Source organism: Heterocephalus glaber, unplaced genomic scaffold, assembly GCF_053883595.1.
Source record: "Heterocephalus glaber isolate CG9 unplaced genomic scaffold, H.glaber_assembly_v1.0 deba00001610, whole genome shotgun sequence".
NCBI lineage: Eukaryota > Metazoa > Chordata > Mammalia > Rodentia > Bathyergidae > Heterocephalus > Heterocephalus glaber.
Genome location: NW_028258381.1, coordinates 8,592,900 through 8,664,988, shown reverse-complemented (window position 1 = coordinate 8,664,988; position 72,089 = coordinate 8,592,900). Strand labels below are relative to the sequence as shown.

Sequence of the window (72,089 nt, the reverse complement as noted above, 5' to 3'; positions counted from 1 at the left end):
AATAAATTTCTCAGGTAGCAACTTCAGAAGAGTTGAACTCTCAGGAGTAAATATTAAACAAGATAAACTGTTTCTATTTGATGAGCATCCACCCATATCGAAGAAGTAATGGTCTTTCTGTATTGAAAATTATTTCAATAACTACAATTAGAACCAGGTGTACCTTACTAGCATTGTAAAATGTCAAGAAGTAAAGATTTCAAGTTGTAGGACTGTGAGACTTGCATGTATCACTCTATTCCATTGAGTTAAAATGAAAAAGCCAATAAATAACACCTCGTAGCATAAAGAGGTTCTTCAAGATAGCTTGAGTTTGGATCTCTGGAGATGTGGAAGTCAGAACTGATGGCATTTAGAAGAAGTGAAAGAATCCGATATGTTTGTTTTTCTAGGGTAGTGGGTCAAATTTGTTCCATTTCTGCTTTCCCTCACCATTACATAGTTTCAGATTCCTGCAACCCATTTAAGAAAAGGTGACAATTTTATATATTAAACAACAAAGAATAATAGTAAATTGCTGAGCCACTTTTCCAATTAGAAAATGCAATTTCAAGGAAATTACAGTAGGTGCGAGAAAATATATGAATACAAATAAAACCAAACCTGCAAATTATTAAAGAAAATAAATTCAAAAAGTTTATAAGATGAAACTCATGGCACAGAAATGTTTCAGAACTATTAAAACTAATACAGTGGTAACACACATGGGGGCCACATGCCACTGTCCTCAAACATGTATGGAGGTGAGGAGCATGGGAAAGTTCATTCATCATCTCCCAGCAGGAAGCAGCTGACAGAACTTTCACCCAAGTCATCTTGCAGGAGCATGTGGCATGCTCCATGGGAGGACAGCTGAAGGCCAGGAGAAACAGCTTCCAGTGCTGGGTGCAGTTTCCCCCAGGGAGCAGGAACCAGACAGGAAAGAAATACATGAGGAGAGATTTTTTTTCTGTTAAAAACATGGCAATTCAATTTTACTTTCTAAAAATATGTACAAGTATTGCAGCAACAATAATTAAATGAAAAGTCTCAAAATGCAAGTGGAACACAAGCCCAGTTGCATATCTATGTAGGTAGGTGTGTATTCACACACTCAGGTGCATACTTCAGAGATGCTGTCAGGTGCCAGAGACAAAGGGAATGGAAGAGGGCTTAGCAGAGCCTGGGAAAGGAGGGGTTCAGGGGTGGAGAGAGAGAGGTGGACAGGAACAGGGCTGCTGCTGGACAGGGGGGTAAAGTGGACACTTCAAAAACTAGTAGAGAAGATTTTAAATGTTCTCAAGTCAAGGAAATATGTGTGAGGTTAGAGACAGGCCACTTCCCCGACCTGATCATTGCATGCTGCATCCCTCTATGGAAATGTCCAACAATATCCCATAGTTATGTACAGTTACCATGTGTCGATTAAAATTAGGTGTGTTGAAAATGATATTGACTATGACATTATTCCTAAGAAAAAATGTTGAGTAAGCCTAATGTGGGACGTTGATTTTTTAAAATGTTATAGTAAATGACAAAAAGCAAACAATCCTATCACCTTAGTAGTACTATAGGTAAATACAAAGCGTGATAAAAAACACTGTGAATGTTTAAATTAAAAATAAATCTATTGTAGTAAAAGACACATTGTCATGATCCTCCCATGCTTTGAACACACTCATTCTGTGGTTTCTGCCACTTTCTGAAGCTGTTCTAGAAATCTTCTTTCCTGAGTGTATTCAGTGGTGATTTTGTGGCTGCTCTGTGGCATGAATTGGCTGAACCAATTCACAGTCATTTTGACTTTGGGGAAGAACCAAAAATCAAACAGTACCAGATCTAGTGAATAAGGTGGATAGAAGCCTACTTATGTTTTTATTTAAAAGAAATCTCCATAAACATTTTGAATCCATTCAAGACAGTGAGGCAGCCACAAAAAACACTCATGAAAAAGGACTCCCAGAGCTGCTTCAGAAAGTGGCAGGAATAAGGGATGTGTTTCAAGCACAGGGGAGCATTTTGCAGAGATTTAATGGCTCTGTGTCTTTTACTATAACATATATTAATGCTTCATTTAAGCATTCATCATATTTTGTGATCATATCTCATATATTTTACTCCTTATAATATTTATATTTTCAAAATATTCTATACTGCTGAAGACATATTTATATATTTGTTTTTAAAAATTTAAATGCAGTCTGCTAAATGGATGCAAGGTCCATACTAACTGCTGGTGATGAGGGGCAAAGAACACACAAAACCAAACCCATGGCGGTTTCACCAGACAAGGACAGAAAGCCCTGCCGAACACCCTTCTGATCAGAGTCTGCTCCTCGATTCATGGCTTTGTCTTTGTCCCTTGTGCCCCTGGGGTTTCTGCGGAGGCAGCAAACTCTGCTGTCCCCAGTGGGATCTGAGCTTGATGTCAGAGCACCGCATTTCTGTGTACATTTCTGATGTCCTGTGCTAGCCCCACACACCTAGAGATACAAGAAACTCCACTGCTTATCTGGGAAGCTGTTTCACAGTCTTCTGTGTATACCACTTTTTATTTTATACCAGCATCTCATTTTCGTAACTTTATGTCCTTAAACACATGTGCTTTAAAATGTTGCTTTAATGTGAGAAGCTGATTGTATCTGCTACTGCTTAATAGCTGTAAAATGCTGATTAGACAAATGTCATGAAAATTAAAACCTTACATTACAACAGAAAGGTATGTGGTAGGGAAACAGATGGTTAATGGGCTGTGACTTGTCACAAATGGGTTCTAAGTTTTATAACAAGAATCTATCAGCAGGTAGGAAAATGTATCTGGACGGAGACCAACTGCCCAGAGTGAGTGCACAATCTAACTGGAGACACTCCTCTCTCCTCCCCGATGACAGGAACAACACAGTTGAGTCCCTTCGCTAACACAATTGAACAAACCGACAAGTGCGTAGTGCTTCAGACTGTGAAATCCCGATTGCTCCCATCCCAGCCACATCTCTCATGCTGCTGAGACAAGCTGCAAGTCACGCCGAGCCCCATGGTGCTCACCACCCAGTGGCAGTGGGCTGCTTGCCCTGTCTGTCAGCCACTCGTGCATGAGTCCAGACGCTGGGCTTCCGTCAGATGCTGATTCTGTCATTTAGTTTCTTTTCCTCTCCATGCTCGTGACAGATGCCACTGGAGTCTGCGGCAGGAGAGGGTGTACAGTATTTGGAAGTGGTCCTGCTGGGTTTGAACAGTTGCACAGCTGCCAGGGCCACAGTGGTCTGTCCACGAGGGACAGGATGTGACAGGCCATGGCCCCAGCACATGATTGTACCCATGCCATGTGTCACTTGAGAACTAAGTCCCCGAAGAGTGTCCTGGAGACTGCAAGGCCAGAAGGAGGCTGAGGAAAGTTTCAGGGCAAAGTCAGAGGTCTGTTGTCCAGGTTGAGAAACTGAGTCCAGGTTGCAGTTGAAATGCTAGAGGTGCTATCGGCCTCTCATGTGCAGCGGTGCCAGCTGAGGGCAGGCCGACTGGACCCTGGCTAGGACAAGCATGCGCTGACCAAGGCTTTTCAGGGTGTGCTTGCCAGCAGCAAAGCATCCAATGGCACCAGCAGGGTGAATGGTCTCCAGGTTCCATTTGCAGGAATCCTTAGGGCCGGCTGAGGGAATTCCAGGAAGACTACACTTCTGAATTTTTCTAAGTTTGGTATTTTATTATTGTTATTATTCCATTTGTCTTATAATAATAACAGATTAACAGTTGAAAGTATGGAAAGAATTTAATCAAAAGAATCAGAACTATACATAAATCTGCAGTGTGAAAATGATCTTTCCACTGACCTGACTGTCCCTAAGGTAAGGAGCAGGCTCCCAGGACCCAGGCCCTGGTGCCCTGTGTATGTGCCACTCTCTTGTCATCAGAACACAGTGTCTGACATACATAACTTAAGGAGAAGAAGTTTCACTTGGCTCATGATTTCTGGAGATTTAGTCCATGGTCAGCTGGCCCCAAGGCAGGAACATCATGGTGAGAAGGCATGGTAGAGGAAAGAGGTTCAGTTCACGGCTGTCACGAAGCTGAGTGGGGGACAGTGTCTGTGTGAGACAGCAAGAGACCAGGGACCAGACACAGCACTCAATGTCAAACCTCCATGACCCATCCAGACACACAGGAAGTGCCCTCTCCTACCCCCTTGATGGCCAATCAAGTGGACACCAGGGTGATTCACCCACTGTGCAGGAGCTCAGGGCCACCACTGCACACAGTGCCCTTCCACCTACGACAGGAAGGCACCACTTCCAGCTCCAGTGGCCCCACTCGGAGCATGTTAGCATGTGACCCTGCTAACAGCATGTATAAAGATGCACCCTGAGAAGAGTGATATCTAAGGATGTGGTAGGAGTGCAGAGGCCAGCACTGGAGGAGCCAGAGTGGGACAGCAGCAGCTCTCCGACCAGCTCCCTCCTGCTGCTTTCTGCCTCGACTCTAACAAAGGGGAAAGGACAACACCAACCCACAGGTCTCTGTGTTGTCGAGTGCTGCACACTGGTCAGACTTGTGCAGGGAGACGTTTCTTCATAATCCTAGCTATTAGGCACTGAACACTCAGTGTGGGTCAAACACAATTCACATACATTTACTCCTTAATCCTCACACCTGTTCTTGAAGCAGGAATTGTTGTCCTCACTGCTGTACAGGTGGAGAAAGAGGCACAGAAGAGTCACTGCTGGGGTCACACAGATGGTGTGTGCTGGAGTCATTCCTGACTGTTCACTTCCCACAACCATGATGGCACACACCTAACTTTCCACCACAGTGCCCTGGCCACTCTAGCACTTTAAAACGTGAGTTCTGTGCATGTGACATGTTTGTTATTATTTATAGGATATTTAAGAGTAGCACAATGTTGGACTAGGAAATTCTAAGCTCTCAATCCTCTATGGAAACATAAAAGTAAATAAATAAAGCCCATATCGTGGGAGCTCTAGAAAAGAAAAGTTTATAGAAAGCAAGAAAGCCCCCAGTCAAGAAAAAGCCACCTTCAAAACAGAAGGGCAACTGTGTGCATTTCCACTCACTCTTTTTTTGTTGTACCGGGAATTGAACTCAGGACCTTGCTCGTGCCAGGCAGGTGCAGTGCTACTGAGCTACATCCCCAGCCTGATTTCCACTCACTCTTGTGTCACCTCTCCCCAGCACAGCAGTGATCTTGGGCTTACGCAGGTGGCAGCTTGGCTCTGAGATGTCATCACACCTTCCTTGAACCAGACGGGAAAGAGGAGACCGTATTAAGTTGTGCATGTGTATCTTCTAGCTTACCTGATGACCCACTCCTCTCTGTTTCCATAAATCTGAGCAAAACTGAGAAAAATGCTGAACACCACTCAAGAGCTACCAAGTGACTGCAGTCTCCAGGTGTCTGGAGCAGAGGATCGCAATAGACTACCAAAGGTTCACAGTGAACTCAGCACGGGGTTGCATGCCTGTAAGGTTACCACTCCAGGAGGCTGAAGCAAGAGAATACAAGTTCCAGCCCAGCTTGAGCAGCTTAGCAACTTAGCAAGAACCTGTCTCAAAATAATAATAATAATAATGATGATGATGATGATGATGATGATGATGATGATGATGATGATGATGATGATGATAGGAAAGGCCTGGGGATGTAGCTCAGTGCAAAGGCCCTGGGTTCAATCCCTACTATGCCCCACCCAATCAACCTGTATATTACAGAATTCCAAGATGAAGAAGAGAGGAAAGAGAGGAAAGATTATTTGAATAAATAATTATGAAAAACTCCCCAAAAGTGATAGAAAACATCTCGATGTCCAAGAAGCCCATGTGCTCCACTCATTGAGAAAAAGTGAGCTCGGATGTCCAGTACCAGTCAGAGTCCTGAAAGCAGAAACACAGAGGCAGTGTGTGACCACGTGACTGACTGAGCTCCCATCAGTTATCTGGAGGCCGAAAAGGGGGAAAGATGCACTGAACGCACTTAGAGAAAAGCAGCGACATCCTAGAAGTCGACCTCTGGCACAGCTGTCCTTTGAAAACTGGGGAGAAATGAAGGCATTTTAGATAAATGAGGGCTCAGGGAACTCATATCCTCTAAGCTTGCCCTGCCTGGAACACAAGCAGATGTTCTTCAGGTCAGGACTTGAAGACAATGCAGATCCACATGGTAAGGCAACAACATAGCCAGAACAAAAGTGAGTTGAGTGTAGTTTTGGCTTATAGCCACTTTTTACTACATATAATAAGATTTAAGACAAAAGTTTAAAAATCATTATAACTGTGTGATTTGGGGCAAACAATATATGAAGATGTTGTGATATTAGTAACATAAATGGAAGGATGTGAAGCTAAACAGAAATAGGGATTTTACATGCAATCAAGGTGGTATTGAGATTGGTTTAATTTTTGCATTTTAAATGTCATCCCCATTTAAATCACAAGGACAATGTGTGTAGGATATCCTTATGCACCATAGTGACATTCTGGTCATCAATGGATCATGTAGACAGTAGTGGGCCTGAGAAGCTGTAACAGAGCTGGGTAAATTCCTACTACCTAGGGACTTCGTAGCCATTGCAATGTTGTAGCAAAACACATCAACCACATGTTTGTACTATGCTGGTGTAAAACAAAATCCACTGCACTGCTAGTTGTATAAAAGTATAGCACATCTGGCTATGAGCTTTTGTAACACTTGACAATGATAATAAGTAACTGTGGTATAGGTTTGTGAATTTGCTATGCTTTTGTTATTTTAGAGTGCACCCCTTCAACTTGCAAAGGATGCTCACTGTAACCAGTGTGCATTACACCCACAGCAGCTGCAGAACTCTCATGTGCATTGTCACTTGATGCTGTCACTTCTACTGAGTAATTCAGTCCCACGTGTTATGTTCATCATGGCCCCAGGAGCAATGGGCTATGACAGCAGCAAAACAGTGACACTGAAGCACCTATGGACATATTCTCTGTATCTTGCTCCACTGTTAAGCAATGACAAAGGGCAGGCAGTCAGAATGTGCCCTGCAAAATCAAGTGAATGCCAAAGAACATAGTACTGAAGAAAATGGGGATCAAAAAGCTGTACAATACACAGAAAGCAAATAATAAAATAGAAGACCTCTTATCAGTTATTACCTTTAAATGTCAATCAAAAGGCAGAGATTGGTGGAATGGAAAAAATATATAACCATACACTCTTAATAGCTCTCACTTTAGCTCTAGCAAAATGAATACTCTGAAAATAAAAGGACAAAAAAAGATATTCAATAAAGTAGTATTCCAAAAGATAGTCCAAAAAAATAGTAACCAAAAGAGTACTGGAGATACGCTTATATCTAAGAAATGGGGCTTTAATTAAACATTTATAAGAAAATATAAGGATGTTAAAAATTGATTAAAAATGTCAATCCTCCAAGAAGATATAACAAGTATAACCATATGTGCACCAAACATCACAGCCCCAAAATATATGAAGGGAAAAATGACAGAATTAGAGGGAGAAGTGAGCAGATTCATACTAGGAGAAGACAAGAACTCTTCTTCCAATATTGAATAGAAAATCAATAAGGAAATAGAGGCCTTGAATGACAGAATAAATTCATTTGTGCCATAGACATATGCAGAACACCCACCCTGTTCTAACAGCAGGACACACGTTTTCCTCAAGGATACAGGGACATTCTTCATGGGGCACCACATTCTTCATATGTTAGGATGCAGAGCAAGTTTTAATAAATATAAAAAGAGTGAAAACGTATAGTTATATTTTCAGAATATGACAGAATAAAAATAAAAGGTAATGAAGGGGGAAATTTCACAAATGTGTAGAAATTACCATCTTCTTAAGCAATCAATAGGCCAAAAGAAAAGTCAGAAAATATCTTTAGAAAATGGAAATGAAAACACAAATCACCAAAATTTATGGGACATAGCGAAAGAAGTGCTAAGAGGAAAATGGGTGGCTTAAATAGGTACACTATGCAAGAAAAACAGTCTCACCTCAGAAACAACTTTATGCCTGGAGGAACTAGATAAAGAATAACCATGCAAGAAGCTGTCAGAAGGAAATGACACACTTTTCACATTTTTACTAAGATTTAAAAATTTGCTAATTTCCTATCCATGCATTATTCCTTCTTTTATTAAAGAGCAGGCCTTTTAAAAACCATTTTGTGGAATTATTTTAAAACATAGCTGGTGTGTTCTGCAGATGGGAGTCAATGCAGCAGACATGGTCCTGCTGTCTCCGCCAGACCCACCTGCAGGGAGCCATGGCTGGGGTCTGGGCCTGTGACTGGAGGGAGCCTCCCACCACACACCCCTCAGAGTGGCCTGCTGGGCACCAGGCATCTCACCTTGTGGCTTCTGCTCCAGACACCTGGCTTCGCTCTGGGAAGCTGTGCTGCTGGGCCTGCCAGGCAAGCTGCTTTCCCGACCACGCCGCACACAGCTCCACACCTGGTTCTCAAGATCTGATGCTGGCGGAGCTGGTGGAGCCCATGCAGGTGTCTGACAGGACTCTGCAGTGCTGGCCTGGGTGCCTTCCCTCCTCCCACACACCTTCCCGTTGCTGGTTTTGTTCATGTTCTCCCGTTGTAAACACAACAATAAACTCTGTCCTGAACAGGGTCCTAGAGTCACCAGACTCAAGGGTGGCCATAGACCCCCCCATAACACACGAATTAACCTTTAATCTTGGAATTCATGCGTATTCTTCAAGATTTTTCTCTTCCCTTTGTCCTGTCTTTCGACCTGCTTAGGTGTAGGCAAACTAAAATTTTCAGTCTCCAGGTTTACCCTTTCCCAAGCACTTTCTGTTGTGGCTCCTTCCTGTTTCTGGTGAGTCTAAACTACTCTTCCCATTCCGCCTTCCTCGTGTGGCAATCCACGTGTGACCGCCCTGAGTAGCTGAAACATTAATAGAAGTGCTTGCTTAGAGAGTTCCTGCTCCGTCCCCTAAATTTCTGAACATTACATATCTATAGTCTTGGAACCAGCTTAGAAGGCAGGAAGTAGTTATTAAGATTAGCTGCTAACTCTGTTCCATATGCTTTTAAATGGTGACAATTTCTCTCCGATCCTTGAAATACTTTGTTACTTTGCTTTCAGTGTGATGAATTGTCATCTGCTTCTTGGTTTTACAGGGACACTTTTACTCTGGGGGTGGGGGAGCAGAAGAATGGGTTAAAAGAAGAACTGAGGTTGTTAACTGGCAAGTTTCCCTGTGTTTCCTGGCAGTGACTTTTCCATGCAAAATCTCCAGCAAATCATAATGTAAGTTCCAGGTTCTAACACTGTTAAAGAGTGACTTAGGTGATTTCATCTCAACTCTTAAAAGGCAGGAAAAATTACTCAAGTTAATTAGAAATAAAAGTGGCTTTTTGTTGCTTTATGGAATGCTGCTTCTGCAGAGTAAAATTAACTATCTTCATAAAATTAAGTCTCTTCATGCAAGCTGCCAACTGTGCAAATAATTTTGTCATTTTTAGAACAAACTGCAAACCAACCCCATGCGCTGCAGTCAGTGGGCAAGAGCTCACTTCAGAGCACAGCAATGGCCAGCAGGAAAAATGGATCAGTGTCCCAGACAAGGCGTAGACGCAGGAGTAGACACTGTCCAGGAAGCATGGCATGTCCAGGCTGTCTATGAACCACAGCAACAAAAACGCTTGAGAGAAATAACCCTCCAGGCAGTTCCTTAAACCAGATGCAGGGCATATGCTTGTAATCCTAGCACTCTGGGAGGCTGAGGCAGAAGGATTGCAAATTCAGGCCCACTCTGGGTGATTTAGCAACTTAGAAAGACACTGTCTCAAAATAAAAAATGAAAGGCCTGGGCCTGGGGATGTAGCTCAGAGAGAAGGGCTTGGGTTCAAACCCCAATACAGTAAAAAGAAAAAAGATGGTACAAGGTTCAATTAGAGCCTGAGTCTGATTTGCAAACAAGATAGGGAAGAGCCGCAAGCCTGTCTGCTCTGGTTTATTTTGTGGCTTTTCTGTTCTTCTAAATGTCAGTCCCTCCCTTGGTGAAGCAGTCCCGAGTGATGTTTTAAGTAACAATGCACAGACAGTTTATTTCTGAGTTGTTCTCATGATACGTCTCACTGTTCACTTTCAAAAATGCTTTTCAAATGTGGCTTGTTATGAAATTCTTGTGGCACAGTTCTGATTTCCAATAGGATGGAATGTAGAGTTCAACAAAGCCTGTCTCTCCTGAAAACCTGCGATAAAGTAGAGCAAAACCATCAAAAACATCAATCTCCAAAGTGGAATTTGACCAAAGGCAAAAACCAAAAACCGAAAACCACTCTGAAGCTGTGATTCATGAAAATGGCTGAACTTGCATTCAAGAAGCAGGGCCCTGCACCTGCCGGCCCAGGGAAATACCTGCCTGTCTCCCAACAGTGTGGCAGCAGAGGTGACAGTGTGACATGAGCCAGGCCGACTGTGAACACCAGTGCCCGCTGCCTGCAGGTGGGTTTCACCTGAACAGACCACTGTCAGTTAAGAGACAGACAGGGCGGAATGCTGTTTGGCCCTCAAAAGGTGAAAGCCTGTCCTTCGCAGCAAGGAGGATGGAGCTGGATGGAGTTACATTAAGTGACATAAGCAGATGCAGAACAACAAATAGGATAGGTTCTTACTCATTTGAGGAAACTAAGAAGCCAGTTCACAGTAGAATAGGCTGAACAGTTATGGTCACCACAGAGTGGGAAGGACAGGGGACAGGGGCAGAAGGGGCACAAGGACTGGATCTCAGGAAGCTGCTCCAGGTTTCCGAGGCACAGTTGGTGATGTTGCTCACCATCTTCAGCCTAACTCCAAGAATCTGACAGCTCGAAGCCCCCGGGTGACTTGGGTTGGAGGAGTTGGAAATCGTATGAGCCTCACCTGAGCACTGTATGCTGCATACACCTGTCCAACTGTATTTCCATACCTTTACGGCACAGCTGTATCTGATATTACAATGTTGTCTTCCCATCCAAGAAAACAGTACTATTTGTCTCCGATGTATTTCAAAGAAGTGTGTAGATGAAGAGGGTAGATGACACCCCCACCCCTACCCAGCACCTGCAGGGGGCTCAAAGCCTGCTCCCGTGCTGGAGAGGAACTTTCTCTGCAGTCTGTTAGCAGAGCATGGCAGTTGTTGGCTTAAAGTTGCTAAACTGCCAAGCTGGGGTAGAATTTGGGATCCTCCTGCCTCAGCCTTCCAGAGTGCTGGGATTACAGATGTGCACTACCACTTGTCTTGTAGGGGTTTTGTGCCTGAGCCTGTTGGTTGCTTCTTCAGTTCCAAGTCTTGAATACACAAGAGAGGAAGAAAACCCAGGGAGTCCAACATGGTGTGATCTCTCAGGTCCTGACACTATCTGGTGCCTTCTTCTCCAATTTTCAGAGTCTCCTTTGGTTTACTTTCTATAAAATGCGAATGTTTCTTATTTATTCTAAGCAAGAAGAATGGGGCACTTTTCTGGAAGAGAAGCAAGTCTGAGTTGGAACTAGTCTCTTTATTCTTGTTTATCAGTATTCACTTTGGGGTCCCATTTATAAGCTGCTCTCTTGGCAGGATTCATGATCACAGGTCCCTGTATTAATTTGTTATCACCACATAGTTTGTTAACACAGGGGAGCCGAGTTAAAACAACACTCGTATTTTTTAACAGGAGCCTCGGCATGCTGAGCACTGAACCCAGGTTCATCCCCCGGCCTCTCTCCTGGGCTCTCTCCCAGATCTTCTGGGCTTAGCCCTTGATAGAACCCTGCCCTGGCCATCGCAGGACCAAGGCTTGCAGTTCCATAGGAAAGCAAGGTACTGCAGACACACACCACACAACTATCTCTCCTTCCGGATCAGCAGCGAGGGGAACATCTCCAGTTCAATATTTCCCTGGTGCAGAGACAGCTCCTTCTAAGGAGTTTGCCTCACGCCCAGATGGGTCAAGGTTCCCTGTTGAAGGAAGGTAGCAGAACCTCTGAGAAGCGAGGAGCCCAGCAGGCCCTGCAGGCCCTTGAGACACAGCCATGAAAGGGATCATGGGTCCCAGACCCCACCGCCACCCATCCCAGCACCAGTGGGCTGCTTTGCTCTACCAAGCACTCCAGACACAACGGGCGCCACAGCCACTGGGCAGCAGGGCCAACCGACCATGAACTACCACTTCTGAAACTGTGAGCCACAAAAGCCTGTTCTCCTGGTACTGTGAGTGAGGACCTCAGGTATCCCCACAGCAAGGGACCAAGGAGACCCGACAACGTTCCTTCTCACTGGCCCGGTCAGTCATCGGATTAGGGAAGTCGGTTAAGCCTGCAAAATCCCTTACCTGAGCCATACAAGTGGCCGGGTCCCCAGGGTGCTATCCACCAGGCCTGCGGTGCACCCCTGTAACCTCAGCACTCTGGGGGGCGAGGCAGGAGGCCTACAAGTGTGCACCCAGCCTGGCAGGTTGGTGATTTACCAGGACCCTGTCTCAAAATGTAAAAAATAAAAAAGGGCTGGTGATGTAGCGCAGTGTGAAGGCCCGGATTCAATCCCCGGAGCTGCACGGAATATCTGTAACATTCCCACCCCAAGAGAGAAGGCCTCACGGACCCATGTAGAATCCTGCCTGTCCCATTAGCCTGTCACGGGTCGGAAGACGCTTACAAATGCCGGGACACAGGGCTCCAGCTGCCCCCCAGAGGGTAACCGTCGGCCCAGGTCCCAGATGCTGCCTCCCCTCAGAGACCTGAGGTGACGCCACTGTCCTGGCCAGGCCGAGGCCGTTCAGCTCCTGTGTCCACGTAAATTCTGATCACCTGGAGGATTTCTCTGCACCTGGGTGATCTCGGGCCTGCCAATTTTCACAACAATGTTTGGTTCAAAGTGGCTGGGAAGCCACTTCAGACTTACTTAGAAATGAATTTGAGTCAAACCTTTATGTGAGTGCATCTTCTGTTTATAAATATAGTGAATATCTTCATTTATCCAAATCTGTACTCATCAATAAATCATTATAATATGCTCCTTACAAACCTGGAATAAATTTTGTTAATTTTTTTCCCTGAATAACCTCTCTGTTACTCTTGCTTCTATTACAAACAGCACCTTTCAAATGATATTCCTAATTGTATATTCTGGCATATATGAATACAATTGATTTTACATATTGACCATATTTCAAACCAAATCATAGGACTCTTATTGATGTTAGTAATTTCTGTGTAGTGTATTTTTTAAAATACACACACATACTACATAAAATAACTTTGTCTTCTTTTTTCAAACTCATACCATTTATTTATTTTATCTTAGTATACAACCAAGACTTACAATAAAAATGAATAGTGCTATTGGTAATGGATATTATTGTCTCATTGAAGAGAATATTTCTAAAACTTCATGAAATAATGTTTCTGTGAGTTAAAAACTCTAAGACTAAAAGTCTTTCTAAACTTAGAGAAATTTCCTTCCTTTTTTAGCTTCAAAGAGTCCTTTTTTATAATCACATACACACTTTGAATTTTACCAGGTATTTTGGTACATCTATTTATAAAATAAAATTTCCTTTATTTTGTAAATATTAATTATTAATTAATATAATTAATTGTGATGATGAATAATTTTTTTATATTTTCAGAATATATATAATTTTATCATGACATCTTTTGTTTGCATTTTTTAGATATTTTGTTACAAATGTCAATATTCTGTTGCAAAATTTTATATTTGTATCTATTAATAAAATCGGCCTTTAGTACACTTTTTATGATTTCCCTTTTATATAATTAATATTAATATTATGATTATGATTTTATATTATGATTAACCTTCTATATAAAGGATAAATTTGATGCTTACAATGAATTATGTCTATTTTCTCATGTCCCATTCTCTAGAAATCTGTAAGGCATGGAGGTTACCTGTCTCTGGTGCATAGGGTGGAGCCACATAAACCACATGGGGCCTTGGCCTTCGATTTAGCAATACAAGGCATCTTCAGGCCCTGATCCAATATGGTGTTGATTATTGTGACCCTTCAGCTCCTCTATATTCCTGAGTCTCCTTTTCCAATTACATCTCCTAGGGTTTTCCTACTTCGTCTATCTGAAATATTTTCACTCAGCTTTCTTCAGTAAGCAATACTATGTATCCACAGGGTTTGAAGACGGCACCTGTCACACACAGCCACACATCAGGAAGGCTCCTCCATCCAGACTCTCGGGCCTCATTCTTCATCCTGTGCCCCAGAATTATGTTTATTAGCTTTCGTTTTGCTTCCAGTGTTTCTAAAGGCAAGCACAGCATATGCAGGTGTACATTCTTAGCTCGTCTTCCTAACAATGTACCTGGAGATGAGTGAGACACAAGGTGGTGGCTCCTCCCCGTGCACTGTCCCGGGAGATGGTCCAGGGCAGAGTGGCCACCTCTCATCTCCTCTTGTTCCCCTTTTGGGATGTTCTGCAGTTTGATCCTCAGCGGACTTAGCATGGAAGACTCTGAGGTTCACCTGGGAAGGACCAGTGCACCCACACAGTCTTCAAAAGTGGAAGAGGGAGACAGAGACACACAGGGAAGATGCGACCAAGGACGGAGATCGGGCTCAGCCCTGCAGGACTCTGGAGGAGGAGGAAGGGGCCAGGAACCAAGGGCTGTGGGTGCCTCTAGGAACTGGAGAGGGAAGACAGGGCCATCTCCACCAGCCCTTCCAGAGAGCACAGCTCTGCTGAAAGTGGAGTTCATCCCAGAGACACTGGTCTTCTGACCCGCGGGACTGTAACATAATAAACTGGCTCAGTTTAAGTCACTAAATTTATGGTAATTTGTTACAAGAGCACTGGCCACTTTATAAGTACATGCATTTAATTTTATTTTTAATTTTACTGTTTTTTTTGAAATCTTGATATTTATTGGCCAAGCACAGTAATGATGACTGTCAGCACCTAAACCCCTGTGCACAGGATGGTGTCCCTCGTGTGGCTCAGGCCTCCTCTGCATTCCTTCCTGGCACTGATCAGGCACCCAGTGTGATACTTTCGGAGTTCAGTCATTATAAACATGCATATTTTGTTCAAAGATGGAAGACGTGAGTGGAAACTAAAAGTGAACCTCACACCAGCACCAGTACTGCTCCCACCTCTTGAGGTAACAACCCAAACACTTTTGTACAGTACTGTTTTATACCCTCCCTACCATCCCTTCGTACAAAGCATAGGTGTGTCACCTTTCACCCAATAATTAAATATAGATGTCTGTTGCAATATGAGGGTGATACAATTTCTATTTATTTTTAATTTTAGTGTCTATAGAATGAAAAATAATGCTTTGACATATAAATTTTTAAATAACCCCTTCCTTTCCTTTGCATTAGCATTTTGTATTTCTGATACTTTTAAAAGTATCCATCTAAGTGATCTGTGTTGGTCAGAAGTGTGCAGCGCGAGAGGTGAATGTCAGGTCCAGTGTTTCATGTCAGGGTTTTGGTGTGAATCGAAACTGAGCCCCCACACATTTTATACTAGTGCTGTGGGCCATGCAAAGTCTACTCACAAAAGGACAGAATTAATTCCGGAGAGAGAAAAAGTTGGTCAAAAACACCTACAAACACAGCCATAGCGGGTGGTGAAGAAAGGCAATTTTAAGTTTGAATAGAATAATTTACCCAACACAGCCCCCTCTCTGGGATTCCTCACTGACCCCTGTGGGAAGGGCAATGTGATTTAAAATGTAAATAGCTACTTCCACTGCACACTGTGTGAGGCATCAGGGTTCAAGCCCATCCCACTGGTGAACCCTCAAATTAAGCACAAAAGCAAGAGAAAAACTTTTCCAGAGCCCAGCGTGGCCTTGAGCACAGTACAGTGTCCAGAAATGCAGTGACAGTGCTGGCAGATTCAGGCACGTTGCGGTCCCGTGCTGTGCAAACGGGTTGAGGGTGGGTGATGGTGGGTTGCAGCGAGGGACCCCAGGGTGTGGGGATGGCCTAGCAGCTGCTATGTGTTGGCTCCTGAGGTCCTGGACAGACATCCCTGTCCTCAGAGCAGTGGCTGGTGGTGCAGGACAAGCGACCACCTTTGCCGGGTAATACACTAGAGATGAACACCCTAAAGCTAATGAATGATCGGTGGTGTGACACTCCTGAGGTACGGGGCAAGCTGAGAGAGGGGTGCGGACATCCCACACCAGCGGACACAGCCACATAGATTGTTTAAAGCTCCCAGAAGGACCCTTTTTGTACTTCCTTCACCCAGGCTGGCTGAAGAAACGCCACCACACATCGCATCTCTGAACATGGAGTTAAATTTGGGTGAAAATGCGTCTCAGTACATTTTTTCTTGCTGTAGCAGAGGACCTGCCACTGGGTAATTGATAAATGACAGCCAGCGGCCCCATTGGCTGGGAGGACCACAACCAGGTTGCAGACATCTGCACAACTCTGGTGAGGCCCCAACTGCTCAGCTCGCAGTGGAAAACAGAATGGGTGGCTTCCCACAGCCCCAGCTCCAGCCCTGCCATTAAGGGCTGCAGGCTCCACACAGCTGCTCTGGGGTCACCTTCCAACCACAGCAGCGCGAACTGCATCACCAGAGCCGCCGGCAAGGGAGGGACTGAGCTCTGAGGGTTCCAGCCCCAGGCCATCATCTTCCATCCTCAGAACGATGACTCTCATGTGAGCAGACTCTCGTGTGAGCAGGGGCTGTTTCTTCCAGGGCAGAGGAGGCGGAAGATACGGTCAAGAACATAAGCCTGAGGGTGCTGGCCCGTCTTCATGAGGGTGATTTTACCTCCTTGTAGCTCTTCCGATTGCTTTTCACAAATTTTAATGCTTCATATAGCAAACCATTATGAAAATATCTCTTCTCTGTGAACAGAATTAGAAATGTGAGATAAAATTGCACCTTCCAACTTTCACTCCACTATTTGTCTGTGTGCTTTGCACCCTCTGGCATTCAGGACTTCAAGAACCTTTTATTGTTACATATTAACAATTTCACTCTTGACTTCACAAAGACATATCATATCAGTTTTTCTGGATTAGTACTATAGGTTAAAATAATAAATTCAAAGACACAAAACCTAATGACACGTTAGGACTTTTCCTCCACATCGCCAAGTATTACACTTTGGAAGACAACTTAACACGAGCAAAAGGGTTTTTAGTCAGATGAAAGTGCAAAGATTTAGCATAACCATAATATAGGGTTATATTTTCTCCGAAAATATTATTTCTTTCTTGCCAAATTATGCATATTGAAACTGTCTGCTTGCTGTTTAATTTTTTTCTTGTAAAAGGAATGTATTTTCTTTATTCAAATAAAAATGCAAAGATAAAAGCACTCAGCTGCAATTGAGCCCATATCAGGCATTTTCTGGTCACTGGGACAAAACACTTGATGCTCACAACTTAAAGGAGGGAGATTTGTTTGGCTGGTGGTTGCCGTAGATTCAGCCCGTCGACTGGCTCCAGGCAGAAGTGGCCTGGCAGAAGACAACCACTCCCCATTGGTGGCCAGGAAGCAGAGAGAGGGAGGAACCCAGGACAAGAATGCACCCTCCTTCCGGATCACAACCCGAGATGGTCCCCTGAACAGTGCACAGCTGTGAACCCACCATGGCTCACTCTTTCAGTGAGTTCGGAGCCCCATAACCCAGTCAGTTTCCAAACCCCATCTCTGAGCAGGAGACCTCGGGAAACAGGCCTGATGGACCAAAAGAAGCCCAGCCAATAATTTCCCACATTTTCATGTAAGTCTTTTAAATGTTCTACACTGCTTAAACTGCTAGGTTCTCTCTATATATTCTAATAATACAGAAATGTATGAAATTGATTCTGTAGCTTTTAGTTATAAAACAGAACATCTGATGTTATCCTAAATTCTTTAGAAACACTTGAAATGCAGTAATATTCCCATCAACTGGAATTTACTGCATTCCCACTTACTGAGTCTCTGACATTTTGTTCCCTTCCATATATGTCTGCTAATAATACTAAAATGAGCATTTGTGTTCCTCAATCTTTTTTTTCTGAACTGATTTATTTTCCTAAAATACTTTCTAGGACATGAAAATATGTAATGAAAAGACAGAAATAGCTTTTAAATTTTTTGCCAATTGTTTTCTAGTAAATCTGAACTAAACTGCACTATTGTCTGGAATGTATACGAATGCACTTTTATTACCCCTTACCATAATTCTGTCATTTAAGGAAAAACTGTAATTATCTAGTTAGGTGGACGGATTGTTTTCATAATGTATATGATAGCCTGTTTCAAAAGTTGCCAATGGAGGTGAGCATTTCCATAAAATCACCCACTGGTTATCTTGGCCAGAGGCCTGGACGAGGTGTTCACAGAGCACTGGAGATTTGATCTCCTGCCACAATGGAACACAGCAGAGTGGTAAGCAAACACAGATGCTTTACACTGCAAATAAGAAAGCACCTTGGAGTAGCTCAAGGAAGAGGGAAAGGAGAAGGATTTGTCTGCTGCCCAGAAAACCAGCTCCCGAGCCCCAGCACCCATGGTGCTGATCCATGTCCATCCTGGACTTGACGAGTTAGCTGCTCCCCAGAAAGGGAGGAAAGCCGATGGCCACCCAGAGCAACTGAGTGACAGGCACACGGTGCACCGGGCCAAGTCCTGTCTCTTGGCTCCCTGTACAGCTGTTTCACAGCTTATCCACTGGAATATTGAGGGTGTAAGACAGACTGAAGAGAAGTGTACAAAAATCAGGCTTGCTTCACAGTTCTCTTTCGTAAGTTGAAACGCGAGAAGACAAGATCCGATATTCTTGACTGGTAAGGAGAAAACTATACAATTTTGCAGTTCTTTATCCACCCACAATCTTCTTAGCAAGTCACCAAAGCAGAGGAACATTTTGAGGTATTAGTGACCAAACCAAAAAAAGTCGGATTTAGTTGCTTCCTAGAAAAAATGTTCAACCACCTAAAAACAAACGGTACATAAATGATAATTAAAAGATAAAGTTTGATTACTTGCACTTATTTTAATTTCAGTGAACCCATTCAGACTTCACTGTTTTCACTTTGGGGGAGAACTTAAAAATAGATTGCTAACTCTTAGATGATACCTTACCCAGTCCTTCAGTCATTTTTAGGTATTTTCCCAGCATAAGTTATTAGACATTCCTCCTTCCATTTTCCTAATGTTTAAATATTTCATCTGAGCTACACACCCACTTTTAATTGCATAGTTTTCATACAAGCAAAACAATGCATTTTATAATGCTTCTTATGGCTACATTTAGAATGGCTCTTTGACATTTGTGTCTTTGACTGATTTCAGTGCTTCTGGCTTCTCTCTCCTGGTCACAATTTCCTCATTCCTTTGTTGGAACATTGATTCATTTTTATTTTTCTGGAAAAAAACTCCAAGCTGTTTCCATGAAGGACATTTGTACACTTGGTACTGTTTTAGTATCTGAAAGCTTTGTTTTTATTTTCTTGAAATACACAGAAAATGTTTTCTAGCTGTGATTGGTATCACATGTTTTCATTCAAAGATGTGTAGTTATCCCTCCAGACTGATTGGTGTTTTGAAGAGTTTTGAAAACACTCTATTTTCCTTTTCTTTACATAGATTGGATTATTCCCTATTTTTACAGACTTTAGTTTTACATTTGTTTTATTTCAATATACAATGTTATGCTTACTACTTATGCTGCAATTTTAAATTCTGGAATTGTATTCTTAAATGCACAAATATCAGTATCATATCCATCTGTTTTGAGTGCTGATCACCAAATATAGGCACTGTGCTGGGCAGTATTACCCAGAATCACACAGCCAGTAAGGAAATGAAGCAAAACTTCGAAAAACTCAGCCTGGCTCCCTGTGCTCTGCACACCTTGCCGTATCCTGAGTCTTTTTGTCGCTCTTAGTTCATCTCAGCTCACATCACTGCACTATCTTCATTAGATACAGCTATGGATATAGAGACATGTATGGAGGGAGGATATCTAACACAGTGATGACTCTAAGTGTAGTGTAGCTATAGATCGGATTAGGATATATATAGTAATACAAACATAGAATAGATATGCAATTGGTTCTAACTTCTCTAGTGGACCCTCGTGAATACAGAGGTGATATCTGATCAACAGGTGGGCTTTAGGGAGGCCATACAACTCCTAATGTTTTATACAATTATTTCTTCACATGCATGTTGGAATGTGTATGTTTCAGGGTGGATATCTATAATTTTGCATAAGATTTTAGAGCACTTTCATTTAAAAAATACTTAGAAACAATGCTACTATATTTTCTTTCAGACCTTTTCTAGAAAGGAGTCTCATATTTCTGCATGTTTCCCTTCTCCCTCTGCTAAATTGAAGCTATTGAGTACTCTAGTGTCTCACAAACAAATTCCATAACAAATTTGAAATTTGTTATGCTTTATGTTTCATCTCTCTTTTGTCTGTCATCAAAAGCATAGATTTTCAGATGTCCTGTTTGGGCTTATATGTAATAGGAATTTAAAAAGTCTTCCAAGAAGATGATATTGATGGATCCTCTACTGTATTCATTTTATTCATATAATCTCTCCTTGATCCGAGTGGGAGAATTTTAGGAAAATGACCAGAGGTAGGTGTCCTTCCATTCAGGATCCTGAATGACCATTGAGCCATGTCAGAGATTCTGTCTCCACAGTAGTGTAACTGAGGTATATGTGATGATGACCTGCAGACTCCAGGGTTTTATGCCACTAACCCTAACACTGATCCTATCCCTAACCCCAACACTCATCTTAAATTTGTAACTGTAAGACTGACCTTAACCATATCCTTAATGCTCTAACCCTCACCCTGGCCTTTACCCCAAATCTACCCTAACTTTAACCCTAACCCTAATATTAACCATCCAAACACAGCCCTAAACATTAAAGCTCTAGCCCTAACCTACCCTAACCTGAATTGTCTAACCCAGTGCCACATTCTCCTCAGATCCAAACTCTACCAGCCACAGTGCTGCAGGCATTGGCAACACCACCTCCCCACTGGGAACACTGGGCACAGTGACTCTCTGCCCCCTTTCCTGGCATCATTCTGGCCCTCACTATTTTGTCTTAGATTGGGCCAACTCCAACTCTGCAGCTCCCTGTGACTTTAATTTGACTCCATTGGCAAAGTAAGATATTCTTTCACTTTCTCGAAACAAGATACCTATTTCTAATTACCAGAGTTGAGCAGGATTTTCCTCCCTTATTAACAAATCTATGGGTTTTGCAGTTTTATTTTGTTTTGTTACAGTACTGGGTATTGAACCCAAGACCTTCACACTGACCTACATTCCCCAGTCCTTTTTGCTTTTTAAGACAGGGTTTCACCAAGTCACTAAGTTGCCCAGGCTGGGCTCGAACTCACAGTCTTCCTGACTTAGCCTCCCAAAGTTCTAGAGTGACAGACATGCATGTGAAGGAGACAGAGTGCACAAAACACAGTGACACTGAATATCTTCACAAGGCCTCCCTCCTGGAACCCGTACATTGCAAATGGCCTTCATGTGAGGAAGATTTTGCTCACAGGGGGCAAGGGATGTGGCGCCCTTTTCTCCATGAAGGATAGCTAGACAGCTCCTTTTCAAGTTCATATTTCCTCCTAGACTTGACCTCAAGAAGGGAGGATGCTCATAAAACTGGTTTCCTCACCTTCACTTGAGAGCAGTAGTTGTCTGAGTTAGGACTTGCTGGGTAATGGAGTCTCGGCTGTCTTTTATGTTATCTCTGACACACAGGCTGAAGGCTTTATCTTTATCAGTGTCATGATTTTAACAACAAAATTGCCCTGGCTAACATAGAGTGACAGGTAAATCATTTAAAAACAATTATACAAAAAGTTCTTTTCAGCTGTGATTATCTTTCTTAATGGTAATCCCCAAATCTGTCCATTTTAATGATTCATGAAATCACTGCCTAATAGTTTACAAAACATGGATGGTCAAGATTTTCAAATTTTATAGTGATTATAAACCTAAAAAAAAATGTCCCCTTGCCTTTTCTCACTGGGTGAAGAAATAACAATTCAGGTTTATGCTCTCTTTAAAATAAATAAAAATAGAAAACCTCATGCAATAGAAATTGATTCTTCCAGCAGTGGGAGCTGCTCATGAATCTGGACAGAATGTCTGATAACAGACCTGCCAGAGAGGGCTCCATCAGCACCAGGAGCAAATACAAACCATGCTCCCAGACACACAATTGTGTTATGTGGTTTTTATCAGCATTTCTTGTTACTGTCTTTTGAAAATACATATTGGACCAACAGACACAGAGCATAGTGGTTGACGCACACCAGCTGTTGTGGTTTATTCCAAGATGTCCCCAAAAGCCTCACTCATTCATAGGCAGGGCTTTTGGAAGGTGGCTGGATTTCAGGGGCACATAGCCAACTTGCAATTAGGAGGGGGCTCTGGTGGGAGAAGGCATCACTGTGGATGAGGCCAAAAAGGGTCCGTCCCTCCCCAGCTCCTCCCTGGTCTCCCCTGATCTCTCCCCCTCTCTGCTTCCCTGCACCATGCCATGGGCAGCCTCTCCTCAGCCAGGGGCCTCTGCCATGCTGGAGCCAGTTGACCACAGACTGAAATCTCTACAACCCTCAACCAAAGTAAACTTTTCCTCCTCTGACTTGCAGGTGTCAGATATTGGGTCCCAGTGATGAAAAAGCTAACAAGGCATCATCAAGATGAGAAAAGAATTAGAGAAGACTGTTGGAGGTCTCTGTAGAGGGAGACCTGGAACCCAGAAAGCACCAACTTTTAAAGAAAGAAAAGGAGACAGCCTGGGAGACGAACAGCAGTTTAATTCCTCTGGCACTATTGGACAATCACAAAGGAAAGAAGCAAGGCTTTCATACATGTAGGAAAGCACCTTAGTTATTTTGGCTATTGCCTTTCTGATTTTAACCTCTGGTGACAAATGACTTTAAGTGACTCATAAAAGCTACAGGCGAATTCACAAGTCCTCTGTTTCTGTTCACCAATCCCGTACATCAAAGAGCACACTGAAGCCCTCTTCTTATCAGATAGTATCAAGAGAGCAGGACGACTTTAGCCAAAATCAAGCCCACCGGCCCACCACAAACATCACAGATGTGCACAGTGAGTCGTATCTCTCTTACCACCCATAGAGTCATTGGGTTGCGGTCCTCTGATCCCAGAAAATGGTAAATAAGAAAACTAGGAAAACCTGTTTTTCTCCCGTGAGACTTTTATAATGTCTCTTAAAGTTTTCTGGCATTCTTTTAACAAACAGACTTGTGGAATTTCCCAGAAACGACTTAATTTTCTTAGTTAACAAACTTCTTGTGATCTATTCTTACAACTAGATAGCTGAATTCTACAATTTCCCACAGGAGACAATAATCTAGAAGTTTGTCTTCAGAAGGTCTTCCTGTCTTTAGAACTGTAGGACACTGGCTCACTAAGCTTTATTCCTAGTTTCTGGTTGTATCTATTGCTCTTCTGGATTCTGCAGATTTATAGACCACTATGATTCAGCTTGGAAGGTGGGAGAGAGGAGAGCTGTGGCGACAGAACATAGTAAGTGAGATAATAGAAGGGTGCAAATGCTCAGCCAAAATGCAGTCAGCTTTTTAGCTCTGCTGGGGAGAACACACGGAAGTGAGAAGGCCATGAAGGGAGGGCATGGCAGTTGATGTGATTCGTGCACATGACACGTTTTATGTGGCCCATGAGGCACAGGGTTCTTAGAATTATTTTGAAGGTTGAGGACAGAACAGGCAGGAAAATACTGAGGAAGGGCGACAAAGTCTGTTCATAAAAGACTCCTCGGGAGGCAGGGTTTGAGTGACTGTACCATTGAGGCGTGAGCCTGAGCACTGATGAGCTCTGATGCAGTTGTCCTCATTTTACTGTGGTGAGGGATGGCAGTGAAGGCCGAAGAGGTGAAACAAGAGACGGGAGATTCAGGCAAGAGGACGCTGCTCTGTGCTGCAGCAATCTCTGTGAGAACTGAAGCACAGCATGGAATTCCTCAGGGAAGTGGCACAATAAAGACAGGGGTGCAGGGTAGCAGAGGGGAGGAATGCCAGAAGCTCCCATCAGTCTGGCTGGAGAAACTGTGTGAGCAGCCTCCTTTCCAGCAGCCAGCCTCATGGAAAGATACGCTTGCTAGCCGGGGAGATAGCACATTAATTTTTCTTTTTTCTGTGCAAAAGTTTTAATAGTATTTTATTGGTACATTTTAGGTATACAATATGGTGGAAATTTGCATCATTGGAAATTTGCACCTTTACATAATCTCTCTTGGTTCTTATTTTTTACCCCCTTCCCCTGCCCTCCCTTCAACCCCTCCATTCCTCCCTATTTACAAAGATTTTGTTCCTATTTTTCCATTTTCTCATATTAATTCCATTCCCTTCTATCCTTTCCCCTATCCCCCCACTTCCCCTTCCCCTTTGCCCCTTTTCTTCCTATTTCACATTATCTATTATACCTTTTAGTCCTTCCTTACACTTTAAGTTTCTCACACCAGAGAAGCTATTCGGTATTTACATATGTGTATAACACATTAATTTCTGAGTATATTTGGCAACCTGTGGCAGAGCCAGGTAGAGGTGTACTTTGTTTTTATTTATACATCTGAATGAATGGGTTTATTTTCTGAAAACACTTACTTTGAAAAAAATAATGTACCGAAGGCATTATTTATGATTCATGACAAGTACTTTTTTCTTTTCTGTGGAAATGTATGATAACACTTCCTACACAGTCAGAACACTAATCTAATTTTAACTATGTTAACAACTCCACAAGCATATATGATGAGCTTCCTGTGATATAGGAATGCACTAGGGCAGTACAGAGGCAGAAATAATTAGGACAGTCCCTGTCTCCAGGGCCCTGTCATCCAATGGGATGGGCTGAGGACAGAGAAATGACCCAAGAGCAAGTGTACTCAGAGCTGCGAAGAAGTCACCAAGAAGCTGGGCAGAGCCCAGGGCACTCAATGCAAACCAGGGCTCACTCTGCAGGGGGAGGCATCATTTTCCGAACAATTCAAACCCAGAATGTAGGTAGTGGGAAAACTGCCTGACCCCTGATCCTGATCCCAGTGTTCTACCATCCACAAGGGACCTGGGTGTGCCAAGAGGTGTAAGGCCCATGGGCATGTTCAGAATGCAGGTCCAGCTGGGAGTTTCCTGATACTTTGATGCAGCAATGAATCTGCATCTGACTTCAGTGCCTTGCAGGCATTTTGGTGGAAGACTTGGAAACTCTGCTTTAAAAACGTTACATTTTGCACTGAACACGTAACTTTTGATTTTTTTTGATTTTTCTAAATGTGAAAGTCAGGGTTGAAAACCTAAAAGATTGATGCACATGACTACCTTACCATTCAACATTTTTGTGTCATCATTTAAAAATGTGGTCAAACATTTTTAAAAGTACACTGATACTACTTGTAAGTGATATTCTTTGAGATCAGTGAGAACCAAGTAAAGCCTGGTTGCAGGGTGTCTCAAAAGACCTGACTCACCACCTATTTCCTGAGCACAGAGCAGCAGGGTCAGGATCCGTGGCAGACAACACAGGAAGGGAAGACTCAGGGGCAGGAACTGCTTTAGTTTTGTTCTTGGATGAAGGTGCAAGTGTGAGATTCCTCAGCTGCACTTTATCCTTGCACCCCTCAAAAGGATGAGTTTGGGGGGATGGTGAGAGGAATCTGCAGAATTGTGTAAACCTGGAGCCACCGAACAAGAGCAAAGCACTCACATTCCCCAAGTAGGAGAGAAACTGGAGATGTCTGGAGAAATAAGAGCAGAGCAGAGCAGCTGGAGGAGACCTGCAGAGAGCAATCACATACAAGCAGCCTCTCAGAGGTACATGGAGATCCATGCTGGGAAGGGAGGCTGGGAATCAGGAAGCCACCAATGAGTCTGGGGGTAAAAGTTCAGCAAGATGCTCTGGTGATGGTGTAATATCAGTTAAGAGAAAACTGAACACAGTGTCATATGCAAAGTGTGATTTCAAATAGATGCAGAAAAACAAGGGTGGATCACAAAATGCTAATGATTACTGTCTGAAATGAAGAGAATGTGCTCCTCTTTGCATTCCACATTTTAATAAATTTCACAAAATATATGGAACAATGTAATATTCATAAAATATTATAGAAAGGGAAAAATATTCCTATATATCAGCAATCATCTGTTAGAAAACCTAGCCAACAAGAGAAAGCAATAAATAGGTACTATGCAGGGCATGATGGAGCATGCCTATAATCCCAGTGTTTGAGAGGCTGAGGCAGGGGGATTGCTACAAGTATGAGGCCAGCCTGGAGTACACAGTGAGTTTGAGATCACCCTAAACTACATAATAAGACCCTATCTTACAAAACAAAACAAAATAATAATAATAGGTATTGGATAAATCAAATAAAATATGTACTGCCTACATTAAAATTAAACATCTCATTAAGAATAAATATTACTTGAATAAGATAAAAATTAATAAATATCCAAATTAGAGTAGGTCAAGGAACCAATACAAATAATTACAATACTGAAGTACTTGTGATGAAAATGATGTCACATCCCGCAGAGAAAGATGGGTGAAACACTGATACTCCCCGCAACAGGTGGAGAACAGGGGTTCTGCTTCATGGCTCTACTGCTATGCACCTCATAAATAAAATTTCCCATAAGAAGAAAAGTTAAAATATACATCACAATGCAAGAGGAATTAATTGGACCATGACAAATCAAAATCTCTCTGGGACACTCACAAGGAATATAACGCTTTCAAAAGCACTGTTTAAAGGAGTAAGACAGTACTTAACACAAGAACTTGCAAGAGCAAAAAGTCTGGAGGTGAATGGGAAGCAACACAATAAACAATAAATGTCCAGGCATTAAAAAATGAAATAGACTGCAGACCCAAACACCAAAACACTCAGTCAGCCCAAGAATTATTTCTTACAAAATAGAAAAGCCTCCAAAAAATGTATAAAAATTAAAAGTGAGCATTTTACACAAATCCGTTATTTTATAACTAAGTATACCCATTATTTGCATTTCGATTATCTGGATATGAACAGCACAAATAGGAAAAAAAACAATAATCTAATGAAATCAAAGTAATCACTTGCATCAAGCAGTTATCATCTCCTTTCCTTTCATCTCTCCCAATAAACATCCAAAACATATTAATCAGTCTGCTCACAGATTTCATAAGAAGTGCTTCATTTTCTGTTCTATTAATAGTTGCCAGGTTTTTCTGAATCAGGAGTTGGTTGCTTGGAATGATTAATATTTAAATATGCTGTTTTCTCCCACTTGAAACTAAGATGGGAATAACAAATCGGGAAAAAGCACATTGAAAATGTGCAAAACGACCATGCCTTGTGCATTATGTCCTGGGTTTGGTGTAAGCTGTGCTGTTCTGAATTGTTTAAAGTGTGTTATTTCCCTTCACAAATGAGACAGTGAGCAGAGGTCTGGTTTGGAGGAGGAAGCGGGGCCATGTAGGTCAAAGGATACAAAGCGCAAACATGTGGGATGAACCAGTGGGCAACTCTGCATTAAAGCACGAGGACGGCAGGTAAGAATCACGCATAGGACTTCTGCTAAATGTTAGAATCCAGCTGCTTTTGCCACCGGAGGTGTGAGATTATGAACACAGCCATTTGTTCCACCATAGTAACTATTTAACTAGATATCTAACAGCATCATATTGCACAACTTACATATGTGCAATAGAATTTAGTTTTATAAAAGAGTGATCTCTCTCTTCTAGCAGCCTCCTCCCTTTAAAATTATCAGCCGAATTTTTCTCAGGCTTTATTTAATGTAGCTACAAATGCAGCAAATTCTGAGTTTACATAAGCCCCGTGTCTTCATTTTTCTCAGGGTGTCTCTCCATCTCCCTGAGTTCTGCTGGAAGCACTGTGTAATCATCACCAATGGGTAAGTCTGCAATTTCACAGCTACTGAAATTGGTTAAGGCTCAGACACAAAAATCCCTTTCACCAAAAGCTTCCTGAATCCACTCAAGGATGCTTTGAACCCAGCTTTTGAAGGGTGGTCAAGAACCGGCTTGTCTGGCCCTTAAATCAGAATTCCAATGATGGGAGAGGGAAGATTAAGTCTTTGTCAACAAAAACAGTGGCCAAGTGGCCGTGAGTATCTGATAAATACCAACATAATGCAGCTCGGCTGAGAAAAAGAAGAAAATTTACTCCCAGGATTTGCTTCTTGACATTTATTTTTACAGTTGGTGTAAGGGTTTTCTGAAGACAATTAAGTAATAGTTGACATCACAGTCATCTTGAAGCTGATTAAAGTTCTAAAAATATAAACTGACTAGAGAGAGGAATAATGTGACCACACAATTAATACTTATTCCAAGTTTTTATCATTTGTGTCTAATTACTTTATGGTAAAATCATTACATTTTTAGTTTATTGGCATGTTTCAGATTAACTTTCTAGGTAATCTAATGACTTTTGATAGAAGTGCTCCTGAACTTCATGATCCGCACCTCATGTGCAGGGCACGGGGCTCGAAGCAAGCAGCAACTACGCAGTGTCCAGGCCACTGAGGCAGGACAGGACCCCGGCTCAGTGTCAGTCTTAACCAAGTGTCTAATTCTAGGTCAAGAAGATGATTCTAACCGTTCACAAAGTTACCATTTTTCAAAGTTATTCTTCACTCACCTGATGCTGGTAGGGAAGAATTTGTTCCTGGACTTTCTCCATAAGCATCTACCTATGACTTTGTTCTGAAACACCATATTATCAGCACAGAGATCTGAGTATCCTAGATAGAAGAATCTAAAAATTAGCAGAAAGATGACATTGAAGGAAAATTGAGACAAACTTAAAATTCAAAAAAAATAGAGTTCAAATTTCTAACACTTCAGTTTTCAAAAAGTTTGAAATATATCATCACACAAATATATTGGAAACACAGTCATTTCACTAGGGATTGACACAGAGTCTACACTGAACTACTCCTTGGCCCCTGCCCCTTTACTTGTTATTGTGAGATGAGGTCTGACTGTGTCACTAAGTTTCCCAGGCAAGGCTGGATCTTGCAATCCTCCTGCCTCAGCCTCTCCAAGTGCTGGGATTATAGGCATGCACCACCACACCCAATTTAACCAATTTACGTTTAATCTCCTGTCATTGCTACTGGTAGAGTTGGTGGTAAAATGAAATATTACTCAAATGCCACCAGTCGGAAGATGAGCACCAGGAGAACTGGACCTTCTGGTCATTCCCACCATTCTCTACCTTGTCACTGCTTCTGCTGCACACACACTCAGCACTCCACCTCTCCACTCACCAGTCTCCAGCTCTGAGGACATCCTGAGGATTTCCAGCAGATAGGGACACACCAGCTCCCTGTTTCCCTTCTTAAATCTTCACGGAAATGTAAAATCTATATGGATCCAAACCCTCCAGCCTTCCCGACACCGGACCTGGGCTCATCCTGCTGTGTGTAAGGCTGAGCCTCACGGGCCCAGGGGAAGGACCAGTTCCTCCTCCAAACCGGACCTCTTCCTAGGCAGAGACCCAAGCACAGCCACAGACTGGGCAGAGGTTCAGGTGTGAGGGGAATCTGAACCTGAGACCCCAGACGAGGAGACCTCACCAGGCAAGGACTGCACTGCGGAGCAGTGGTCAGATCTGGGGAGTCAGGGGACACAGCAGAGGGCATCGAGGGCCCAGAGCTGCTCGCTCACAGGTCCTGCAGGACTTTCACAAGCCATAGCCATGGGTTTGTTTACCAGGAACAGGAAGGAATGAACATACATTACTAAAGTTATGTCTGAAATATCTCCCAAGCTCATGTTCTCATGGGTGGGGCTTTGAGGAAGTGGTTGGATTATTGAGCTTAAACCTGACTTGCTGTTAGGAGGTCATTTCTAGTCAGAAGAGAAGGAATCTTCATTGCTTCTCTCATAGCTGAGACAAAATACCCTACCCAACACCTGGAATTTGATTAAGGGAGGAAAGCTTTATTTTTGCTCACAGTTTGTAGAGGTTGCAGCCCACAGTCTTCGGGCTCCCAGGGAGGGTGCTCATGGCATGGTGGCCAGAAGCAGGAGAGGTCAAGCAAGGAGCAGGAGGAGATGAGCCCTTCCAAGCCACTCTCCATTCGACCCCCCTCTTCCAACCAGACCCCACACCTTACAGAAGTCAGCCATATGCTCATCATCAGTGGACTAATCCACTGATGAGCATCTGCCCCCTGAACCAGCCACCTCTCAAAGCACCACCTATGAGCACATGAAGCTTGGGGGACATCTAGACAGAAGCATAAAAGCAGGTCACTGGAGCTGGGACCTGGAAGGACACATCTTCCTTCTTAGCTCTTCTCTCCTTGCTCTCTGCTTCCTGTGCACCATGATATAAGCAAATCTCTTCTGACAGGCCCCTCTGCCACACTTGGAGCCAACTGACTATGAACTGAGACCTCTATAAACTGTTAGCCAAGTAAAATTTCCCTCTTTAATTTGTGGGTATTGGGTACTTTGTCTCAATGATAAGAACAGTGACTAAGATTTTGGTACCAGAAAAGTGGAGTCATTGCTACGACACTACCTGACCATGTGATTCAAAAGCACTGGGAACTGGTTTGTGGGAGGAGCTTGGAAAGGTTTGGAGACTCCACTGGAGAAGCCTAGCGTGCTGCAAGCCAGGCTGAGCACAAAGGGAGGCTCCAGTCCAGCTCAGAAAAGGAATGCTGACAGCAAAGCAGCAGCGAACACGAGGGTCGGCCAGCCTCAGCTGGGAACCAGGACTCCACTGGCAGTTGGACTCTAGGCCACGCTCTCTAGCAGAAAGTTTGTCTACATTTCTCTTGTGTTCTAAGACTGTGAGAGACTGAGATAAAGGTGGTAGACTAACTAATCTGGTGGAGACTGACTTGGACTTTTCAGCCAGGCTAAAACTGTTAAGACTTTGGGAACTCCGCAAGATGGACTGAAAGTATTTTGCATGAAGACCTACACACGAGTCTTCTGAGGGCCAGGGGAAGAATGTTAAGGTGTAGATCTGAAATGTTCCCACCACCTCACATCCTCATAGGCAGGGCTTTTGGAAGGTGGTTGGATTAGGGGAACTTACAGATGACTTGCTTTTAGAAGCCAGGGTCCCGCCAATGAGACAGATCACTGTGGGCGTGGCCTGGGTTCACCCCCTTCCCTGTCTCCTCCCTTGTGCTTCCTGGATCCAAGGACATGAGTAGTTTTTCCTCCATGCCTCTTTGCCGTGCTGCCCTGCCTGAGAGTCAGCAACTATGGACTGAAGCCTCTACACACTGTGAGCCAACCTAAACCTTTCCTCCTTTCTGATGTAGATGTTGGGTAATTTTTTCTCAGCAGTAAGAAAAGTGACTAAGACACATGTAAGCTGGAGGAGAAACATAGCTGAACTTGAGTCTTTCAGCGATCTCTCTGTCAGCTGAGAGGAAGCTTTGCACAGAAGGAGGGAACAGGGCTGGATGCAGGGAGGTGAGATGTGGAAACAGGTGTGGAGGCAGCAGCAGCAGAGTGGAGGACGCTGGAACCAGGGAGGCGATGGTGAAACTGTGGCCCGGTGTTTGCAGGTGGGCGTTGAACTGAAGTTCTGGAGCAGCCTTACTCGTGTCGAAGACCCTGTGGACTGTGTGACCTAGCTGAGCAGAACCTCCCGGTTACAGCGAGGTGTGACTCTGTGGGTCAATAGTCCTTATCCCTCTGATAGCTGTTTACCTTAACTTCTGCATCTGAGACTGCTTTACATAAGCCTGCCGAGTGTAGCAGACCTCTAGTCGCCACCAACCTTAAAGCTGAAGAAGCTGCAAGATGATGTCTGAAGCCTGGGCTGGTCCTCCCACCGGTGCGCTGGGACAGCACTGATCTGAGGCCTCCTCTTGTTCTGAGGCCACAGATGCCCACGTCAGATCCTCCTTGGTGGGCACAGCACCTGGAGTAGATTGAACCCAAGTTCCTGGGTCATGACCACTCCTTTGGGCCCAGAATAAAGTGTTTTCTTTTTCGCACCACAGATATTGTTTATACTGACAGACTAATCTTTTGAAGTATTAATTTTTCTTCACCAGCCCCACCACTGCTAATTCTAAGTGCAGGATCCTTCCTGGGTTCATTAACTCAGAGGTAGCATTGGTTTCTCTCTCTTTTCCAAAAGCCAAAACCCAGTAAGAAAATGATTCTAGCTGTCTTTCTTCCCCGTCTGGTGGATTTCTGCTTCTTTGAAGAATTGTCTCCATCCATTTACAAACATTATCTTATTTCTTCTATTAAAATAAAGGCCTTTCTGTACTTTACATGCAGCTCTGAGGACTCCATTGCTGCCCACGCCTGGGCCTTCAGCCGTCCACCTGGCCTGCACACCAGGGTCTAATGGGCTTTCCCACCCCCACCATGCAGGCCTGCTCTTGCCTTGGTTTCCTTGGCAGGCACAGCACCCCAATTCTCTTCTTCGGAATACCTAGGAGAGGTTTTGATTTTCCTCTTTCTGTCCTTACCTCATCGCACTTCCTGTGCAGTCTACCTGGAGAGCACACCCTGAGGCTCCCTCACAATGACTTCCTGCTGCAAAACTCCCATTGACTTCTGCCCACAGCCTTCCAGGCTGAACAGACAGCACAGGCCTGTCTGCAGCAGCCCCGTCAGCCCGGCATGGCGCTGTGAGTCTTCACGGCACTGTGGCCTTGGCGTGTCATGGCACTCACGCCCACCCTGTTCTGACGAGTGGGGACTTCAATTTCAGCAAATTCTTGCATGTTTTTTTTCTCCTTAAATAAATAAAACAAATACCACAGTTTTTGAAAAGTGAAGGGAACCCAAGGAATCAATATATAGCATTGCTGTCTTGGCTCCTGAAGATTTTTGGAATAAAAATATACTATGCATATTCATAGAAGTTGATACTTTTGAATCTTTAGCAACATTCACTATGTAATATAATTATACCTCTTTCTAATATTTCTCCCTGCTTCATTCCTGAATCATTGGTTTTTCCACGTTTTCCTCTTCAGTTATCTAAGTAGTACAGCAAGCTTGTTTGCAGCTACTTTAAATTAAAATATTATCTATGAGCCTCGGGCCAGATTGCCATCATCAGGACAGGGGAAGGAGGAGGCAATTTTGGAGAGAACTCAGTGCCAAATCAAATTACTTAGATGGATATTTTAATTTTACTATTTTTTTCAACTAACTTTAAAATAGGTGGGATTCACACGGTACAAAACCAATGTAAATCAAATTCATAGGTGAGAGGAGACAGGAGGACAGTCCTTTGTGGGAGCTGCCCCTGCCAGGTGCCCATCCTTTGTGCCCAACACAGTGGGTGGATGCAGGTCACAGTAGGAGCAGGGCAGGAGCCTGCTGGTGAGAGGGGTACAGATGAGGAACTGGGCCCTGTATTGAGACTCCTACCTGTAATCAGATCCATAATGTGAGTGGTCTGCTAAGGCTACAGCTCTTAGGCTCTGGCTGTCTCAGCTAACGTTCCTCTTTGCCTTACTCTGTCCTCCACAAGAAGTGTGGAAACCTGACCTGCTCCTCATATCCGGGCTACCCATCTCCAACCGAATAGCAAAGTTTTCATCCTTCTTCCATCAGTTACCCACTCTTTTCTCACTGCCTTTTGTCAGGTTTTTTTCTCCAACCCAGCCTGTGAGCCACGGAGCCCCAGATAGTTGGAGAGCACATCACCGCCAGGTGGTTGGGGCTACAGGCCCCTCCGGCAGGGCGGCATGAGAAGACACAGATGTCTACTTCCTAAGCACCCCACGAAGAATTACGGGGAGTTGTGTCTCTCTGGGGATGAAGCAGGAGATTGGGGTGTGGCAAAGCTGGCTGGGGAAGTAGGTGTGACCTGTTCATGACAGGTCCTGGGACAGGGGTACAGAACAGTTCCCCAGGCCCTGCACATGGGCTGCTCGGGAGATCTCAGGCTGGTTTTTGGTAGCATGGCCTAGACCTGAGCCAGCCTCAGGGTAGAAAACACTAAAAGGATGGTTGGCCTTGAGCTCTGGCCAGGTGTGTCCCTGCACAGAAGCCTGCTCCCATCCTGTGGGTTGTGCTCACTTTCCTACCTTTACTTACCCCAGACTCGCTCTGCAGAGCCTGATCCTTTCCCTACCTTTAATAAATAGAAACCTCCATACCTTTTGCACTTGTCTTGACCAAGTCTTTGCTCAGAACAGAAAGAACCCAGGATCCCCTCCAGAAGGCGACTCCAGCATCTGCAAGCCCTGTAACAACCTAATGGTCTTAGAAGATGGGATCTTTGAGAGGTGATTATCTCACTAAAGATGGAATCCACACCCTCATCAGGGGCTTTGGGGAAACCTTGCCCCCACCACCATATGGGGCACAGGGAGGAGACTGCTGTTCATGCATCAGGAAGCAGCTCTCAGTGGACTTGGATCTTTGATCTTCATTTCTCAGCCTCCAGAACAGTGGTAAGAGGGATCTAACTCGGGACCTTGTGTTTGCAGGGCAAGCACCAGAACCACTGAGCTAAATCCCTGCCCTCAACTTTTGTTGTTTTTAAGCCACCCAGTTGGTGGCATTAAGTCACAGGAGCCCAAAATGAGGGAAGCAATGCCCATGACACAAATACAGACTTCTGAGGGGAGTCTTGTCATTTTGTTGGCAATATAATTCCTCCTAGGTCTTTGAGAGTTTCCTGCCCTGCTCTACATCCACCCAATAGGGAACAATGAGGGAGAAAGATCCTTAACCTGTCATTGCCATTAGGCTGAGTCACAGCATGACATTGTAGCTCAAAAACTTTTATTTTAATACCTTATTTCTGACTTTTTACATTCTAAGTGCATTGGAATTTCAATCCTTGAGGAGTACAAATTGCTGGATGTTCTGAGCAAATCAGTCCATTTTTCCTGAGTTCTTTTCTTTCCTTGCCTAGCATGCCAACACACACAGCCAGCAACATGTTCACACTTTCAAGTTTTCTTTTCCCAATGCTTTTGCTGGAGTTCTTGAAGCATGAGGCTCTTAACCTATCTCTAAAGATATTGTCCATAACCATTTTACTAAATATTTCCCTTGAGTAGTGAGGATCACTTATCTTTTGGCCACTCATCATCTGACTCTATCTCAGTGTCAAACATAAGGTTCTGTTCTGCACCACTCCTTTTGGAGGACCAATTTCATTGTATTCATCCTGATAGTCTAATTTTTGCACCAATTCTCCAGTATTAACACTGAAATGTTTCTTTCTTCATTGCAGCAGAATCCAATATATCATAGACCTCTGCAGTAGGTTCTGACCTCCCGCTCAGTGCAAGGCTGAGAAAAATCTAAAAGAACTAAAGAGACAGAGAAATGGGGGAGCCAGGATGACCAATGCTGCTTAATCAGCAAAGGCACTGGTTAGTCCAAGCCACTGACTTTTATTGGTAATCAATCAGTGTAAAGGCGAACTACATGCTAAAGAGGAACTACGTTTGAGGACATGCAGTTGTGCAGTTTCTATAGATACTAATGCAAGCAAGGCTTGTAAAGGACAAGACACATCATTCTCGAATTAGGAACAGAATAGACAAAATATAGGGTTGTAATTAGAACATTGTCCTTCTAGTTAGGAAGGTTTTAGTTGTGGGAATGGAATTTGGGTGCCAGTTACTCTGATTGAGCCCCATAGGTTCACAGGTTATTTCTCTGGACTCAGCTATGGCCATTACCAGGAAGGCCATGTTGCCCTGTGCACTACCACGGTGCTCAAGAGCTGCTTCCATGAGTCACACAGCTTCAGTCAGACTCACTTCTTAAAATAAGCCAAATGAGGGATTTAACTCTTTACAACCTTGCACTGCTTACAGCCTGCTTTGGGCATAATCAATATTACAGTCCCCTGCACGATCAGAGTTGGCTGGTTCTCCTCCATGCAGTGATGCAAGACACAGACTCCTTTTCTGCAGCATCTCCTCCAACATGCAGTCTCCATGGTCGTCACTGGATGAGGGAGAGCGCTCTGTGTAAGGACACAAGTCCACCACCAGTCATGAGCACCCAGAGCACAGTCATGGGCCCAGCATGCAGAGCCACAGTGACCTTATTTAGTTGTGTTTCCAGGAAGAGAGGAAAGCCATGCTAGAGCCATCTGGCAGGCTTGGCTACTCTGATGATAACAATCATAAAACTTTCCTGCAGTCCTTTCCTGAAGAAGTTTCCAGGAGAGATATAATAAAGCATTTCAAATGAAGAGGAAATACAAATTCCCACAAGGCCACATGGAAAGAGTTCGTGTCCTGGGTACTGGTTTAGTGCTTGTAGGAGAGGTGGGGCTTGTTACTTTGAGGATCTTTCAAAAGCGCACACAAATAATAATAACAATCACAACACGTATGTTATTCATGTAACTACCTTGGTGCAGGGCCTGCTAACAGCTGGGTAGCAACCAAGCAGAAGCTGATAATGTGGCAGTCAATAAATCATTTCCCTTCTTGCTCTTGTCACTTCCACCTTCATAGGAGAGACAAATAAGCAAATAATAATTGAATAATGTGCCACATACCTGTGTAAACAATGGAGGATGATGTAAGAAGACAGAAACGTGGACCTGGCTCAGGGGTCAGCAGGGGCTGACAGCAGGAAGCTGGGACCAGAGGATAAAGTTAGTCTGGTGGAGTGGGAAGAGGCATCAGGGTTCCTGGCTTCATGGTCAGGGTGGCCTAAGGAGCATTGTGCTTGTGTTCGTGGCCTTGGATGGGGAGGTCGTGGGTTCCTTTTAGGGCACCCAAACTCTAAGTTTCCTGAGATCTCAGGTGCAGACATGGAGCAAGCCCAGAGTGCTGGAGTGTGGCACCCTGGAGAGGCTACAGTGGGGCTACACTTGGAGGCTGCTTGTTGATGCTCTGACCTGCCCCTTGCCGTGCAAGGGTCTTTAGGGCCCCCAAAGGCCTGGTCCCCAGGTGGTGCTGTTGGAGGTGGTGGAACCCTGGAGAAGTGGGGCACGATGGATGGTCTTTAGAGCTTTGGCTCATGCCTTCAGCACAGAGTGTGCTCTCCTCCTTCCTCTTTCTTTCTATTTCTTTCTAGCCTTTTATTCTGCCACCATCCCCTGCCTGGCCATTGGGACCAATGCATTATGGACTGAATCCTCCCAAACTGTGAGCCAAAAGAAACCTTCCTCTTTGTAAGTCAATCACCACTCCCGGTACTTGTTATAGCCACAGAAAGCGGACCACCATACTGTCCCTCCCAAACCCTAAGTCCATCATCATCTGGCCACCCTTCAATCCCTGTCTCACCTCCAGGAGGGTTAATTTTAAAATGGGGGCATTTTCATGGGCAGCCCAAAACACACCAGCAAGACAGGCATCCCAATTTGAAGTTTCACTTCTCAGACCCAGGTGGAGGCCAGTACCAGCACCAGCACCAGGAGGAACAGCCACAAAGAACAATGGGCCACTATGAGGAGCCTCAATGCCATACTAATGAGGAGCAATGCCCATCTGGAAAAATCTGTCCTCTTTTTTCTTGGTTTATTCAGTGCCTGAGGCAGCAAGCCCTGACCTCAAATTCAGCATTATCATGTCTTACACATGTCTTTGCTTAAGAGATGAATGTTCATTGCAGGTTCTGAATAGGAATATATTAGAAAGAGTGCATCTATTTCAACTCATTTGATGCTGACTTCCATCTCAGAAAACCTCGGAAAATTGTTTGAAATGACTCTTCAGATAAATGCAAACACATAAAAAGAGAACCTGCTGAAGGTCATCTCACAAAGAGCCAGCATTAGCAGCTACAATTAAGAGCAGCGTCTATTTTAATTTTTCAGGTGTGTGTTGATGAGGAGAGTTAGAACTGTTTTAATTGCTAATCTCTCAGAGGAAGGAACACACCATGTTAATTAAATTCACTGATGATGGAAAATGTGGAGGTGGATTAATCACTTCTAATGGCAGAACAATTTTCTTTAGAAGCAAGTTTTACAAAATATGAACTGGAATTAACCAAAAGAGAACTCTGTTCTTAGAGAATGCACACATATGGACACACACACACACTTGTGTGTACCCGGGCACATACATAGAGCTCTCCCACTGCACGGATCACAGGATGTCACACTTCTAAGGTTCCTCACTACTGTGCTTTAATCCTACAGAGAAGTGGGTTTTATTACAGCACAAGCCACATCGAGTCTTTGGTGACTTCGCCATTGCATGGTCCACCCTTACTTTACTGTCCCACATCCGTGACCCTCTCCCTCCCCTAACAACCTCCTTCTACTTTCAAGTCACCTTTCCCCTCATTTCCTCATGAGAGGAAACGTGATCCTCGTCTCCTGAGTCTGGCTTACAGCACTCTGAACACAGATGCCTCGGAAGGTGAGAACTAAGTGCGCCCTCCCATGGTGTGTCTAACTGAGCTGCCACACAGCTCCGTGTACCAGCCACTGGAGATCCAAGTCACTTTTCCTGACAGCTCTAGAGAGTAGCATCCAAACCCTAAAGGGATGAAGATGCATCCAATGCTTCTGATGATCAACACGAGGAAGTCTGCAACTCCAAGATGCATCTGAGCTTTGTCTTTACAAATAAAGAGGAAGGGGAGAAAGCAAACCACAAGTTGTGAAGCTTCCATAGCCATGTCCTCTACTGTGCCTGGGACATGGACTGTTGGCCCCAAGCAGAGAACCTAGCAGGGCCAGGAGGACTGGCCACCACATGGAAGTGCAAGCTCTGCTTCAAGGGCTGTTTGCCTCCTGGAGCCCACAGTGTAACTGGAAGCAGCAAATATTTTTTTAAGGCAACGAACATCGCCAAATCAGGAGTTAAGGTTCACAACGTATTTTCTAGCTGTCTGTGTCCACAGATCCAACAGAACATGGAAACTGTACAAGACTCACAGCTGTGCCTCACTTCCCAGCATGAAGAGCAGACTCCACCAGTCTCTGCTTCAGTCCACAGGTGCTGAGGGAGGACTGACAGGAAGAGGAGCTATGGGTGCCTTGTTTCTCCATGTCCTTTCTGTCTTCATTCTCAGCAGAAGCAGTTGGCTCACAGTAGGAAGTGAGAAAAGAAATACAGGACGTGATACTTTTCTGAGGAAGCAAACACTTCCTTTGTGCACTGAAAGTAAGCTCTGTTCTGATGGAAGCATGAGGCCTCCTCACCTGGCACCCTGCTCATGGGCCCCGGTGCTCAACTGCTCACCTCCTCCTGCGACTTGCTGTGTGTCTCCCTGAGGTCCGGCCGGTAAGCCCACTGGAACTTGAACTCACAAGGAGCACAAACCAGGCAAAACGGAATGAACAGCAGACACAGTAACTACGTCTCTTTTCACAAATTCAGGCATGAGTTATTAGAGATTTCAAGATGGCAGTGGGAGAGCATGAAGCCACACTCAGGGCTCCTTTGGGAGAGCCCTGCTGAGGGAGGCACCCTTGTCACCAGAGCAGTCACACACCCCGGCACGCCCTGGGCAACAAGTGACCTTGACAACTGGGGTACGGGGTAAAATTCCACCTCCGTTTCATCTTCCTGGGATCCTGGCAGACACTAGATTAACCAGAGCTGAGCATAATGCAAAGGAGCCTGGTGAGGAGACGAACACCCAAGGAAGCAGCCGTGGCGACCACTTTCACAGTGACTTGGCCAAAGAGCAGCGAGCATAGAACTTGATAAACCAAGGACTTGGGCTCAGGCAGCCAATTTAGTAGAAAAGTGACTAAGAAGATGAGGGTCCATTTAACAAGTTTGTCTTCACAGATTGCTTTGTTTTTACTTAATAAAGTTTATTGGCGCATTTTAGATATAGACAATGATCACATTCATCACAGGGAATTTGTACCTGTCCATGATGTATCCTGATTCTTTTTTTCCCATTCCCCTCCTCTCCCTTCAACCCCTCTGCCTCTCCTTATTTACAAAAGGTTTGTTTCCATTTTTTCCTTCTTTTCTCTTTTTTTCTTTTCCCCTTCCCTCTCCATAGTTCCCCTTCCCATTTGAACATTTTGTTCCCATTTCCCAATATCTATTACACATTTTGGTGCTTATTTACACTTTGTCTTCCTGATAGAATTAAAACCATCAAACGGCAGTGATATATGTGCACCCATGTTTATAACTGCATAGTTTGTAATAGCTAAATTTGTGAAACAGCACAAATGCCGATCAACCAATGAATAAATAGAGAAGATTGTTTTTTTATACAACGGAGTACTACTCTGCCAAACCGAAGGATAAACTTGAGACATTTCTAGGTAAATGATGCACCTTGAAACCATATTCTTAAGTGAAATAACTGGGATACACATGTGCACAGATTTCTTTGGCCTTAACTTTCTATCACTGGCAATGAGAATGTGCTTTATAGGGAGGATATCTTTCCCACGGGAGTTTCTTCTCCTGATTTAAGGGAGAGTGATCCTGCACTTGCTCTTTCTCCAGTGTCTTTAACTTAGACTGTCAGTATGGCAGTATAATAAGCATGTGTTAGGATTCTCTGGAGGAACAGAGTAACACGGAATACATGTATAGCTGTGCGATGGGATTTATTAGGTACTTGGGAAAACTCCCAATGGCCCTCTGCACACCAGAGAGCAGTTGGCTCCACTGCTGCTCAGCCAAAGAAGGTGGAAGCTGCAGAACAAGAGGGACCAAGTATGCAGATCCCATTGAATTCAAAGGCCAAAGGCCTCGAAGCTAATGGAGTTCAGTTTGGAATGTCTGCATTGGAAGGCAGAAGAAACTGAAGGCCAATGTCTGAAGGTGATGTGGAAGATGAGGCTCTTCAGAAATGGACAGACTTCCTCCTTCTTTCCCTTTTTATTCCACCCAGACTACACCACCATTGGTCGGTGCCACTTACATCAGAGGTGGTTCTTCCCCTTGGTTTGTTGGCCTCCATGTCAATCATCCACAGACACGGCTAGAACTGTGCTTTGCTATTTTGCTAAGCCATTCTCACAAAAGTCAAGTTGACGGATCACAATTGACAACCTCGTTTGGGGTGGTGTATTCTTAACCCCTTCAATGGCTTCTTGAAGATGCCATCCTATAAGCCAAACACTCATGGGTCAAAGTAGAATGAAGTCTAGCACAGATTCCTACCAGGCATTTTCAGTTTTCCTACCTACACAATATGTAGAAGAGCCAGGCTGAGGGGGTAGGAAAAAACTATGTCTCTGTGTCCTGACCGAGTCCTACCAAGCAGTGCTTCTGTGGGCATGTTCTGGAGGATGCTGTCCATCAGCTGACCCTGCAGCCTCGGGCTGAGAAAACACTGTGTTCTCCATGCTCGGGGCTGCTTGCTCATAGCAGTTGGCAAGAGCTCCTTGGAGAGGAATAACTATCTGGTTAAAAAATCAGGATACAAAACTCTATCTGTAGAATGGTTCTGCTTTATAAAAGACTGGAATGAAAACACCTATATATTCAGAATTCTGTTTTATTTCATTTTGTGTATTTTCTATAAAGCAATTGTTTCAGTGGGGAAAATCGGGTTGCTATTCTTTGCAGAGAGGCAGTGAGGTTTCTGACACATGAGCATTGTGGCTGTCGCTTCTCTTGAGTGTGATGCTTGCATTGTTCTTGCTGGGAAAGGTACAGCCCCGTTCAGCAGAATAACAAGGCACAAGGACACATGGAGGGCACCTCCTTTTTTTATCCTGGCAAGTCAGCTGACAGTGATAAAATATGTTTGAGTGTGAGCCAGATTAGAAAACAACCTTTCTTGTAAAGAGAAGCTGGAATAAAATTAAAACATAATAGATCATCCCACCTCTCCAGTAGAGGAGGAAGGCAGTAAGCATGTATGAAACTGCATTCAGCATTTTTGTGTTTGTCCTTTGTCTGCATTTGATCAGTTACATGGGTTCTGCTTAATATATTACAGTTGGAACACAAAGGAGTTCTGTCTACTTGTTTGTTTTCCCTGATCTGTGCCTGTAAGATCTGTACTCTGCATATAATTTGGAGATTTTGAGATCTGTTTTGAAACACATACATGTGCATTTTCAGCAAACTATGCCAGAGAATTGAAAGCATAAAATCAAATTACATGCAAGTGAGGAAGTAGCAGGGATTTCTTTACAAGTGATTCACAATGTATTGCCCAAGACTCAATCTGGAAACAGAACAAATAACTAAGCATTTTCACTTTTAAATTCACCCTCCTGCTGCAACTCTCAAATCAGAGGCTTTTTCTTTTAATTTTTACTGCCCTTTCCCCTTCTCTCTGTCCCTAGAGGGCCTATCCTTTTTTAATTGAGCACAGCCACACTGCTACTCTGACCCAAAAGAGGTGGACCAAAAGGTCCTAAAAGTGGCCGGCTGTTCCTCACCCCCATGAGCCATGGACAGGGTCTACCCAGTGAGGCAGGGTGCAGCTCAGCGGTAGAGCACTTGGCCAGTGTGTGGAATGCCCACCACGCGCGCACACACACACACACACACATGCCGCTTCAATGGATAAAACTAACAGGAGGAAGTCAACTGCCATAGAGCACTTCAGGCAAGAGTATCAGAACACTAACTCAAAAACTTAGAATATTAAGACAGGTCCGTGTCACCTGAGCAATGCCATCCCTCACGCCCTCCTCCTCCCTGATGGGCCACACCGTGGCCTGCAGCTCCCAGCCACCCTTTCCGTCAGGATGGCCATGAGGAGCAGAAGGGAAGAGATCTTCCAGTCAGCCTTCGACACTGCCCCACCCAAGCCTCCATCACCCCATCTCTAGCAGCGAGGTGAGGCCACGTGGCATCTCATGAGGCTCATAGATCCTCACATCCATTCTCTGGTATATCTGACAGGGGCAAGGTTTGTTTCCTTCTGCAAATCTCCCCCATACTCTTCCCATTTCCCCTTAAACACATCTCCCTATTTGTTTGCCAACTTTTCATTGCTCTGACAAAATAAAGTAAGAATCACCTTAAATGAGGAAATTTTGGCTGATGGTTTCAGAGGTTTCCATCCATAGTTGGAGGGCTCCCTGGCTTCAGGGCTGTGATGAGGAAGAAGCATCATCACAGATGGGCATGGCAGAGGAGAGCTGCTCACCTCATGGCCGCCAGGAAGAAGAGAGGGGGAAAGAGCAAGGAGGAAGGGGCCAGGGATAAGATGTAGCCCCACATCCATACCTCTGAGACACACTACCTTCATCTAAGTCCACCTCAGATGTTCCATGACCTCCCAGTAGCACCATCAAATGTGACTCTGTCAGGGGTTCCTCCACTGAGGAAGTCAGAGCCCTCAGAATCTTGTCACTTCCTGGATGCCCATCAGTGGCCACATTTCCACACAGTGAGCCCTTGTGGGGCAATTTACATCCCAGTCATAACACTGACTCAGTTTCTGGAGATGAGCATGCAGCTCAGTAGTGGAGCTTCCTGCGATTTCAGTGGCAAAGAGCAGAGGAAGTGGTCTGAGAGGCTGAGGAGGAGCAGCACAGTGGTGAGCTCCTTGTAATTTAATTGCCTCATTATTTGGCAGCCTGATTGAATCCATGACACTGAGCATGGGTGGGAAAGCCTTTTATCACACACACTTGTCTCTCTTAAACTCACAACCACTGAAGTTAAGAGAGCAAGGCAAAGCTTCCTTAAACCATCTGCTTATCACTCACCATTAAACTTTCATATTTTCTCTCCTCATGCCAGCTATGCCTTCTCCTTAGCTTCCCTCTCAGTAACCCACTGACCACTATTCCAGTCAGGGAAGGGTTCACTCATCACTCCCCTCTGTATACCTCCACATGCACCAGAACCTGTGCCTGCAGACGCACTTCCCATCCCTGCCCAAGGAACCCTGAGGCACCTTCTCCACTACTGCACAGATATTATTATCAGTTATAGCCATTAATTACTTGGCTGCAGCAGCTGCTGCTGCTCCTCCTCATCTTCCACTTCCTGCTCTTTGTTGTCCTCTTCCTCTTCCCCTCCTCCGTGTCCTCTTCTTCCTCCTCTTTATTCCTCCTCCTCTTCCTCTTCTCCTCCTTGTTTTTCATCTTTTCTTGCTCCTCTGATCTCCCTTCATTTATCTCTCCTTTGTTTTCATTTTTTGTTTTTTGGTACCAGGATCAAACTCAGGACCTTGTGCTTTCAAGGCAGGTGCCGGAACCACTGAGCTAAATCCCAGGCCCACTCCTTTGGATCAATAACTTCCTGCTTTTCTTGATTGCTCTTATCATTTTGCAAATATTCTGTTACTTTTCCTACCAGGTAAATCTTTCTTTTGAAGCTCCTGTGCTGATTTCTCAGCTCCATTTGTCAAAGAACTGTCTATATGCTTGTACTTCTAACTTTTCTCCTATGCCATCCAAATCCACTCTGTTATGGTTTATATTAAAAAGTCCCCCAAAATTCTCATGTGCAGAGGTGGGGTCTGGTCAGAGGAGACGGTCACTGGGGTGTGTCTGGAAGGATGTATTTTCATCCCTGGCTCCTTCCTTCTCTTGCTGCTTCCTGGTCTCCTCCTCCACCAAGCCCTTCTGCCAGGACCTCCTGCCTTGGAGCAGCCAACTCTGGACTGAGTCCCCTAAAAAACATGAGCCAAAATAACTCTCCTCCCTTAAGCTGTGGGTGTTCGGTGTTTTGTCTCAGGGATGAAGAAATCACTGAAACACATTCCAGTCAATATTTTTTTCACTGTTACATCAGCGATTTCTGTATTGCTAGATCCAAATATTATTTCCCAGGCCTTATTGAAATTTTGGTTTGCCACTTATTTACAAAGGCATAGCTATTCATTATTTTAAGCTTTGAGCTCTATTTTTGTGTTTGGGTTTTTTCTTTCTTCCACTACCTCTAAAGGTTTATTTGAGCTTTCTTGGAGTCCCTTAAGGCTTTGGTTTACTGCACTTAGTCTTAAATCTCTCTGAAATACATTTTAGTGTATAGGGACAGAGAGCACTCAGACTCAGTGTTTTTCCCCAAATACATAGTCAAAGCCCCAGTTACGTTACTTATTCATGTCACATTTGCTGCCTGAGAGAGAAGTATTAGTTGATCGAAGGTGATATTCTATGTTGCAGTCAAACCTAATTATTTTTTCCCAGTTTTATGGAAAACTCATAGAAATAGGCTCTAGAGGTCTTATGCAGTTGAAATTCTTCCTAAATTCTGAAAAAAAAAGTTTTCTGTGACTCTTAATTTCCACCATGGTAAGTTTATGTGTTTTAGTGGAAAATTAAGGAAATCAACTTCAAGAGCTAGACCTTTCGTGCCATTTTAAAAATGATTATCTCAGATTATACTATCCTTTTTTAACTTGCATTTGAGCATTTCATAAATCATTTTATCAAATTACTTTGTAAACAACAACACCGTAATTTCAAGCAATCAAGAAAATTTGAGGATCTGATTTTAAGAATATTGAGAGTATTCTAAGAATACTGCATAAGAATATTTAGAAAAAGTTCAATGTATTTGTAAGGATGGATAATAGCTCCATTGCTACTTGGGGAAATATAACATATCAGAATTGACATCTTTATCATCTTTTGTTTGCCTATGATAAATATTTTAAAAGGACAAGTGAATAATTTGACAATACTGCACAAATGCATACACCCACTACTGCCACTATTTATGTCATTCTGGAAGTTCTGGCTCATGGAAAAGGGTCCACCAAGGAAAACTTAAACCTCAACAAAGAGAAGAATTTCATGGAACTGAGGTTGTAGCTCAATGATAGAGCACTTGCTTATGCACAAGGCCCTTGGTTCAATCCCCAGCATCACAGGGAAAAAAAGAAGAAATTGACCTCCTTTTCAGGTGAGACACTCATACATTTAGTGGCTTCTGAGATGCTCTGCCAGATACTATGGTCCTCCATCTCACTATCCCAGATGGATGATGGAAAAACTGTATTAAATATGGTGATTCAGAGCCTGGGATTTAGCTCAGTGGTTCTGGCGCCTGCCTCGAAAGCGCAAGGTCCCAAGTTTGATCCCCAGTGCCAAAAAAAACTGGTGATTCAGATGAAGGCAGAGTACAAAATAAACACAGACACCAATTGCTCTCCTATGAGTATTCCATCAAACCTCCCATAATGGAATAAGATGGCAAAGCTGCCCCTCAAACACTGGCTAGCCTAGGCCGTGCTTCTCTGGGTGTGGACCACAGCCAGGCCTCCCGACCCAGCATCTCAGAACCTGGGACAAGGACTCTGCAATTTTCAGCAATCTTGGGCAAATTCCCACCAGTTCTTTTGCTCTTAAAATTTGAGATTCCCAGATGCAGGAAATAAGAGGAGACTGTGAATCTAATTAAAGTACCCAACCTCTGCAGGATCCAGTTCTTATCTGCAGAAAAGGGTTGATGAGAAGGACTTTGGAAGAGTTAGTAAGGTAGGTGAGAGGTTTGGGATTCCTCCAGGTGCACAATAAGCATGCAATAATTATTAGATGTTAGTGTGATACATTGAAACAAAAATATAAAATGTGATATAAGCTTGGGAAAGAGTATCAGGAGCCTGTAAGTGAAGATAAAAGATGACTGAGGTTTACTTTTAAAATCCTATAAGCTGAGATACGTACTACATTCCCTTAGGACTGACAGGGCAAGATAGAGCACAGGACAATGTGATACTATAAAGAAATCCATTTTTTTCAGAGTTGGTTTTTAAATTTCAAGTAGTTTTATGCAAATATATCAATGCACACTTTTCATAACTCAACTAAATGGTAAGAGCCATCTTGAAGAAAATGTGGAAAAACTGCCCACCCACCCCCACAGCAGAGGGAATCATTCTGAAAGCCACTTTCATTGATAGATGCCATAACACACAGTTACAACGTACTTCACAGCATCTGCTGCTATCAGTAGGGTAGACAGGCAGGGAACTAGAGAGAAAATACAGAAATCTATCTAAGGACACGAGCCTTCAGAGTATGATAGAGCTGGAGCCTAAAATCCATGGAGAAATTTGGAATTATTTAATAAATAGTAATTGGCTTATTGATTAAGTAATTAGAAAAACATAACATCACTCAAGTTTATTTCTGAAAGTATTAAAGAGAAAATTAGAGCATAAAAATGAAAGTTGGAGCACATAGGGTGATTATGTGCATAGAAGCATTCTGTATGTTGTGTCAGGAGAAACAGAGTCTATAAAAGTAGGGATTTGGGGGCTGTGTGCGATTGGTAAAATGTAAGAAACAGAATGAGGGGCGGGGCAGTGCTCACCATTGTTGATTCCCATTCACTAAGTTTATGGGTACATGTTAGGTGTACACTATGCTGGCACTCATCACTGGGGATTTGCACCTGTACATGACCCATCCTGCTTCTTATTTCCCCTTCCCCTGCCCTCCCTTCACCCCTCCATGCCTCACTAGCTACAGAGCCTTTGTTTCTGTTTTTTCCTTTTCTTATATTTTTTTCTTTTCCCTTCTTTCCTTTCTCCTTCCCCTCCCACTTCCCCTTCCCCTTTAGACCTTTCCTTCCTATGTCACATTATCTATTATACCTTTTGGTCCCATGTACACTATCAGTTTCTCACCCCAGAGAAACTATTCGGTATTTGCACTTGTGTGTCCTGCTTATTTCACTTAAGAGTGTGGCCTCACCATGCATCCACTTAGCTGTAAATGTCTCTCATTGCTCATTCTTCATTGCTGAGTAGTACTCCATTTTATAGCTGAGTAGTTGATCTTAGGGAGCCGGAGCCAGGACTTCCCTTCAATGGCCCAGGCAGCCACGGGCACCCAGTGGCTGGTGCCATCGCGCCATGCTGGTGACCACGGGAGAGCGTTCGGGCTCCACATGCAGCAGGCAGAAGGAGGCCACAGAACGCTCCACAGAGGGCGGTCAGAGCTCCCCCTGACGTCCCTGCCTCCTTTCCCTGTGTGCCCGGAGCCGAGGCTGGCCTCTGGCTTCCCCATTGCTCCCCTCCCCCGGATGGGCCACAGAGAAGCGGGGAACGCTGCCCGCCCTAGGCCTGAGAGGTGCCTGAGTGACACCTCCCCGTGAGCTCTGGGGCAGCGGGCAGCAGAGACAGGCAGGCCTCCGTCCCTGGGCACCAGGGCCCACACGGAGATCGGGCTGGTGATGCGCATGGCAGGGACGGGCAGGGCCGCTGACAGCCTCTGCCCTGGAAGTTCGCTGAGTGACTGAAACACACCGGGATGAAGGTTAGGCGACGGTGGTTACGGCAGCTCTGTCCATCCATCACGCCCCCAAAGAAACACGCTCTGTGCCTGATAATAAAAAGGGCCCAAGGCAATTATAACACGTTCATGGGATATATGCTGAGACATGAAAACTGTGCTGTGGCTCAAAGGTATTTTAGATGATGTGAGAATGGCTCGCACCCGGGGAGGCCAGGAGAGGGCGGTGAAGAGCAGGGAGCCGGGAGGGGAGGGGCGGGCCTCCAGGGCGAGGGCAGGCACTGCTCCTGGACAGGGGCGGGCGCCTGCAGGGCTGCGGCTCAGAGTCGCCCATGGGAGCGCGGGCGCCTGCAGGGCTGCGCTGTGGCTCAGAGTCGCCATGTGCGCGGGGACTGTGCGTGCACATGCGAGCGTGGTGTCCGTTCCCTGCCCTCCTTCCTCCGTCCTCTCCATCCCCTCTCCCATACCTACGAGCTGCCTTCTGGTTTCCTATCCCCCTCCTTTATTTCACTGATTTACTTACATGTTAGGGGTTTTATATAAGAGGGAACACACTATGGCTTTCTGAGTCTGGATCATTTTCCTTACCTTGCTGGTCTCCATCTGATTTCCTCCAAATGCATGGCTTCAGCCCTCTTCACAGCTGAGTAATATTCCATGAGTATAGACAGCATTCTCTTTATTCATTCATCTATTGATGGGCATCTAGGCTGTTTCCAGAGCGTAGCGGCTATGGATTTACCTGCTATAAACTTGGGTATGCAGGCATCACGATTACAAACATGCACTAATAAAGAGAGAAAAAGACTGATCAAGCATATCTGCCATTTTGCACACCAGTTTTACCTAGAATAGGGTCCAAGAAATTTCAAAAGGGGAGGAGGAAAAATGGATCTGTGAGAATCAGAGGAGCAAAGAGAACATCCTTTTATAGGATCTGGAGTGGCAAAAATAATTGTTTTGATTTTTAAACTGCTCACCAACAAAGCTCACGCCAGAAAGAGACCACACTTCAGAGCACTTCCCTTCCCGCCCTGTCTGCTCCGTGCCGTCCTGAGAACAGGCCCCGGGCTCCGTGAGAACAGCATGGCCTTGTGTCCTGGACGCCACAATGAGAGCGATGTCGGGTCCCTCTCGGCCCCTCCCTCTGGTTGCTGCACAGCTAGTGACCAAAAACAAGCGGGGGGGTGGGGGGCGGGCAGAGAAAGGTTCAGGAGTGAGGAGAAAAATCTTCCCAAAACTTCACCTTCTGAAAGATGCAAAGATAGACTATCCACATGCACGAAGAGACACTGATGCAAGGTGGAGGTGTGTGAGCATGAAAACATGACGGTTAAAAGAAAAAGTCAAGTAAGAGTTTGAGGACCAGTTTAAGAAAATACCAGAAAGCAGAACAAAACGACAGAGACTCCAAGTATCCAAGAAAAAATACTATCAGGAACAATCTAGAAAGTCCCATCTCAGACAGCCTGAGACCCAGAGCGCTGGCCAGGCAGCCGGGCCGGGTCGCTGCACCTCCAGATCTGGAAGCAAAGGGCAGCTGCTCCCACGCGGGGACAGGAGCAGGCACCGTCCGCATCCAAGGAGGAGACAACCGCACCCCTGAGCAAACCCGAGTCCCACGCGCTTCCTCTGCCAGCCCCTTCCAGTGGGAAGAGCACGGGCTGGTGACCTCAGACGGCACCAGACAGGGCAGGCGTGGCCACTCAGCCCAGAGAGGGAGGTCAGCGGCCCACACCTGTGACCCCAGCTCTCGGGGAGGCTGGGAGAGAGGACTGCAAGTTCAAGCCCACCCTGGCCACTTGGTGGCTTAGTGAGACACCACTTCAAACTTTAAAACTAAATAAAAAGACAAGTGAATGGAGTGGGAATGGCAGCCACACGGACGTCTGCGTGCATCAGCTCCGAGGAAGAGGGTGGTGAGGACAGCACCGGGCAGCGGGGCCGCTGTCTGGACAGGAGCCGCCTGCATCGTCCTGCATGCTCTCCACAGCTGAATGAGGGAAGAGAAGGGGGAAGGCCACTCGCTGTCACACAGGTCACAAGTGCGAGTCACCCACACCTTTCAGTCTGCTGGGTGGGCGTGAAAAGGGGGGAAAGAGTCAGGATCACCGCGCAGGGAGTGTCCAGTGACAACAGGCTTTGCAACACACTGAGAGAAATTATCTTTTCAAAGCAAAACACACATGAACAAGATTAGCGTCGTGGTAACATGGCTGCGCACACACACACACACACACACACACACACACACGCACGCAACTGAGCTCTCCCCACCAGTGCAGGAGCTGGTGAGGACATGGAGCCCAGCAGCTCACAAGAGCCTGGGGACCCCAGGCAGGTCCCGCCTCACCCAGAGCTGAGGCAGGAAGAGCTGCGCGTGTGCGCATGTGTGTGCTCGTGTGCACATGTGTGTGCTCGTGTGCGCGCGTGTGTGGGCTGCAACACGTTATGATTTGTTACCCAGCAACAGAAAACAATTACAGAAGTCTACTGAAAATAAAGCAAAGTAGAACTGATATTATTAAGTGCACAGAAAGTGCTATTAATATTCTTGGAGTACAGATACTGAAATTTATAAGAGAAAATTATGTAGAAATAGAGAAATGTAGAAATAAATCCACTGATTAATCAATAAGTAAGAAGTGAGGGCTATTAATATTAAGAAGGAATTAAGGATTCTACACAAAAAGAGAAATGTTAACCCACATGACTCAAACGTATATTTTCGAAATGTGGTATCGATTTACCCTAAATTATGATGTAACTGTGTCAGGCAATTTGGTTGTAGGGAAGCAGCACAGGAAGTCAATACTCCATGTCTCGTACTAATAAATCAAGGGAAGGATGCTTTGTTTTGCTCTTAACGAGGTGCTGCCTCAGTGAGCCAGCTGGCCCTGGGGAGCAGGCCGGGCAGGAAGAGGTGAAAGGACAAGGCCCTAATGTGAGCCCGTGGCCTGCGTGAGTCCGCGTTTAGGGTTTACCTTTCCAGGGGTCCTGGGGCCAGTTAGCAGACAGTCATTATCAAGAGCGAGTCACGTAACTGTACCGCTAAATAAGTTACACTCACATCATTTCCTAATCATTTTACTAGGGTTCCCCATGTCAGGTGGTCTAATCCATCTACCACATTTTACGGTGGAAAGATGATGCAATTGGGAGCTCACCTTGTCGCCTGATGTCTACTTGGAATCTAAGTTGACTTTGGTGCATAGAAATTGGCAGATGTGCCAATCCAGAGCTTGATTCATTGCATTTTTATTGCCTAAACTTCATACATTGATGAACAAAATCTTTTTCAGCGCTGGGGACTGAGCCCAGGTTCTCACACATGCTGAGCCAGTGCCCTGCTACTGACCCACGAAACTCACCCCTGAAGAACATTTAATCATGAAAATTAAAGTCAAAGTTGGCCCATGTCTGTACCTGCTATCGTGTGAGTTGGCCAAAAAGTCCTGAGAGATATCCTTCCAGTGTCTGGAAACTCTGATCCAGTTCAGCAAAGATATTGCTCACTGATAAATTCTAACAAATATCTTCACTGTCTCGCTCCCATCTTTCTTGATAACAGACATGAAGACATGAACCAGCGTCCGGGCCACAAGGTACTAACTTCCCAGCCACAACCACAAGCTCCTCCCAGGTCAGAACAGGACTGATGAACCATCAGCAAAAGCCCTCAGTAAGAACCAGTTGACGACTTAAAATTTACAATAAAAAATTCAACATTTCATTATTATTTGTGAATTGAATGCTTCGCATCACTTATATCAGTAAAATCTGCAATAAATACATGTACATACATGATGCATACTTTTAAAAACCCAAAACCAGTTATTAAAAGTACAGCACATCAGTAAGTTAAAGCAAACTCAGAGCTCTATTCCTCATATTACATGTTCTTTCATTTTTCTGTCTAGAATCATGCACATTATAAAATTAATTTTAAATAAGTTGACACCACATAGTACCATTAATAAGTACCCTGCTTACGTTTTGTGTACTTTAAAGATATTAATTTAAAGAATAAAAAAGGTTTTCACAAGTGGCCTCTTAAGATCCAACCTGATATATGAATACAAACCTTTTAAAACAATTTGCTCTATTTCAAGAACCTTAAAAAATCTCAAAATTTTTAGCAAATATTTATACATTTACATATACACAGGAACTTATTAGAAATGTGAACATTACATATAGATGCTTATAATATTTCCAAAAATGGTGGAAAATTAAATATTTAGAGTCACTAAAATACATGTATGTGGTAAAATATGTGGAAAAAATAATAGATTTTCATATAATTTTTAAAATATCAGTACATTTATAATACATTAATAACACATAAAAATAATATATGAAATGTCAACTATGAAAGTGAATAAAATTTTGAAAACTATCAACATATTAACGGTTATTATTACTTAGAATATATGATTATTTTGTTTTGCTTTTCACACATCTATGATTAACAAATTTCTACAATAGAAAAAATCATATTGAAAAATATAAGGATAATATAGTAAAATTATGGAAATAAATCGAATAGAACCTTATTTAACCTTCATAGAAGAAGACCTTGTTGTATTAGAAACCATGAAATGAGGAAAGAAATTGGATAAATACACACAGGGCATAGGCTGGAGGTTCATTCTATATAAGAACATGGTATGGTAAATGAGAATGTGCTGAAATGTTCAGTTGTAGTCAAAAAAGGAAAACCAGTATAAACTTACTAAGATAAAGAATAAGATATGCATGGGAAACTCAGCTGAAACTCAGCCACTCCTAAGTGCTCCAAGAGAAGCACAAACCGGAACGAGGTCTGTTGGAAATATAGGTGGGCGCATTGTACATGTGTCCACACACACACACAGACACACACTCCTTCACATATGATCAATCGCTGATTGAACAATTCCAACCTGAGATTTCTACACTAAGCACCTAATTCTAAAACCAGCAAAGTCTTCCTCACAATGCAAACTATGGAGAAAACAGGAAGGCAGCATGCTAACAACACTCTCATACAGACGTATATTGACCCACAACGGAAATATTATATACACCCAGCTAAAACTGTCTGTAAAGTTCATTAAAATATTTATATTTGAATGGGAAACAGGATACAGTATCATGTAAAATAAAACAAAGTACAATACTCTACACCATGTAAATATAAAAAAGCATCAGCAGTCATTAAATAGAATGTGCTAAGCACTGTCCTGAGCCCCATCCTTCCTTTTGTTTACTGCTCACAGCTTCATGCGTGGTGCAAACACTGCTCCGTGTTCACAGGTGATGAAACCACATGGATCGAAAATGAGGAAGAGCAGAACTGTGGTACAGCTCTGCCAGGGCACTTGCTTAGCACATGTGAGGCCTGGGTCCGACATCCAGAACTGAACAAAACTACACATAATAAAAATTTAAATGAGACATAGAAATATTAACCAAAGATGACTGATGTTTCCCTTATTTTCACTTTTCTGAATTTCTTAAATATCCCATAATTGGGAACTATTGTTTCTATACTTGGGATAAGAAGCAATTCACTTACTTTTTTGAAGCTGGTCGTTTGACAGTGAAGCATAGGTTTAAAAGTGTAGTGAAGACACCATGGGAAAACGTTTGGTCCCAGTGGCAACAAAGGAAAACAACGGAGAGGTCATGGAAAGTGTGCATAAGAAGTGCAATTTGGTCGACTGGTTGTCAGAAGCAGGATGTACTGAGCACTACCCTGTGCAGCAGCACCCTTTGTGTGCCACAACTGTGCATAAACTCAATAAGCTAATTCCAAACGAAATAATTTCCAGATAAAATGAAAACTTTAAAAACCTATAAAGAAAATCTACAAGTAATATAATACTATATTTATCAGGTCTATATCATGTAAAGAATCTCAGCCTTGAAGTAACAGAAGAAATCACGAAGGGATAAACAAACATATTTGAATATTAAATATTTACAACTCATAGAAGAAAGAAAAAACTAAAAACCATTAGACTACAAAAATATCTTTTAAAATATTACAACTGGGAAATAGTCATTTTTTAAGGTTTAATTTTATATTTTAATTAGATCTTCATAGTAGTAGACCATCGTATATTTGGGAAAAGATTAAAATAACTTATAGAAAATTGTATACAGGTTTACAAATGGCAAATAAAATATTAGAAAATATGATTCTGAAGAATAACTAGAAATGCAAATTAGAGCAAGAGTTGAGTATCGTTTTCACTTACTTAACAAGCAAAAAATGTAGCGTAAAACTTATAAAACACCCAAGGGGTGTGATTATCATGAAAGTAGGCTCATGACACTTTCATGCCTCCCTTGAATCTTACGGCCCTGCAGTTGGAGAGGAAAATAAGATCTGTTGTTCTAATGCAGAGCACAGTGGCTGTGGAGACTGGGAACACAGTGTGTATTTCAAAACAACCAGAAGAAAGCATTTTGAATGCTTTGTCACAAAAATGATAAATACCTGAGGATATAGAGACTCTCACCCTGACCTGAACAACAGGCGATGTGCGCATCACACTGCCAAACATGTCCAAGTTTGCAGGGATCACAATGTGTATAAAGGGAATCTTCGGGGCTTTAGGGAAAATGTTCCGCACACAGCAAGCTCACACCTTGCTCTCGCTGACTTCCTACGGCCACTCAAGACTTTGATTTTACAAGTCTGTCTTAAGCACAGTGCACTAGTAGCTGGCACCTCTCTCATCGGGGTTGCAGCTCCCTCCGCTGAGAGAAGGCAAGGCTGGAGAGGCCTGCAGTGTGGCCTCAGGCGGTGAGCAGAGCACAGCTGCTCCTGGAGAGCTCGTCCCTGTCCCTATGGCCTGGGCTGCTTAAGGAGGGAGGGCTATTTTGGCGCCTGTTTCAGTCCACAATCGGTTGGCTCTGAGGCGGGCCAGCGCGGCAGAGGGCCTGGAAGGCCAGAAGCAGTGGAGGCAGGAGCCAGGTGGGAAATTAGCCTTGGAGTCCCCAGGAGGCCTCTTCCCCAGGCCCCACCTCCTAACTGCAAGTCAGCTGTGAGCTGTGAGCTGTGGCCCCCAGGTCCTGCCAGGGCCCACACCAGCTTTAGCAGAGCTTCTAGATAGAAACCATAGCCAACACTGAATGAAGATCGAGTCCATGAGGAGAGAGGAAGTGCCCAGGCCAGGCAGCAGGTGAAGGCTCTGTCGCATCCAAGCTGGAGGAAGGGGGGAGCTGCCAGGAGCCGCTTAAACAGCGCATCTGAGGCTGAGGGGACAGCCACTCTGACCGTGGGTGAGTCTAGGGCCCTCGAGGGACCGCGGAGCCCCAGGAGTGGATGATGGAGAGAGGTGAGATTCCGGGAGCATCTCAAAACAGCACCAGCAGGACTCTTGAGGGGCCTGACAAGGATTTGAAATAAAGAGCAGCTTTTGTTTGAGGCGATCCTTGGAGCCGTGAGGAGTCCGGGCCCTGGCACAGGGCTGGAAAGGACACCTGGGAGCCGGGTCCCTGTGGTCCCAGCGGAAGCGTGAAGGCCGGCAACCCGCGAGAGACAGCTGTGCCGCCACCAGGAGGGGAGGCAGCAAAATCAAGCGAGGGTCCGCCTCGTCCCAGGGAACAGCTGCCCTGAAGCAAAGCAAGAAAAGCCGAGGGGCTGGAGGGAAAGGACTGGTGACAGCCACTGGTGAGACTGCAGTGGGCGGCCAGCGCGACCCCCTGTGCAGTGATCCCACTGCGGGCAATGGATCCACACGAAACCGGCAAAACAAAGGGATGCCTGCACACCGGCTATGAGAGCACAAGGCACCAGAGGTGAGATGGGGAACCAGGCTAGGCGCCCGACAACAGATGAATGGATAAGGAAAATGTGGTCCATGGACATGGTGGAGTATCATGCAGCCATAAAGAAGGGTGGAATCGTGTTATGTGCAAGGAAATGGATGGAACTGGAGAATATTATAAGAGAAATAAACCAGACACAGAGAGACAAGTCCTTCACACTCTCTCTGGAAGCTAAAACCTGAGTGGAAGGGTGTTGGGGAGAGGAGAGGTCAGACAAAGAGAGCCCAGATTTGAACAGGGCCTACTATCTGCACATGTGTAAATACCACAGGGAGCCCAGGAACATGTAGAATTAATAATGTTAATAAAAAGAAAACATAATAATTCACAAGAGGGCCCAGGAGGTGGAAGAGTTGGAAACTGTGGGATTAAGAAAAAAGTCCTGAAAATTACTTAACTCTAAAGTATGTGCTGAGAAGCTTTGATGAAGCAGAAACTAACCACAGAGTTCATCCAGTCCACCGTCGTAGTCCGTGCACGCTTTGTGCCTATCCGATCTTTCCCTCTCCGAATCCCCCGGCCCCACGTGTGGTCCTGGCCCAGATCCAGGCCCAAACCCCAGAGGAGGGAGGCTGTGGCCTCACAGCACTTGCCCAGGTGCTCGGCCCCTCTGCCCTAGGCCGGCCCTCTGCCTCAGCAGCCTCCTGCTTCTGGAGAAGGGGAGCCAGGTGCCCTGAGGTGCACCCCCGGGCCTCCTGGGCACCTGGAGCCCAGAGGGGCAAGGGGCATGGGGCACGCAGAGGACCAGGTCCAGCCTGCCTGGCGCTGAACGGGCAGCTGGAACAGCAGCAGAGGAGCGGGGAGAGGCCTGAGCCTCAGCTGGCCTGGCCCAGGCCCCTCCAATCCCCACCCTGGCTCCCGGTGGGAGCTGAAGCCGAGCCCAGGCCCACAGCAGGCCAGCGTGGGGGGAGGCCGCCTGGGAGGGAAGGACCCAGACACAGTGATGATAATTTAACTTCTCCCTCATCTTTATTCCCTTTGTTTCTTTCTCTCATCCGATTGCTCTGGCTAATGTTTCCAGAACTGTATTGAACAGGAGTGGTGATAGTGGACATCCTTGTCTTGTTCCTCCAAAGAGGAAAAGCTTTCAGTTTTTGATCATTTAGTATGATGTTATCACACTGTCTCTCTAGTGTGAGAAACTGAAAGTGAAAATAAAGACCAAAAAGAATAACCAATATTGTGAAATAGGAAAAAATTGTACAGAATTACACAAAATGTGATATACTTTGTCAATACTTAAAATGTTTTATGCAAAAAGGGTATAGCATTATTAGGAAATGATCTGAGAGACAGATTAGCAAGTGAAAATATATTCTTCTAAGATCATGACACACAGTGCATTCACCACAGTTTTTCTCTAATAATCTTTGTTATGAAAAATTATTTTTTCATGGAATGGCTTTTATATTTTCTTTATGAATATCTACTTGTAATACATTAAAATATTTTTTTAAAAAAGAATACAATTAAAGAGAGAAGTAAATAGTTCTATCAAAAATTTTTAAAAAGGTTAAAGCCGCCAGGATGCTGGTGCAGGCCTCTGAACCCAGCACTCTGGGAGGCTGAGGTAGGAGGATCCCAAGTTCTATCCCAGCCTGAACAACTTAGCAATTTAGCTAAACCCTGTCACAAAATTAAAAAGCAAAAAAGGCTGGAGCTGGAGCTCAGTGCAAAGGCCCTGGATTCAGTATCCAGCACTGCAAAAAAGAAGAATATAAAAGGGATTAACTATAGACTGGGATGGCATGATATGGGTCCTAGTTTGAAAATGCATTTGTCTTTTGAATCCCAGTGAAGCTTTCTGCTAACCTGAGTGAGTGCACAGAAACACCCAGGGAGCTCATCTGAAGGAGAAACAGGACTTTCTTCCCTAAGAACATTTCACAGCTTGAGGAGGGATGAGTGAATCTGGGGCTTCCATCGTCCAGGTCCAGGTGGCCTCTCCCCGTCCCTGTCCTTGTCCCTTTCCCTGTCCCTCCCCCATCCCTGTCCCTGTCCCTGTCCCTCTCCCTGTCCCTGTTGCTATCTGGCACCCCAGCAACGCTGTCCCGTTTATCAGGGTGATTGTGCTGCTGCAGAATGCTAATCCCTGCCAGGATCCTGGACTTTCCTCTCCAGATATGACGACCTTCCATATTTCACTCAGGCAAGTGTGGGCTTGGTATTTATCTGGCATGGAGGCTCCGGCTGTGCTTCTACTCCGCAGCGTCGAAATCCTCCACTCAGCCTTGTTAGTTTCCGAGCAGCTGTAGTTTGGAACTCAGGAACTCCGCACAGGGCCTTGGGTTGGAGCCTGGGCCCCAGAACAGGGCAGGCCCGAGGGGCACAGGACTGTGTCCGGGGAGGCTGGTGGGACCAACCTGCTGTCCCTTCTTCACCTCCCACCATGACCACATGGGAAGGTTTTGTGCCCAGCTACTAGCTTCTGCCCGGATGCTCAGCCTCAGCCTGTCCCAAGTTGAGCAGCCTATCAGCTACGCGGTAACCCCAGGGCTGAGCCTAAAGAAGACTCACCTTGTCTCGGCCGTATCTCTTATTTTGTTTATTTTATTTGTACATGCTTCATGTGATCACTTCCCTGTGGAGGGTGGTGCTCATCCACATGTCTTCGTTCTTTCTGCTTCCCCTTTACCTCAGGGACAAAGTGAACAGAGGCCTGGAAAGTGCTCTCTGGGACTCCTCATCCTGCCTCCTCTCTCTCTGGATCTCTGCCACTGGGCTGTCTCTCAGGCCACTCTCCCCCACTGTGGCTCTGGCCTCAGCTCTCTGGAGGCTGCTGGGGACCAGCTCCACCTGACTCTGTCTATTCTGTGTCACCCCAGTCACCGCGAAACCTTTCTCCAGGACTACAGTGGGTTCTCCTCTCCATCCTCCCCCTTTAAGTTTTCTTCTCTACTTTCCTAACACATTATCATTCATGTCCCAGGTTCAAGATCTTAATGAAATTTCTGCAAACATTTGTCCACCTACCCAGATCACTGTACGGGCAGGAAAGTTAATATTCCACTTGGTCCTTTGTCTCGAGTCTTCTTATCATTCAACATTTTAGGCATTTTGCACATTTTTACAAGGTCGTGCCAGGTAAGATTTGGGTTGTTGTGGTTGTTCATTTTATGTTCTTCGCCTCCCCTCTTCACCTCCTCTCCTCTAGAGCTTGTTGCTGGCCTCTGCCTGGTCCCACCCTCTGAGGCAGTTGGAAACACACTTTGAGGCTCTCAGCCCTGCTCTCCTTGAGGATGGGGGTCTGGCCACGGAGCTGGCAGGCAGGTGGTCCCGGTGTGGACCTGGCTGGCTCCATCCAGGAGCTGAAAGAGCTCAGAAGACTCTATTCTTCTTTCTCTGCGTCCTTCCTGAGCAAGGACAGCCCACTGGCCAGACAGCCTGCGAAGCCACTCCTCCACCTGACCAGCACCTGCTTGGCTCCTTGATTTCATTTCCCAATTTCAAAATCATTTTAGGCTTCGGAGTTTGACCAAATCCCATAAACCTTTAAATAAGCCTTCTTGTTCATTTAATTTTCTCAGTCAGCTCTAATTATTTTTTATTTCCTCTTTGGTCTAAGAGCTCTTTAGAAATTTTGGCTCTTTTGCATCAGAAACATGAATCAGTGTTATTCACCCCTTTTTCTAATTTTAAACCTTTTTCTCAGTGATCTATATATACATCTCCCACCATATCTGCCATGAAAGAAAAGTCTCAAGTCATCAAAGTCCCTATTTATCCATCCTCAGGAGGAAGAGAGGAATCCTACCTCAGCAAACCCGTGGCTGCTTCCTGTCCCGCTGCCAATGAGAGTCGGCTGCACCCCATAGCTGACTGCATCTCGTAACTCAAGGTGCTGTTTCAGTGCAGCCTCTGACTCCAGAAGGTCAGCTTCAGGTCTCTGCCTGTCTGCCTGATTCCCACGCTGACCTCTCCAGTTGAGAGGAGAAACAAAAAGACCCCAGGGGACTCGTTCCTGCCTTTTCATAGATTCACACCTAGTCCAGGAGGCCATGCAGAGTGTGCCTGCCAGGAGCAAACTGCCGCACTGTGACTGTGGCTTGTCAAAAATGCACATTCAGGGCCCTTCTGTGCTGTACTGACCCAGAGTTTCGGAGAATACAGCCGAGAAAGCGGTGGGAGATGGTAGGCACTGGTCAGCCATACGAAGGTTCACAGGGATGGGAGAAGCTCTGGGGCCAACGCCGAGCATGCAGATGGTGGCTAGTGACACTGTGTGTGCACTTGATGATGTGGAAACAGCTCAGTGCTTTCCACATACATGCACATGCACACACACACACACACACACACAGGGGTTCACACACGGTAACTATGCGACAAGGTGCATTAATTAGTTCAGTCATGGCAATCATAACATACACATATACATATTTATGTATGTATACAGCAAGTCATCTCATTCACTGCTTAGCATAAGTAACTACAATTTACCTGTTGATTATGCATCAACAATCTTATTTCAGAAACAGTTATATAGTTGTACATATGGCTATGTATTGCAGGGCAAGAAATATGTAGTTTTGTTAATGACTCTAGGTAACAGACTCAAAATAAATCAAGTTTTAACACTTTAAAAAGTAGCTCTCAGGAGATTGCTGGGAAAGCTCAATTTGAGAGCCACTGGGGTAGAAAAAGATTCAGTGAAGCAAGTTGTAAGAGAACACAGTGGAATTAGAAGCTGCAGGATAAATTAGAAAGACACAAAGACACTGCACCACGGCGTCTGGGCCAGGTCCGTGGCCAGGGGCTCAGGAGGAGGGACAGAGCCCTCGTCAGAACTACTGGGAATAATTCCACAGGATTCGGGTGCCACGGAAGCCAGGCAGTGACAACTATATTGGCCGCCCAGCATAGAACCGGTTTACTAAGCAGGAAAACCTAAATCCAAGTCTGATCATAAGTTTAGAATCAAATTAGAATCCAATATAAACAGCTGGGTCAGTGGGGCAGGATGAATTATAGCTGTGCCCAGTGCTCTTCTGGCATCTGGAGCTCTTCCCCCGGACCCGACGACAATCACTTTTCCACCACACTAGTGAGTGCAGTGAGGCCCTGACTCAGTTTCTCCTTTGGTCAGTGCAGGTTGTAGGGTGAGCTGCATCATGACAGGCAGGAGAGGGTGGAGTTAGGAGACCCTGGTGGAGGTTGGGGGAGCAGCTGTCTGGCTTTGTTATTGAAAATCCAAGACCCTACCAAGTCCCTACATCCCAAGAGAACTGGACTGTTTGTCGCTCCATACTCTGGTGAGTAATTTCTAATTTCCTGAGGCAGATGTAATGTTTAATTCACTCTTTGTTATCTTAACACTTGGTCCTTAGAAATCAGCACCTCAATAATCGACTTTAAATATTCAATTGATTCATTGGCTTGGAAGCATGTTATTTCCAGAAATTCCCATAACCACATCCTTCGTAAATTGTAGAATAAAAATAATTATAAACAATGTGAAATTGTGTGCTATAGATTTCTTCTGCAATACCACTGTTCAAAACAAAATTAAAGGTTCATATTTTTAGCTTCACTTTAGCACTTACTGGGCAGATAATTAGTTAAAGAGTTACGAGATCCCTGGGGTGACGTTGCTCACTGAACAGTGACAAAGCCATGGGGCAGGTGCGCTGCATGTGAATTACAGAGCAGCCAGCATATCACTGAAGCTACCACCGCATACAAGCAGGAACCTAGCCAGGTGTGGGATAAAACAACCAACTCCACACTGCTCTGTCAAATTTGAGAGCTTGCTCCATGCTACTTAGAACACCTGTGGGGAAGACCTTGTCTTGAAAGAGTCTCAGCTTTTCTTTTACACTTTTGGCATAAATCACTTACATTAGAATTTCCTCTGTAGCCTGAAAATGACTGCATCTGTGTATGTGGACATGAGTGTGTGTGCACGCCTGTGAGGACTGCACTCAGAGCCTTTGCCCTGAGCTAGAGCTCCAACTCTTTTTATTCACTTACTGTATTTTGAGATGTGATCTCACGAGTTACTCAACTGTCCAGGATGAACTTGAATTTTTGATCCTCTAGCCTCAGCCTTTTAGAGTGCTGTGACTATAGGTATGCCCTACTATATCTTTTAAATAAAACTAATTTTACAAAATTTGCTAATATATGTAAGGAATTTGGAACCATTTTTCTAAATTATGATTCTGTAATTCCAAGCTCTAGGGTCTAGATGACATAAACAAAAATCAGAGGTCACCTGCACCCAAGTGAGCTACGCACCGAGCTCAGCTCTTGTGAATTATGCTGCTATGAACATGGGTATGTATGGACCACCAGAGTGTGGCATCCATAACTCTTCCAGGAAGATACTCAGAGCAGATGAGGCATAGCTAGATCATATGGTGTCTCTATTTTCTGTAAGGGATCTCCATACCGATTTCCACAGTGACTCCATTCATTTACATTCCCACAAATAGAGTATAGTGTCCCTTTGGCCCCACACCCTTGCCAGCACTCATAATTTATTTACTTACTTACTTATTCTTGATGGTGTTCATTTGGCTGGACTGAGGTGACATCTTAACGTAGTTTTGATTTTCATTTTCCTGATGGCTAGTTAACATTTTTCACATACTTCTGGGCCATTTGTGTTTAATGTTTTTGCCCATTTAGAATCAGACTCTTTCTACAATTCACCCCCCGATGAATGATTATCCTATTTCTCATGGTTAAGCTTAAGTAAACTTTATCTGGTAATGGAGGTAAAATTCCCATTGGAGGCTGAGTACAGGAACTCAACACTGTGTAATTTTTAAAACTGAAACATGTGTCTGGTCCACTGTCACTAATTCCAGAAACCTGGGGGACAGGGAGCACCCGAATTACTGACTGGTATCTGTGGACCCTGTGTGTCTGCTCGCAGGTTGGACACCTCTGAGCTGAACATCCCAAGAGCTGTCTAGAGGTGGAGTTCCTGTGGTCTGTGTCGGCTGAACAAGACACAGACCAGGCCCAAGCAGGCAGTCTGAAAACACATGCAGTACATCTGTCTGCTGCGCAGGGAGCCTGGTGCTAAGATGTAACCCTGAAGGTCAGCCAGCTGCACTGACCCAATACCTGAACTTCGTCTTGCCATCTGTGGATGAGCCCACTTCCCTCTACTTACGCAGGGCTTCTAGATAACCAAGGAGTCCGGGAACGGGACAATTTCCTCCAGACCTGATGGCAAAGGTCTGAGGACCTGGGCAAGACACTTTCTCCTATAAGGGGATTTGACAAATGGCCAAAGTCTTGGTCAATCCTCAAGGAAGTCATTCTTCTTTTAGCAAATTTCCAGTGGCCCTGCCATGCCTCCAGTCCAAACTCCAGATCCAAGGTCCTAGTCTGAGTTCAAGCTCCACCCAACTCAAAGCTTTAGGCCCAATATTGAGATGCAAATTCCTAGAGAAGGTTCAGATCAATGTCCCAGTTCTACATCTAACATCAGGTCCAAGATCCTGAGCAACTGTCCATGCCCAATCCGAGATTCTGTTCTAGTTCAAAGCCCAGGTAAACCCTATATAGACTCTGTGACTGTGACCAGGTCAAAATTCAGAATAAGAGTCCAAGTTCATGATCAAGACCACATCCTAGACCCAGAATCAAGTTTGGATTCCATTTTGCAGGTCCAACGGCATGTCTGGGTACAAATGCGAGGTTTAAGTCTGAGATCTGGTTCAGGGTCCAGGTCAGAGGGATAATTTTGAATTAAGAGTCCATGTTCAAGACCAAGTTCAAACTCTCCAAGACCAGAGGTCACATCTTAGGTCCTATACAAATTGAAATCAATGGACACAGTATCAACTTTGTCATACTTGATAGTTCTAAGAGCCAAGCCCAGATTCAAAGTGTAGGTTAAGATCCAAGTATAAAGTCCATCTTGGGGTCTGAGGCTGGTCCAAGGTCCTGGTTCAAAGTCCATGTGCAATGTTCAGGCTGAACTCCAACATTCAGGTCCAGGCTTAAGACCATATCCACACCAATGTCCAGGTCCAACACAAGGGCAAAGTGAAGTCCAGGCCACATTAGGGTTTTAGGTCAAGATGCAGATTTGGGTTGGGAAGATCAAGTCCACGACCTACTGATGGGTCCAAAGTGTGGATCAGATGTAGCCATGATCACTCCAACAGGGAGGGCTGGGTCGAGATCTCAGTGCAAGCTCTGTCTGCACCGCAGGCTGAGGTCCACAGTTCATGCCCATCCAGTGTCCTGTCTGAGGCCCCACCCCACCTCACATGCCATCTTACACCTGCTCCATACCCAACCAGCACTCTCCACTCCACACTCACTGTCCAGTTCGGCACTGAACTCTTCCCCTACCTGTGTGCCACATCCCACCTGCCACACTCATTCCTGCCTGGGCACACCCACTCCTGATGCACATATTACTCCTGCACCTCATACCACCTCACTCACCACCCATCCCCTCATTAATGACCCTGGCCCACGCCCATCTCTGCCTACACTCTGCTTCTCACACACTCAGTGCCTGAGCCGTGGCTGACACCAATGCACTACCAGCACCCCTCCCAACACACACCCTAACCCCACAGAAACCCACTGTACACACAGTGCACACTCACAGGAACAGGCAGTGGCACACCCACAGGAACAGGTGGTGCACACCACAGGAACACACAGTGCACACCCACAGGAACAGGCGGTGCACACCATAGGAACACAGAGTGCACATTCTCAGGAACATGCAGTGCACACCCACAGGTACACATGATGCACACCCCCAGGAAAAGGTGGTCCACACCACAGGAACACGAGGTGCACACCCACAGGAACACACAGTGCACACTCACAGGAACAGGTGGTACACACCAACAGGAACCCATGGTGCACACCCACAGGAACACTCATGTCTTCTCCCCACCCACACTCTCAATGCCAAATTGAGGCCCCTTGTCTGCTCCACACCCCTGGCTCGCATACTCTGACTGCACAGAAAGGACAGCTAGATCAAACGCACAATCTCGAGGAGGGTGTGTTCATCTGGCACTGCCCAATGGACCCTCACACTCATTTCCTGACTCACTTCACAGACATTTCTTATTTCCTTCATGTACTCCTCAAAAGCCAGAAATTATTTTAGATATTAGAAGAACAAGTAAGACTTGAACACAGCTCAAGACCCCTCGTGTATAATTCAGCTAAGAGGCGAGGCTGTGCAGGTAAGCAGTTACTGAGTCCATCCCCGAGGGAGAGAAGGAAGGGGCTGACACAGGGGAGGTCGGGACAGGGGGACAGACCAGTCTGAGGAGAAAGAACAGCACACACAGAGCCTCAGGGCCGGAGAGGATGTGGCGGCACCCCAAACTCAGGAGGTGATTTGTGACCCCTGAAAAAGGCTGTGCGGTCACCAAAGCTACAGTCCTCAGGGATGTGGGCTCACTCTCCTCGTGGGTGAGGAAAATGGGGCCCAGAGGGGCTGAGCAGCTTCCCTGATGTCCCCAGATGTCCCCAGATGTCCAGCAGCAGAGCCAGACCACACCCAGACCGTGTGGGGCCACACTCAGCTAGGTGGCCACTGCCTGCTGACCCTGAGGGCAAGACAGGCCAAGAGGGATGGGTTCCATGGCAGCCACTGAAGAATTTGCACAGTAGGGCTGGGGATTTAGCTCAGTGATTTTGCCGCCTGCTGCGCAAGCACAAGGACCAGAGTTCGATCCCCGGTTCCAAAAAAAAAAAAAAAAAATTTGCACAGTAACTGCTTTCATGAGTTCTGCCTCTTTGTGAATGTAGTTTAAATTCTTGCTGTAAAAAATGACACAAACTCTGGGAGGCTGAAGCAGGAGAGTTGCAAGCTCAAGCCCAGGTTGGGCAACCAAGTGACTTAGTGAAACCCTGTCTCAAAATAAAATAAATAACTAAATAAAAATGTCTAGGCATGTAGCTTGGTGCAAAAGCCCAAGGTTCAATCCCCAGTATGAAAGAGAGAGGGGGAAGAGAGAGAGGAGAGAGAGGGAGGGAGAGGGAGAGAGGGGAACACTGTCCGAAATTTGAGAAACACAGGAAAGTAAAAATGAGGACATAAAACGAGGCCCTGTGCCAGGCCCAGGGTTAGCATTCCAGCACGTTCTTTTGGCTCCTGCCTTCCGCCCACCTGCATCTGCTCATTAGCAAGGCTTCAGCGAGCTCAGGCCTGCAGCTCCACTCCGAGGACCGAGGACCGAGGACCGGAAGCTGGGTCACAGTCGGGCGCTGACTCCAGACCGACCGGAGCGCGGGCGTGGGGGCAGGGCTGCCCGCCGGAAGTGTGGGCGAGGCCCCGAGTGGACACAGAGGAGGCCACAGAGCAGGAGGAGGCCATAGGCTTCCTCAGCTGAGGCAGGAAGGGGAGGCCAGGCTCTCTCTGGACCCCCGTGGGTGAAGCTGTGTGAGACGCCTTGAGGGACCCCAGAGGAAGCCCTCCGCTTGCAAATGCAGGTGAGAGACCAACTCCTTCCTGCGTGTTCCACTGATTCAGCAGTGATTTCTCACCCTCCGCTCCCTGGCTCACTGGCACGCTCGCTCTCTCTCTCCCCCCACCCAAGGCAGTTATAGCTCTAGCTCTAGCCATGTCTCCTACCTCCCCACCACTGTCTAGTGATTTGCAAACTGGCCCACCCTTCCCTCGTTTGCATCCCTCTCATTAGAAGGCAACAGGTGAGCTGCAAATTACATATTTATTACTTTTGATTCTATGCTCACCATTCCATATTAAAATCATTCTCTGTGTGGTACAAGTCACGGATCTTTCTTGTTTCAAATCTGGATACTTGCATAGTTGTTTTCAAAGCACTGCCTTGATTATTTTCTCCTTGCTGAGACACTGTACCCAATACCAAGTGCTCTAAGGAGGAGAGATTTATGTTGGCTCACAGTTTGGAGAGGTTTCAGTTCACAGTCCTCTGGCTCAAAGCAGAGTGGTCTGACAGAGGAACGTGCCTGAGGAGAATAGCTCACAGCCTGGCGGCAGGAAGCAGCCAGGGATCAAGGGAGGAGGACGGACACAGACCCTTCTGGCCATGACCCCAAGACTGCCCCCTCTGACCAGGCTCCAGCTCCCTCATCAGAGTCAGCTAAACTCCTGGGGGATGGAGCCAGTCTGAGGAGTGTCCTGCCCTCATGACCCAGTCAGCCCACCAAAACCCCACCTATGAGCACAGGAGGCTTTGGGGGCAGATCTAAAGATAAACCTAAAACCACCCACTGAATGGCCTTTCTCTTTTGGTCTGCTTTGTGGACAGAGTTTATGTGGGCCCTGTACACTTGGGGCTGCTTCTTGAAATATTTCATCTGCTAGTGCTTCCACTGCCATTACAGATTTAATTTTTTTCAGAATACTGCCTTGTCTCATCTCATTTGTTTATTTTCCAATGTTCTTTAGAATTACTGATTACAGTTTTATTATAAGATTAAGGAAATTAGAAGATCAAATTGCATTAAACCAACAAACCATTCAATCCATGAAAGTAGTATCTTTTTAATGGTTGATATTTACAGGCATAAACTGTTCATTTCCCTGAATTTATTTAGGTCCTCTTGTATGTTTTTAGAAATATTTTAGTTTTTTTCATAAAGCCCTCACACATTTCTTAGGACCAGTTTTCCCTGCCATTGTCATTCTTATGATATAATTTATATCTGGTTATTCTGTTCATCAGGCACTTAGCAAATTCCTGTTTAAACCCAAGTGTCAGACACTGTGGCATAGGTGCTGATGAGCTAGACAAATGTAGTATGCTCAATATCTTTAAAAAGGAATTCAGATGTGCTTTGGTACATACAACAGAAGCACTTACCTCATATTTTTAATGAAATGTCCTGATTAAATGATGTTCTTAATGAAATGATAGTTAAATTAAGTGACCTCAAATAGGAGTCCTGAGATGAATTTTGGAAATCTGTGTGAAGAATTTGGTCATCACCACTAATGAGGGTGTGTCTGACATTTTGTGCATAGGAGATGTGGCTGACATTTTGTATTCAAGGATGCCTAGTCACAAGTATGACAAAACTTGATGGGAGACAGTGGGAGAGATATAGGTAGAAAGAGCCAGATATTTTGGAGTAAGCGTAATGAGTAACTGACATTAAAACTCAGTCAAGCACTGAAAACCATCTGTCACCTGCCCAGGAGCAGACAGGACAGTGGAAGAGACCCAAATGCAAAATGGAGTCCTGTGAGCTGGGAAGGTGTCATCCTCACTCAGCTGAGGAAATCAATTAATGGTATATAGAGAAGTAAAACTTGATTTTTACCTTAGAACATTGGTCCAAATGAATTCTAGATATATTGGAAATTCAAATAAGAAAAAATCACGTGAAGACAACAGTGAAATGAGTACAACAAAGCATCTTTTAGTTCTTGGAGTAGAGAATTTTTTAAACTATTGTCAAAGAAAGCAGGAGAAAATATCAATAGCTTTGATGACTTAAAAATATGAAGGTCTTCATAGTCCTAACTGAAATAAACCAGACACAGAATATAAATATCCTGTGGTTATTCTATATGAGAAAGCCAAAATATAAATAGCTTAAAGAGCAAAATGAAAGAGAGACGGTAGGAATCTGGAGGAGATGGGAAGGGGTTAAGGGAGGGGAGTAAGGTGATTATGATTCGAGGTGTAAATGTACGAGTCACCATGAAGAATGGAATTATTATGTTATGTAAACATACTAATAAGAATGTGAAGTTCTATATGTCATAATATGCATTGGAGCTGATTATTGGGTGCTGTAGAAATGTTGCTAATTTTATTTAGCATAGTAACAGTATGTGGTCATATAGAAAATTCAGTATTCTCACAGATGCAAATTGAAGCTCTTAAGGGTGATATATCATGATTTCCATAAGTTATTTTTCAGTGGTTTAGGACTGGAGAACACATCACACAAATTTGGAAATCTGTTAGCCATTGAAGATAGATAGAGGGCATATCAGTATTCATTGTATTTGTTTAATGTCTCTGGAGGCTAAAAAATACTTGCAATAAGATTATGAAAACACTGTAAACAAAATTAAAAGGCAAATTATACACTGAAAATTCATTTGCAACATTCTGTGCCAAAGAAACTAAAGAAATCTTACTTTAGCATTAAAAGACTTTGGGTATTTCCATGTAAAAAGTATATCCTCCCTTCATCCAGGAAAAAAATCTTGGAAAGTTGACCCTAGAGGATTATAAATGAGTTAAAATAAAGAGAGCATGTGTATAAAGGTAGAAATAATCACAGTTTGTTCTGTATGGTGAAGACATCTTTATGTAGTACATACAGTATTGCACTGTAAACTTCAGCCCTACCCCCTGCATGCTGTATCAGAAAGGAAGTGCTGTGATTGGATGTCACTCTGTCAGTCATCCATAATGAAGAGGCCAAATTCCTACACACTGGGAAAGGCCGTGTCTTACTTTTTCTGAGATATGATACTGATACTTACAAGTTAAAGGAGAAAAGGTTTATTTCAGCCCTCGGTCTGTAGAGGTTTCAGTCCATAGTTGGCTGGCTCCAAGGCAGGGGGCCTGACAGAGGGGCATGGAGAAATAGTTCATGGCAGAGCAGGCAGAAGACAGCAAGCAGAGAGTCTTCCTTTCCCTTTTATCCCATCCAGGCTACAAGCCTTTTGGGTGGCACCACCCACACCCAGCCTGGGGCTTCCCATTACCCACACTCTGAACTATGATAAATCAATTAGTGAACTAATCCAGTATCACACACCCTAGATCCAGCCACCTTTGAAAAGCCCCACATATGACCACATAAGGCTTTGGGGAAACATCTAGATACAAGCCATAACAAGCCATGATGAGATCTTGTCCACAAAAGTCTCAGTAAACCAGCCTCCTTCTGTCCTCATCTCTGAAGTGTCCATTTCTGCCTGGATCAAGGAACAGATCAAAGAGTCTCTCTTGCCAACAGAATGTTTCCTTCTGTTTACCCATTTTTCATGAGCATATGTCATTATTCCAAAACAGCTGTATGAGGAACTGGTGCATCCTCCTCCCAGATGCGGCCGGGGGCGAGGTGACAGGAGGTACTGACCCTGCTCTGCTCACTGTACAGTGTAAACAGATCAAAGCATCACACTGTGTCCCATGAATATGTGCAATGATCATGTGCTATCCAAACTACTGGAGAGCCCTGCGGTGGCTTCTGATCTGCTCAGTGCAAGCTGAGAAGAAAGACACAGAGATACAGAGACAGAGACTCAGGGATCCAGGACGGCCAGTGCTTGGGCAGTCAGAGGCTTGAACAAGCAAAGGCCCTGAACACCAGAGCTGTTGACATTTATTGGTGACATCATAGTTTTATTGAGGTAAGGGGGCTACATGAAGGGACTACGTGGAGTCACTATGGATACGTTGCTGATGCAGGCAAGGCTTGTAAAGGAAAAAACAAAGCATTCTTGCATGAGGAACAGAATAGACAAAATATAGGTTGTGGTTAATAATTAACCCTGTATTTTTAGTAAGGAAGGTTTTAACTTTCGGAACAGAATTTGGGTGCAAGTCACTCTGACCTTGGCACACAGGCTTCAACTGGACTCACTTCTATAAACAAGCCAATTGGGCTAACTCTTTATAGCCTGCACTGCTGACAGCCTGCTTTGGGCACAGCCAATATGGCGGTCCCCACACAAACAAGAAAAAGTTGGTGTGAAATTGTGGTTCGTAGATAGCAAAGCCCAAGTTCCAACATGAATGTTTGTCCCTTCAGCCCTTGCTTCATGCTATATAACTTGCTAGTTGAAAACTTACTAGATACAAATGGTGAAACAAGAATGTACAAGCGTGAGAGCGCACAGGTGGGTGGTGAATTAGAAAACAGCTCTTTCCTCAGCTGGCACTGATCAGACCAATGCACTAGAGACTGAGCCACATCAGGCAGGCACCTTTGTGCCTCCCACAGACTACAGCACCATCACGTCCAGGGAAGGAAGACCGACCCTCAAGGCCAGGCAGGCGTTGTATGTGAGAGTTACAGCTCCTTCTTGTACGGGAGTAGCTGGTAATAACAGCCATCACTGCACCGGCTGAGAGGCCAGCTGCCCAGGAGCTGCCCTGGGCTTGAGGAGGAAAGTCCTGTAACAGGCAGACACTAACTATGCACTCCCAACACACACAAGGAGAGGTAAATCACAGCGGACGAGCAGGGGGAAGGTACTTATCAATCAGAGTGGAAAAGAGGGAATGCTGCCTAATAAACAGTAATAGATAGTTAATAAGGCCTAGAAATCAATCTTTTCCTCACAGCAGTGCCAGAGCAGCTCAGGATAAGATGAAAAAATATATAAAGATGAGCAATTTTGTCTCAAGATGTGTGCAGATGCATTCAAAGTAAGAATTATAAGAGATCCTGAGAAATACCTATAAATATTGAGTTTTAATAATGTAGTCAACAAAATACATATAAGGAACTTAAGGTATTATAACAAATTAATGATGCCCTTGATACACACTTTAGAAAACTCTTTCCAGTGTTAAGTTGGTTGTATAGTATTCTGTTTCCAGAATCAGGACCCAGTCACTGCAGTTCTGCCTGGGCGTGGCTTTAGCAGCAGTGCTGGACTCAGACCTCAGAGTCTGGGCCTCTGCCTGCAGGATGGCCTGAAGACACCTGAGGGACTTGGGCTACGATAGAAAAGGTGCATTGCCCAGTAGCTCCTGGCCCAACTTCCATGCCCTGCCCTGTGGGTTTTTGTAGATAATGATGTTGATGGTCCAGTGTTTGGTGTGTGTGCCTGTTGTCCCCAAACCCCAAATCGGCTCTGTAGTTAGAGTAGGATACCCCTCTAGAAAACATGGGACTCTGATCACTTCCCAAATTTTGTCACTTATTCTGTCTTCAAGGGTGATTACTAAGAAATCACACACACACACACACACACACACACACACACACACACACACACAGTGCAGGTCGTATGGGGAGAGTGTGCAGCCCCCAAACCAGCAAACCAGCCACACTACACTGAGAACTCAGAAGAAACTCAGAGTGCTGGGAGAATCCCCAGCACTCTGCCAGAGTTCTGCTGGCAGCGGAGAATGCACTTGCGGACACTGGGGGAGCTGTGTACGCAGGAAGTCTGCGCTTTCTGCATGATGTTATAGAAGGAGAGGAAGATTCAGTAACTGAAGTGTACTGGGCACTGTAACCACAGCCCTTCCTGTGTCCAAGCTGACAGTCGTGTGCCTGCCCCACCACAACCATCACCACTAATAAAGAAGACAGAAGAG

At 44.7% G+C, this 72,089-nt stretch overlaps 2 long non-coding RNA genes across 3 annotated transcripts in view; both read left to right on the top strand.

Moving 5' to 3' along the window:
• Positions 1-17,417: 17,417 nt before the first annotated feature.
• Positions 17,418-51,766, top strand: LOC110348188 (uncharacterized). Of its 2 annotated transcripts, none has more exons than XR_015445407.1 (4): positions 17,418-17,707; positions 22,610-23,075; positions 27,848-27,904; positions 51,611-51,766. It is a non-coding gene; the product is annotated as an uncharacterized LOC110348188 (long non-coding RNA). The 2 variants fall into 2 exon arrangements; XR_015445406.1 differs by lacking the exon at positions 51,611-51,766 and adding an exon at positions 31,553-32,853.
• Positions 51,767-66,091: 14,325 nt separating this feature from the next.
• LOC106008992 (uncharacterized) overlaps positions 66,092-72,089 on the top strand; it is a 13,750-nt gene continuing 7,752 nt past the window's right edge. Inside the window, exon 1 of the long non-coding RNA XR_002393176.2 lies at positions 66,092-66,294. This is a non-coding gene — a long non-coding RNA (uncharacterized LOC106008992). The remainder of the gene's footprint in view (positions 66,295-72,089) is intronic.